This window comes from Furipterus horrens, unplaced genomic scaffold, assembly GCF_987537825.1.
Source record: "Furipterus horrens unplaced genomic scaffold, mFurHor1.1.pri manual_scaffold_3, whole genome shotgun sequence".
NCBI classification, from domain to species: Eukaryota; Metazoa; Chordata; class Mammalia; order Chiroptera; family Furipteridae; genus Furipterus; species Furipterus horrens.
The window spans coordinates 136,440,592-136,509,274 of record NW_028327173.1 but is presented as its reverse complement, the minus strand read 5'-3'; the positions used below and the strand labels follow the sequence as shown (position 1 = coordinate 136,509,274).

General features: G+C 50.0%; 4 protein-coding genes across 5 annotated transcripts in view; 1 reads left to right on the top strand and 3 right to left on the bottom strand.

The window, feature by feature from the left end:
• ZFHX2 (zinc finger homeobox 2) overlaps window positions 1–6,506 on the bottom strand; it is a 13,552-nt gene extending 7,046 nt beyond the window's left edge. Inside the window, exons 1-5 of the mRNA XM_090270249.1 lie at window positions 4,469–6,506; window positions 3,770–4,287; window positions 2,972–3,212; window positions 1,626–1,700; window positions 1,154–1,212 (exon numbers count right to left, since the gene is read on the bottom strand). Coding sequence (XP_090126375.1) covers window positions 1,154–1,212; window positions 1,626–1,700; window positions 2,972–3,212; window positions 3,770–4,287; window positions 4,469–6,506 — 2,931 coding nt within the window. The remainder of the gene's footprint in view (window positions 1–1,153; window positions 1,213–1,625; window positions 1,701–2,971; window positions 3,213–3,769; window positions 4,288–4,468) is intronic.
• A 16,613-nt stretch (window positions 6,507–23,119) lies between these two features.
• THTPA (thiamine triphosphatase) lies at window positions 23,120–26,688 on the top strand. Its single transcript, XM_090270248.1, is given in 4 exon segments — window positions 23,120–23,735; window positions 23,849–24,400; window positions 25,657–25,753; window positions 25,755–26,688. Coding segments are annotated over 3 exon segments (690 nt in total). The 5' UTR covers window positions 23,120–23,735; window positions 23,849–23,853; the 3' UTR covers window positions 25,801–26,688.
• A 44-nt stretch (window positions 26,689–26,732) lies between these two features.
• On the bottom strand, window positions 26,733–36,285 carry AP1G2 (adaptor related protein complex 1 subunit gamma 2). The gene is made up of 22 exons (XM_090270245.1): window positions 36,196–36,285; window positions 35,561–35,765; window positions 35,019–35,143; window positions 34,736–34,877; window positions 34,530–34,626; window positions 34,288–34,364; window positions 34,074–34,169; window positions 33,600–33,680; window positions 33,346–33,444; window positions 33,152–33,207; window positions 32,873–32,986; window positions 32,603–32,743; window positions 32,464–32,518; window positions 32,259–32,381; window positions 29,483–29,572; window positions 29,258–29,385; window positions 28,902–29,006; window positions 28,483–28,588; window positions 28,267–28,402; window positions 27,423–27,586; window positions 27,117–27,215; window positions 26,733–27,029 (listed from the first exon to the last, which is right to left on the bottom strand). Exons 2-22 carry the CDS (start codon window positions 35,762–35,764, stop codon window positions 26,928–26,930), a joined length of 2,340 nt encoding a protein of 779 aa, XP_090126371.1. The 5' UTR covers window position 35,765; window positions 36,196–36,285; the 3' UTR covers window positions 26,733–26,927.
• A 1,424-nt stretch (window positions 36,286–37,709) lies between these two features.
• JPH4 (junctophilin 4) lies at window positions 37,710–46,538 on the bottom strand. Of its 2 annotated transcripts, none has more exons than XM_090270246.1 (6): window positions 45,934–46,538; window positions 44,845–45,394; window positions 43,363–44,134; window positions 40,272–40,390; window positions 39,426–39,973; window positions 37,710–38,477 (listed from the first exon to the last, which is right to left on the bottom strand). In XM_090270246.1, exons 2-6 carry the CDS (start codon window positions 45,221–45,223, stop codon window positions 38,394–38,396), a joined length of 1,902 nt encoding a protein of 633 aa, XP_090126372.1. In that variant the 5' UTR covers window positions 45,224–45,394; window positions 45,934–46,538; the 3' UTR covers window positions 37,710–38,393. The 2 variants fall into 2 exon arrangements, with proteins under 2 accessions (XP_090126372.1, XP_090126373.1); XM_090270247.1 differs by having other exon boundaries at window positions 39,426–39,958.
• Between the last annotated feature and the right edge of the window lie 22,145 nt (window positions 46,539–68,683).

Here is a 68,683-nt window from a genome sequence, read left to right as displayed (position 1 = left end):
GCTCATTCTCTCTCAGAGGCTCAGCAGTTCCCACATTCTTTTCCTTCCTTCTTTTATTTCTCTTCCCTTCTTACTGTAAACAAACGCCATAGCTCCCCCAGTGGCTCAGGAAATTCTGGCCTGGCTCTGTTAGTTCATTCATTCCCTTCCACACCTCTGGAGGGTGGGACTGGGGAGCCTGGGGGGGCGGGCCTCGGAGGCCCCGCTGTTTCCGCTGTAGTCTCCCGACTGCCTGACCTGCAGCCTGCTTTGTCTCGGCTCATTTCCTCTCCTGCCCTGGGCCACCAGTCCCCAGCCTGCCTACCAGGAAGGGGATGCTCCTGTCAATGCACTAGGCTCAGCTGCAGACAGCTGGAGTGGGTCTGTGGAGGGATTTGGAGTTAGGAAGAGGGAGGCTGAGGAGACAAGCCATTACTGCAGCGGTTTGCAGGAAGGCAGTCATAATAAGCACTGCACACTGCAGTCCAGTTTGGAGAACTGTGAGGCGCAGGATGGCATCTCAAAACCCAAGTCTGAGAGTCCCCTCAAAATCAGCACTTTCAGGCCTGAGTTAAACTCCTGGGGCCTGCCTAGGTCAGGCAGAGGCCTGGGTCCTGGAGACTCAGATTTGCAGAGGTTGCTGTCTGGGTGAATCATCTGGGTTGGTTGCCCCTACCATCAGGGAGGAGGTGCCAGGATGCTTCCACCCAGGCTCAGGGCTTTATGGAGGAAAGGAATATCCATGAGCTCATAACAGACATAAAGAGCTGGGCGGTAGCTAGTTTTTTGTTTTTGCCCTTCTCTCTTCATTTCTTCAGTTCTTTCCTCCCCTCCTCCCTCCACTTACCTCCAATCTCTCCTGCCTTCAATACAGTTTCTCTCTTCACCTTTCCTTCCACGTCTCTTCCTGTCATCTCCCTCTGTGCTCCACCCCTGGGGGCCAGCTCTGCCCCCTGTGGGTGCTGAACATCCATAACTGGGCCTAGGTGGAATTTCTTAAATGTCGTATTCTGAGTGAAATAAGTCACAAGCGTGACAAAATTAGGTCTATCTCTGGTCTGAAATCTCTGTAAAGCTCTGCTGATTAGAATTTCAGCCTTTAGAACATGAGCAGATCTCAGTAAAACTAGATACCACCCCGCCCTTAGCTCTTCCCAGTTACCCCAGTTCTGACCGTGGTCTGGTTGGCACTGTCTCCAGGAGGCCCAGCCTTGTTCTCTGCCTCTTCAGAAGCTGAGGATGAAAGGAGAAGTTAAGAGACTCTACAGACCTCCCTCTTCCTTTCACAGACCTCCAGCTCTTAAAGTGACCTGATTTGTAGCACAGATATCCAGGGTAGGGGGTTGGGCTCTGGGGAAAGGGAGAAAGGGCAGGAAAGTACAGAGCTACACTGAGTACAGCGAGGGGAGGCTGGCTCAGCAGGGCTGTTCCAAGTTAGGGGGATGGCCAGGTTAGGGTGCTCAAGGAGAATGGAAGCACCGGCTTCTGTGGCTCTCCCTTCCCTCTAATGTCACGCTGGCTCCTTTATCACAGGCCTTGCTGGGTGTCTGGATTACTGCAAGGTCCCATGAGCATCTCAGAATGTATTAGGACTGGGGATGGGGAGGGCAAGGGATGGAGGGAAATGAAGCAGATAAGCAACTCACCCAATTGTTCTGTCTTGTTCTGGGCATCTTTCTCAGGGGTGGGTGGTTCAGCCGAGGGGGTAACAGGAGCCTTCCCTGTGTAGAATGAGGGGAGAGTCAGCTTACAAGGATGAGGCATCAGGAAAGGGAGGAGACAGGGCAGAGGAAGCAGGACAAGCAGCCAGGCAACGAGGAAGAAAATGAACAGCTGAATCAACAGGCGGGGGGGGGGGGGGGGGCGGGCAAAAAGAAATACACGGAACAGGGGGAAATCAGTGTTAGAACTGGTAGGGCCTAAGAAATCATCTCTGGGAGTCTAGCCCCTGTCACTTAAAGACCAGCAGCAGGTGAGAGAACCAGGGCCAGGCTCGGCTCCTTGTCTTGACTGATGCTGGAGGCCAGGAACCCAGAAATGGAGAGTGAGAGGCGCTGAGGAAGGAAGGTGAGGTTGAATGAAAATAGCTGCGCTGAGCAGCAGGCGGCAGGTCTAACTGGGAGAGGAGATTACCACTCAAGTAAGAATTGACAGATGTGTAGGAATTTATTTTCAGTGGCGGCCTAATTAAAGTGTTAAAGTTCCTTAACTCCATTCAGCCTTGCGCCAGGATCGTTAGCTATTGATCTGGGCCCCTCCGGCACTTAACTCCAGCCAGCATATTGGCAATTCAATTAGCACCAGTCAATGCTTTCTGTTCCTGGTTCCTGCCGCCTGTGCCCTCTCCCTCACCCACCACTGGCCTCTAGGAAGCCCAGACGCCTGTGCCCCCCTCTGACAGCCCCTTCCAGGCCCTTCTAGACCCTCTGGATCAATGGCACCTCATGGGCCCTTCCCACTTTCTGCAGGTACAACCTGAGCTGCTAAGGGAGACCCTCAGCCCAGATTTCAGGCTAAAGACCTCCTAGGAGACAGGAAATGCTGGGGGGCTTGTCAAGGGCTTTCCCCCTATGCTGCCTGCAGGCCAGGCCCACAGCTCCCATCAGTTTCCCATACGTCCCTGATGATTCTTCTCTTTCTGCCTCTTTGTCAACCAGCTCCTGCCCACCATCCACACCCAGCATTGCTAGGACACTGGTCACTACTTGGAATCACTGGGTGACTCCTCCTCATCTTTCTGTTCTCTTTTCTCCACCCAGCAAAGTTCCTGCCCTTCTCTGCCTCCTCCCTCCAACAACCTCTTGTTACCCCTTTCACTTCGGCTCCCCCACTCTTTCTGAAATCCTTTTGTCACCCCTTCACAGCTCCTTTCCGCTTGCTACTAAGTGTCCACAGGCTGGTGTCTCCTTCCTTGTATCACTTTCTCACCAGCCCCTTGGCTCCCGTGCCAGCTGCTCTCCCTGCTCAGCCCTTCCCCTGGTCTCGTTCTCACCTGGAGTCCGGAGCTGCCCATGACTGAAGCTCAGGATGCTCTGAAGAGCTGAGAGCCCTTCCTCGGCTGCCGGGCCACTCTGCAGCAGCTGCAGGCGCCGCTGGGCTTGGGCGTCGCGGTGGGCCGGGGCGCGCAGGTGCTGCAGCACGGCCAGGCGGGAGGGCGTCTCCCAGGCGCAGAGCAGGCAGCGAAACAGCCCCAGCTCTGCCCCTGCCCCTGTCCCCTCCATCTCCAGTAGAAACTGGAAAAATGGAAAGAGGCTGCTCAAGTCCAGCAGGAACAGATGCCTCCCGATGTTGGTGGACTCCTTTGCCCTCCTCAAGGGAATCTGACCAGCAGCAGCCCCTCCCCATCCAGCCATTCCACCGTCTTGAGCCCCTCTGTTCTTTCCTAAGTCCATCTGAGTATTACTGCTTTCCCTGCCCAATCGCCTTCTCTTCCTCCTACCCATCCTGGACTCTCCTAGTTGTGAATGGAATCTGGTCTGTTCTCAATCTTCTGGTGAGAAGATGGACCGAGCCGAGGTAGATTCCTCCCTCTATCCCCCAAACCAGAAAAGCTGAACAAAATATTGGATTCACTTTGTCTGAGGCCATCATCCTCGGTCTTTTTCCCTGCATCTCTTTTCTAAACAGTGTTATTACCTTGGTGCACACGTGCCTTTTTCTCCAATTCTGCTACCCTGGGCTTTTCCATCACTTTCCCATTCTGCCTTTTCATCGCCATCTCCTTTCCCCTCCTCTCCCCAGCGGCTGTCTGCTTTGCCCTTCAAACCCCAGGCCCTCCTGTCCTTCTCACCTTATAGACCTGGCCATTTTCTTCATGGGCTGCACCCCGGACATGCAGCTGCATCTTCTCCTTACTGTTGGACTCAAAGTCACAGATGTTGCAGCGCAGGTGCAGGGGGGGCACGGATCCATAAGGAGTCCCATCACCCAGGGGTATGGGGCAGGAGGTGCCCATGGCCCCACCCCCTTCCCTCAGGTGGGCTGCCAGCTGGTACTTCTGAGCATGTTTGTCGGTCTTGAGGTGGAGCTGGAAGTTGGCCTTGAGCTGGGTGCTATAGCAGCAGAGCTTGCAGCGGTGGGTGTCACTGGCCACCTCCTTCCATTCAGCCTCTGGCAGATTGCGGCCCATGCTGCAGTGGTAGAGTAGCAGCTCCAGGCTGTCCGTGCTGAAGGCCTGGCACACAAGGCAGCGGAACACCTTCACAGATGGGCTGTCATCTTGGGGTGGCGAGGTGGGCAGGCCATCGGACAAGGAGCCCAGGAGCTGACTTTGAGGCAGGTGGGTGTCCGGGGAAAGGCTGCCAGGTGCTAGGGGACAGAGAGAGGTTAGTGGCCCAAGGAAGGAGAGGAGCAGCATCCATCTGGTCTGTGGGAATGTGGGTGGTGGGTAAATGAGAACAGTGCTGAGGGCACTGCAGTTACCTAAGTAGGAGGCTGGCCCTTGGCAGGGGGAGGGAAGGGTGAGAGGAGCAGAACCCAGGAAGCTTACCAGGTGTGGGGAACTTGCGGGCAGGCGCTCCAAGGTGGTGGAAGCCATTGAGAAGCAGCTGGGCTTCCAGGGGCTTGTCTGGTCTCAGCCCGGGGCCAGGTAAGGGAGCTTGAGGCTGCCCTAGGGCCTGTGGCCCAAAGTACTGGAAGAGTTCAGGGGGAGTGGCAGGGGCAGCCCCTGCAGGGGGTGGAGGGCCTGGCCCCACCAGCCCGGGTGGCAGGCCCAGAGGCAGCCCCTGGTGGAGCATGAGGACATTCTGCATGTGCTTCTCAGAGGTCATGTGGATGCGCAAGTTTCGAGAGATGTTGGTTTCGTAGCTGCACACCTTGCACTGCCAAGATGATTTGGTCTTGGGCTCCTTGTCCCCGGCAGAGGGCAGGAGTGATGCCTCTGGGGGGCTTCCCTGCCCACCAGGCCCTGCCTGGAAGCCCTGCAGGTTGGCCAGGTGCTTGTCAGACTGCATGTGGATGCTGAGATTGCCTTTGGTGGTGGTGGAATAGTTGCAGATGTCACAGCGGTAGGGCTTGTAGCCACAGTTGTAGCTCTCTCCGCGTGCGAGGCGGGGGTGGGCCCCCCCAGCGCTGCAGTAGCTGCAGTGACTGTTGCTCTCCGGGTGTTTCTCCCTCATGTGCACGTCCAGGGTCTGCTGGTACTTGTAGTGCCAGTTGCACTTGGGACACTTGAGCGTCTTGCAGGAGTTGCGCGAGTGTAGCAGAGACATGTGGCTGGACAGGCTGAGGCCCTGGAAGGCTGCAGGGGCTGGGGTGTAGTCGTCGGCTAGGCGGTAGGGCTGGGGTGGGTCACTGGGATCTTCAGGAGAGCCCACTGGGGCGGGGAGAGTGCCCCCCTCCTTGGAGGTGGGTGAGCTTTGGTTGAGCGGGGGGCAGAGTCCTCCATCCTCTTCTTGCCCCTCGGGGAACCAATGTGGCCCTGCCTCGCCTGCTGCTGTTGGCAATTCTTTGGCTTGGGTTGGGCTGTGGTCCCAGGTGGCTGGGGTTGTAGATGGGGAGGGTGGACCGAGGGCCATGACCTCTTCTATGGGCAGAACAAGGGCCTGGTTTTCCGCATCAGGGGGGCCATCCTCTGTCGGGCCTACATTCGCCTCCAGGTTCACTGTGCTGCTGTTGTCAAGGGGTATTTCTGAAGGGGGGCAAGCAGGTGGTTTTGGTTCCAGAAAGCTTAGGAGGGCCACGCAGCCCTCATCCCCTTCCTGTAGCACAGCTGGGTTGCCTGGCAGACCTTGGTGTTGAGCAGCGGTTAGCTTCACCCCATGAGACCGTGTGTGACCCATAAAGGCCTGATGCCGGCTGAACCCCAGGCGGCACAAGAGGCAGAGCCAGAACAGTGCCTTGTGGTCTACTCCCCTGCTCCCAGTGGGGCCATCTTTGGGATCTCCAGGTGGGCTTGGAGCCAGCTGGTAGCTCCAGAAGGCTCCATCCCTTCCCTCACAGGCGGCCAGAGATGGCGCTGAGGTATCATGGGACAGAATTTGGTCAGAAGAGCTAAAGCCTTGGATTGGGTCAAAGCCATGTTGGATGTGAAGGGCAGTGAGATGTGCGGGGGGCAGGTGGGGTAGGCTGGGCTCTTCCTTGATGCCTGCCTCGCCCCAGGGGAAGCCCTTTGGTAACAGCAGTTCACTGCCACCTGGCAGGGACAGCTTGGCCACTAGGCAGGCCTCACCACCAGCTGTGAAGAATAAATGGTTGCTTAGGTCCACAGGAGGGAGCCCTCCTCCTCCCTCCTCCTGCTCCTTGTCCTCTTCCACCCCCAGGTCCTTTGGTGGGAAGCCATCATAGCCAGGCTCTTCTTGGGACTCCCCAATCTCCTTTGGTGGGATGAGGCCACAGCCCGACTCCAGGGGCTGTCCCCCTGGCTCTGAGGGCCTCATGCTCTCAGAGGTGGAGGGGGCAGCAGGGGGATCTTTGGTGACAGGACTAAGGGGGGTGCCAGGGGAGGAGGTGTCTGGAGGTGGAGACGGGGCATTGTGCCCAGGGGGTGGGGTGGTACCAGCAGCAGAGGAAGAGCTAAGGGTGGCCATGGCAGATGGAGAAGTGCTGGGGGTTCATTTCAGCGTGACAGCCAGTACCCTGTAGGGGAAACACACAGGGCAGTGCTGTCAGGTGGCAGGGCAGACAGGCAGGCAGTCGACTCTCCTGCTACTCCAGCCCCACTCTCTTCTCTGAGCACTAGAGTCAGGTATTCATTTGCCAACTTGACGCTTCACTTAGTGTCTTAACAGCCTTCCAACTAACTTAATGTGTCTAAAATCAGAACTCTTTATTTCTCCCCTGAATTTATTCTTCCCCATCCTTCCTGTATCAGAATTTGTTACCACCATTTATCTGGTTGCTTAGGCTAAAACCCTAAGAGTCTTCTCTTGCCCCACCATATGCAATTTGACAGCAACCTCTTAAACACGTATCACACACCCCTATTTACCTCTGTCTACACCAGCCCCATCCTGGCACCAGCAATTCTCATTTCTCTCCTGAACTCATGCAGTGGGTTCCACCTTGGCCTCCACTTCTACCACTGCCCCACCAATCCAGTTTCCTCCTCCCACCCAGCAACCACAATGAGCTTTCATTCAATTCTCAATTATGAAAAATGTCAAACATATATAAAAGTAAACCAAATAATATAAGGAACACCTTTGTATTCATCACCCAGCCTCAACAGTTACCAACTCATGGCCAATCTTGTATATATCCTCACTCACTCTCCCCTTTTCTGGAATGGTTTTAAAACAAATTTCAGGCATCTTAAAGAATGGCGTTTTAAAACTTAAATCATACTATATTCTGCTTAAAACCTATCAATGATTTCTCACTGCCCTGTGAGTAAAATCCAGACTCCTTTCCCTGATTTGCAAAAGGACCTATCTGATCTGATGTCTCCTTCCCTATCCTCCACACCGCTGTTTGGCCAGCCAGCTCTAGCCCACTGGCCTTCTTGTTGCTCAACCATACCAATTTCGTGTCCACCTTAGAGCCTTGCCCAGGCTGTTTTCTCTGCCTGGAATGCTCTTCCCCAGACCTCTGCCCGGTGGCTCCTTGTCATTCAAGTCTCTGCTTAAACACAGCCTCTTCCAACAGGCCTTTCCTCTCTACAGAAGCTAAACAACCCCAGGAGGTTACTTTCTTAGGGATTTAATACCACCTCATATTTCCCGCTTTACTGACTTTTTCCCTCCTGGAAGGGAAGTTTCATGAGAGCAGGAACAACTGTCTGCTCTATTTATTGCCTAATCACTAGCACTGAGAAAGATGCCTGCCTCATAGTCAGTACATAGCTACTGAATAAATGAGCTCTGGAAAAGACCCTCAGATTTTCTAAGCCCTGAAGAGGTAATTTCCCTCAGTCAAGGTCCTCTTTCCAGAGAGGATATAGTAAAATTTCCATTGGCCTGTAGGAACCATGCTGCTCCCAGACACCTACCATACCTATCTCTGGTCACAAGTGTGTGGAGTTGGTGGGAGCTTCCCTGACCGGTGGAAAGAGAACTTTTATGTGACTAGCCTCCTCCTCTCCAAAGATATAAAAGATAATAATAGTAAAAATATTAATAACAGCTATTAAGGTTTGTCCTGGCACCGTGCTAAATACTTTACATCATCTCATTTAAACTCACAACAACCTTATTTTACAGATGAGGCAGCCAAGAAACGGGTTCATTGAGCTGCCGATGGCCACGCAGCTGCAGGATGGTGAAACTAGAAAAGGACTGGTGGGGCAGAGCTCTATCCCAGAGCTGTGGCCTGGGCTCCTCCAGGCAGTCAGACTGTCCCCCAGACACAGAACAGGCAAAATAGGCCTCCAAAAGTCCAGAAATTAGGGTTCCTGGGCTCCCTCCAGCTGACTGACTAGAAAGAAGTACCAAGCCTCAGCATGCTGCTGCCAGCCTTTTTACCGACACCCACCCCTTCAACTTCACCATCCCAAGCCTCCCCACCCTACACTTCTACTGTCCCAACGGGCCTAACAACCTCTCCAGTTTTTCATATCGGCAGATTTCTAATGACCTAACCTTTAGCACTCAGGCCAGAGTGCTTCAGGGGAGGGAGGAGGTGTATGGCGTCTCCTTCCCTGGGGCCTGGGCCACCTCTAACCCTCATCTCCAGATCCTTGGATTTGGCATGGATCTTGGTCTGGCCCCACCCAAACTGTAGGCCCTATTCCCAATTCTCTCCCACTCCTGAGGGGGCTAGCCAGGCATGAAGTTGAAGCCATTTAGGAGCTCCGAGTGGGGCTAGATCAACATGCTAATGAAAATGCATATCAGCACCTGGGCAAAGGGGTAGATGAAATGGGTTGGGGGTGGAGAACTAAAAAGAATGAAGGAATGAGGTGGGGAAGAGTCTATCCTAAATGACCAGAAAGAAGCCCCGAAGTTGTGGGAGATATTTCTCCTACGGAATTCAGCAGGGGAGGGGTGCGGGGGGTGCGGGGGGGATGATAAATGTGTGTGGATCTACCATTCCACTGTCCTCCACCCTTGAAGCAAGGCCCAGTACCCAATCACTGCCCCACCTGATGGGAAGAATTGAGGCCGGGCAAGAAGGGCCTCTCCTGGGCCCCATTGCTGAGGACTGAGCTGGGTAGGTGCTGTCTTCCCCTGGCACCCAACTCAACTGTAGATCAAACTTCAGAGGAGGGCTAGGAAGACCTAAGCCCTCTCTCCAAAGCTGCAATTTCCCAGGATTGAGGGGGAAAAATACAGCAGATTCCTAGCTAGAAACCAAAGGAATTTAGCTTTAGGCTAGCCTGTGTGGGAGACCCAGATCGCAGAGGGTAGGTCGGAAGCTGTTTAAACTTGCAAATCTCTTCCCCACCTCCCAACCTGCCCCTCCTCCTCTTCAGGAAATAATTTCAATTGCAAATTTATCTCTGCCATGGTACACCCCCAACTCCCCCTCCCCCTTCCTTCTCTGTGCTTCTCTCATCACCCACTATTTATTACAAACCTTTAACTGCAGCAATTATTTTTTTCACTTTTTTCCTCCTTCCATTTCCCTCCTCCTCAATCTTTTCTTCCTTTCCTCTCTGAATCTCCTGGTCCCTTTCTTTGCCCTTTCTATCTCAAACTCAGTTTATATCTCTTTCTAGAGATTATGCAGAACCAGATGACAAGCCTAAAAGTCACCCCCCACCTACAGTCCTGTTCTCCCTCAGACCAGTGCCATTCCTCTTTGAGTTCTGGGCTTTCCTCTTTTAAGAGCCTCTCTTCTCCCTTGGAGCACATCTTGGCAGGGGAAAGGGAGAAGGCAGCCCCTCAAAGGCCCTGGCATTTCAGCCTCTGGAGGGAAGGAGGAAGAGGGTGGATCAGGTATAGGGTGGAGGTTGGGGGGCAGTCAAAAGGAAAGCCGGGTAGAGGCAAGGATGGGGGGCCCACGAGGAGAGGGTGAGGGGAGACAGAGCAGGCAGTGGCGGCGGCGTGATTAGAACGGAGATTGATGTGAAGGGGCGCCACAGACGGCAGAGAGAGTCAATAAAACGAGAGGATCACATTAGAGGCGACAGAGAGAGCTTTAAATTACAAGGCTGCTGCCACCAGGGGGGATGGGAGGAGGCAGGCCTGGAGCCAAGGGAGAGTGGCGAGTTCTGAGGGTACAGTCATCCCCCAAGATGAATCTTCCAGCTCCTAACCCTAAAAGGCCTCATCTCCAGAGTGCCCATGCTGTCCCTTCATCCTATCTCCCTCCCTCATGCTTCCTACCCTCACAGGGTGAGGAGAAGGCTATGGAGAAACAAAAGAGTTTTTGTTTTGTTTTTGGTATTGCCCTCTTCCACCTTCCAGATGGAAGAGGCTACTTTCAAAGCTCAGCTAGGGAATTGTTGCCTAATCACTGAACTGCAACTATTCTTTGGGATGTGGAAAGACCCCTGTAAATTAGGTGGTTAAGAACTCCTACTTCGTGATTTGTACTCCCTGTTCAGAGGATAGATACAGTACTTAGAACAGGAAAGAAACCAGGGAGCCAGGAGGCTCCAGAATGCACAGTAGGGACCCAAAAAGCTACTGAGATGCAGATGTTATGAGATGGACAGAAAGGCTCCATGTGAACCTGCAGACAACTGAAAAGGCAGGCTCTGAGACCACGCAAGCCAGGGAGATTACACGGAGGCTTCAGAACCAGGGAATTACAGAAGCCCAAGGGGCGAGGGCAAAGGAACCACCAGAAACATGAGATCTGAGGAAGGAGAGATCCGAGGAGGGGGCCAGGGAATGGGTTCAGGTTAACAGGAGGGAAAGAGAGGGAGGAGCCAGTCCTCTGGAGCCCCAAGACCAGGACTCCCCTTGGGTAGCGCCCCCTCCCACCTCTGAGAGAGAACACTACTGCTCCCTAGTGGTTGCAAAGGGAACACCACTCAGGAGAGGACAGACCTGGAGGGGACAGATTGGCTGGCTTTCTCCTCTGGGCTCCCCTTCTTAAAACAAAAACCCCAAACCCTCCTCCCTCCATTTTTCCAAACCCAACAAGGCAAAGGCTTTCCCAGCAAAGTCTACCAGTGGGCACCAACACATTAGCTTAAAATTTGCATACAATGATTTCCACATCAGAGCCCTCCAAACATTTTTGTCTTTCACTTTTCCTGTTGTTCAGTCTACCCTCCTTTTGCTAACTCAGAGCCAATTTTTAGGACCGTTTCTCTTCCCTCTCTGAAATTATTGCTTAAGGCACTGCTTTCTCCCACATTCACTTTGCCCTTGGCTCTCTCTCCTTTCTCACTCAACCTGTTGCTTTAAACAGGAGGCAGTCATGGAGAGGAAGGGAAGAGAAACTGGAAAGGTGGAGTTTATGCACCCTGCATAGGGGGAAGGGTTGCGTATAAACAGCAAACAAATTTGAACTAGATGAGCTATATATTTTAAGGCAGCAGAAGACCCTGGGCTTTGGATTCATGCTGACCCACAGTCAGTCCTGACTCCCCCACTCACCAGCTGTGCAACCTCAGTAAGCTACTTACTGAGAATCTTATTTCCTTATGTGGGAAAATGGGAATAATGACACCTTCGTTACCGGCTGTGGTGAAGACTAGACTAAGTAACCTGTGAAAGTGCACATGCTGGGTGTTCAATCGGGTTAGTACTTTACCTTCTCTCTTGCCTATCTCCTCCCACAGAGTGGAGCAAAGTGTTTGCAGGCTGACAGCTTTCCTTCTGTCTTGCCCCTTCCTGACCAGGATTCATTCTCTAATCTCTGCCCTTATCAATTGAGGACAGATTCTTAGGTGGGCAGGATGCTTTTTTTAAGATTTTATTTTTATTTATTTTTAGAGAGAAGGGAGGGAGAAAAAGAAGGAAACATCCCTGTGCAAGAGATATATCAATCAGTTGCCTCTCGCACACCCCCAACTGGGGACCTGGCCTGCAACCCAGGCATGTGCCTATCCTGGGATTGAACCAGCAACCTTTTGGTTTGCACGCCAGTGCTCAATCCACTGAGCCACACCACCCAGGGCAGGTGGTCAGGATTTAAGTCTAGTCTGCCCAGCAGCACAGTTCATTTCCCATTTGGCCCTCCTGACTGCTAGGCCTAGTCACTTCATTTTCCCGGGGCAGATTGAAAGCTTTTCCCAGGCTCACACTTTGCCTGGGTGCAGGAGCAGCTAATACTTGGATCAAAACTAGTAATGACTTCTCCCTGCTTTTATTTTATTTTTATAGATTTTATTTATTTATTTTTAGAGAGAGGGGCAGGGAGAGAGAGAGGGAGAGAACCATCAATGTGTGGTTGCCTCCCACATGCCCCCAACTGAGGACCTGGCCTTGTGACCCAGGCATGTGCCCTGACTGGGAATCGAACCCATGACCTTTGGGTTTGGCAGGCTGGTGCTCAATCCACTGAGCCACACCAGCCAGGGCTTCCCCCTGCATTTAAAATTATAACTTTCTCTGTCTCTAAATCTTACCTTCTATATTTAAAAAAAAGAAGGTACTCCTATCCCTCCATTTTAATTCTACCTATCTCTCCTAGACCTCTCCCTAAAAATTTGGGGAGTATTTATATTGTGTAAGGTAAATTTTGTCTACGAGAGAGAAAATGAGAATGGCAGGAAAAGGAGTGTCACAGAGGGTAAAGAGAGACCTAAGGCAGAGCAGAGGGAGGAAGAAAGGAGGGAGAGGTAGGGAAGTTGGGGGTTGGGGTGCTGGATCCTGATCTGCATATGTAAGTATTGAATCTCACTGAAGCCTCCCTGCTTTGGCATCAGATTGGACAAACAGTTTGTCCTGGTGAGAGGAATGGAGCAAGGAGGCTGTATCTTACACCTTGCAAGATGCTTAAGTTAGGCACGAGGGAATACGGTGAGGTGTGAGGCCTGTATTGAGCCCTCTGCAAGCATCACACAGCTTAATCCTCCACTACAGTCTAATAACATAGATATAGCTATTCATTCCCATTTTACAAACATGGATGCAGATGTTTAAGGTCTCACACTTGGAAAGTAGAGTTCGACTGAGGTAGCCTGACCCCTGCGCTCTGTTCTTGGGTTAATTTGTAAGCTTCTAAACTCTGGCTGGCATACATTTTCAATAAAAACTTTGAGTTTTTTACTCTGCCATATGCATATGTATACTGTTCATGCTACTCTTTGAGCCGGAAAGTGACAGCTGTCTCCCTGTTTCTTAGTATAAGATGGGCCCAAACAGGCCGACTGCTTTGTACAACTCCCATGGGCACCATCCACATTATAGTCTATGCAGGGGCCATGGCCATTGCATGCATGTGTGTTCTGAGTTTGGGGTTAGGGTGAGTTAGACAGATTATCAAAGGTTGAATTATTTGACTGATGATGATGTGTGTATTCATCTGTGATGCCTCTTAAAGCTGAAAGTCTACACATGTGTATCCATAACAGAATATGAATGTCATCAAACAAGTGGTATGGTATTAAAAATATAGCCTTTAGGGAGAGACAGACCTGGAATCATATTTAGTTCTATTACTTATAATGACCTTGGGTGGGTTGCGTAAAGCCCACTTCTTCATATATAGAATGGGGAATAGTTCCTCATGGAGCTGTGTCCACTGAGATCATTATTGGGATTGGCACTTTGTATGCGATTAACAAATAAAAACAATTATTCAGCCACACGCCTTATTTCCTGAGTCGGGGTGTGCGTGTGTTTATTGCTTTTTGATTGTGCTGAGGGCCTGGGGGTAGCCTGTCCCAGTACCTCTTCCAGGTTAGGAAGGTGCTGGGTCTCAGGCCTCAGGTACGGATCCTGGTCAGTGGCGAGGTGTCTTGGGGTGTCCAGTGTGGGTGTGCTGCCGTGTGCCTGTTTGTGCTCAAAGGCCCGGCTGGCACAGGCATGTTTGGGGTGGTGGTAATTACTGGGATTGCCCAGACCTAATGAGTGTGATCTTGTTACACTCTCACCACCTCTAATGGAGCTAACCTCATTTTACAGCCATTAGAGATGGAGATGAGGCCCCGCCAGCTGCAGCTCTTTCAGCCCTGGCCATGTTCTGTCCCTCTGGCTGGCAATTTCCTCAGTCCACTTCTTCCCCCTCTTCTTCTGCTCCTCCTCCTAAGCCTCCTTCTCCTGCTCCCCATTGTTCTTTTCCCTTCCCTCTGCTTTCTGCATCTCCCTTGTCACTCCTCTCCTCCATCCATAGTCCCTCTTCCTTCTGCAGGTCTGTCTGTCCTCCCCATCTCCTTCTCTGTGCCCCTCCCCCACTTTTCTGCAGCTGTCCTTCCCCTCCCCCAAGTTGCCCCGTCTGGCCAAAGGACAAATCTCAAGAGGGAAACCAGGAAAGACAAACAAGGAGCAGTGACTTCATTATTGTCATTAATTTGCCACTTCAATTCCTCCCACAAAGTTCAAAGCCAGCACAGCTTGAACTCAGGACTGACAAGGAGGCTGAGACAGCTGCTTGCCTTAGCTGCGTTAGGCCTCTCCCACAAACTCGTCCTATTCCTCCTCCTCCTCCTCCTGGCCTTCATTTCCCCGCAGGAGCTTAGCCTCCTGGTTCCTCTCTTCCAGTTTGTTCGAAGTCCTCACAGCCTACCGCCCTCCTCCTTTTTCATTTAAATTGTGGCCTTCTCTCTGGCTCTCTCCCAGCTGGAAGTCACATGGTTTTTACTTCAGACTCCCTCTCATCGTCATCCTCTGCTTGTCTGGCTTCTCCCACTCCTCTCTGCCCCATCCATCCTGAACCTCTTTCTTTGCCTTCCCTTTCTTTCCTCTTCCCAACCTCAGATACACTCCTTTCCCTCAAGCACCAGGATTTAACTCTGGGTTTCAGAAACCACACAGCCTGAAAAAGCTGGAGATGGGAGGAAGAAGGTATTTATGACCAAAGTAGGCCAGTGACACAGAACACGGAAGGGGCTGGGTAGGAAGGAAGACAACTGCAATGGCAAGGGAAGCAGCAGAACCCAGACTCGGACATCCGAGACCCAAGACACACTGGGCTCCAGAGAAAGAGCTTCCCAAGACTGAGGTGGGGATGGGGGATGGGGGTGGTCACCAACAAAACAAGGAATGAAAAATCTGAAGCTGGAAATGGCATTTACACCATCGTTTCCTCAGGGAAACACTCTAACAGTCCTTTCCCACCCTCTGCCCTCCTTCACTGAGAAGCCAAATGGCTGGCAATTGACTCTTGACCTTCGGCCCACTCCCAGCCCCAAAGGGAGAAGCTGAGGGTAGTTGGCCGTGACTGTAGGCACTAGGGAAATGCCCACACATGAAGTAAAAATCTCTGACCCACGCCCACCCTGCCCCACCGACTGCATGTCAATACGCTAACACAGGACCAGATGCTGCATCCCTACACCCTATTCTCTCCAAAGAGAGCTCTTGCTACTTGTCCTGCTAATGAGCACTATATCAGTGCGTGGCCCTGCTGTGATTTCAAGGCCAGAACTGTAGCTTTAATGTAATCCCATATTCCTGCCCAAATACAGAGGTGAGCTCTTGTTCTCTCATTTGACTGGAAGAAAAAAAAATTTTGAGGGTTGCTGAGCTGTCTCAGAAGGAATTAGAAAAAGATGTCTTCCTCCAGGTGTATGCAGTTAACATGCCAGTGGTACAGCTTGGTGACAGGAAAGCAGGTGAACCTCTGCCCTGTCATCCTTTAACTAGGCACCCTAAACAACTATACACAGAGTTCCTGGACTAGTTCCTACGTGAGGGGGACACTAAGAACCAATGGGATTATCTCAGAGTGCTGGAAGGCACTTCTAAATCTTTTACCCCTGTCTCACCAGCCTGGGGTGGGGGGGCAGTGGGCAGGTGTCCCCTGGGACTTTCCCCAGAGAGGCAAGAGACTCCGGGAAAACCAGTGGTGGGATGACTGAGGAGCCAGAGAAGAAAGATGGAAAAATCAATGAAATGAGTTTCTAACGGTGAGGTAAAGGACCGCCGTGTCGACAGCCTGTCGCCTGCTGCAAAATATGAGTTGCCCGGCCGCTGACAGTGCTTCCAGCTGCACTGCCCACCAGCCCCTTCCCCTGCTGCCCTGGCCTTTCTTACTATAGCCCTAGGGCTCCCAGCTCACTCTCTTCCTGCTCTTCTTAGAGTTCTCCACCCATTCAGAGTCTTTCTCACTGGTCACCGGAGGGAAAGGACAGATTATAATCCCTGACTGGGTACATCTCTCTTCTCTTTGGCTTCTGTGTCTTTAGACTCTCCCTCTGTCTGCAGATTTCACTCGAGTTGTGGTGTGCTCTGCATTTCTTGCCTCTCCCTCTTCTCCTAGATACCTCTGAACTCGTTCAACAGCAGGCAGTCAGTGTCAAAGCCATCCCTCACAGGGTTCCTTACATCAGGACTGTGCTTCTTTCTGCCTTTTGGCCCAGTTGGCCAACACTGATTCCTTGTAATTGCCTGAATTAGGATAGGATGTTTAGGATGGGCCTGGTATTGACTTATAAACTCTTTATTTGTGACCAAGGTATAAACATGAGCATGACCAATTCAATTGTGGTTTCATGATTGGGGATGGGGTGGAGCGGGGATGCTACTCCGGATTCAAATCTGCTGACTCTATCTTTGGAAATAACTCTCAACCTTTTCTGGAAACCACCTTCTTGCTCTGCCCTCTTCCACATCTTCCTCTTGGGCTCCTAAGACTGTTCTTTCATGTTTTCCTCCCATTATCTCAATATTGACTCCCCAGATCAGCCCCTAGAGTCCACCCTGGCTGCCTCCAAGTGTGCCCCTAATCCAGTCTGCCTCTCAGATCTCACTGTTGCTCAGCTAACTCTCTTCCAGCCCCTTTCTCCAGTTTCTGATTTCTCAACTTACCCATTACACACACACAGGCCTGAAGGGAGGGGTGAGAGGAAAGCAAGCAACTCTTTCCCTTAGCCTCTTCCTATTAATTCAACATTTGATCAACAGACACCATCCTAGGTGCTGGAAAACAGACACTAGACAGATGCAGCCCCTGCTCGTAGCCATCAGGACTAACCTGGGGTCTCTCACTGGATAGCTTTGTCTATATGACTCAGAGACCCATTCTTTTTCCTCTTCCTCTACAGTCAAATTCCACCATGCCCCCTGGCAATTCAGAACCATCCCCTTTTCTCTATTCCTGTACCAATTGACACTCTCACACAGCTCTGATCCTTGCTCTTCTGTATATCCAGCTTCAGTCTCCATTCCTAAACCCAAAGAGGTGCATTTTACATTTTTGATAAGTCTCCTCCCTTCTCACAAAGCCTTTCTTTCCCATTCTGTAACTGCCATTTTCAGTTCTTCTTTGCCTGCCTTTCAGTCCTACCATCCCATTCTCCACGTCCCCATCTCCCCAGGTTCCTTCCCCTTGCTCCTGCAGGCCCTAGCAAACCTCAGGCACTCACACATAGGACCTCATTCTGAGCTCAGAACAGCTCCAGGAAGGCAAGGTCAAGCTACCAGACCCAGAAATCCTACAGATTTGACTCAGGCCCCAGTCCACATAAGTGTACAGCTCCCCAGCAAAGCAGCAAGTTGTTTCTCTATGGGTTTCAAGGTAATACCAGCTGCTCTGACATCACGGAGGGAGTAACCCTGTCAGGTTGCCAAGGCAACACCAGCAATTTATGACATCAGAGACTTGAGGTCTTTGGTTCTCAAGGGGCTAGAAATATTCAAGTTCCTGTCGGCTAAAGTAAATAGAAATTCTACTTTTTCATCTCTTTTCTTGTGCTCCCCTGGCTTGGGAATGAAATGAAAGGCCTTTGGTGGGGCAGTGATTTGGCAGAAGGAATGAATGCTTGTGAGGCTCTTCTCTCCCTTTCTCATCACCAGATAGCTCTGCATGCGCTCTCCCTCTCTGGCATCTCTCTTTTGGGGCTTCGCCCAGTGGTATTTCTGCTCTACCTTCTTTCCAAATCACCCCTCCTGTAGTGCTCTCTTGCTCTCTTTGCATTTGTTGCGCTGTGTCCTTCTCACACCAGAGGCAGTTGTTTCCTTTGATACCTCACCCTCTCCTCTTTCCCCTACCAAGCTCTGTAGAGCTCTGATCTGCTTCAGCACTCCTCATTTGCCTTCCATTTACCTTCTTTGTACCACACTCATCTTGTTCTCCAATTCCTCCCTTCCCCCACTTTACCATTGTATTCATTTCATATTGCTTTTTCTGTTGACCTCCTCTTTAGGAATAGTCTATCGTTTCTCTCCCTCTTTCCTTCTGTATCATATTAAATCATTTTTTATTTCATTCTCCTAGTTTTTCATTAATCACCCCTTGGTTCCTCCCCTGCCTCCCATTCCACATGGATTTTCTTCCTTTCCTTTGCACAGTCCTCATGGCATGCATTTCTCTACCCCACGCATTTATTGTATCCAGCCTCTCCTTCCTTTCTGTAGTTCTATTCATCTCTGAAATCGTCCATCTTCTGTCCATATCTACCTTCTCCTTTTACCCTTTCAAGCTCCTGATATCTGGAAAAACAATGATGGGCTTAAAACAAGGTGAACTTTACAGACTCTTTATCCACCTTTCCCGTTCTTTAGGCTGAATGAATCTGGCCTCCTGCATAAGATAGCTTCTGTCACGCTAATGAAAACTGACTCCAAAAGAAATCACGCTGAATCCAAATATGATAATAGCAGGGCTGCAGGATGAAGAACTGGAAAGTGAAGAAGCCACTAGAATAAACTGAAGGATAAGGGGCAACCAAGCAGGGTGGAACTCAGAGTTCTAGAGAATGTCCCCTTCCAAAGTCATACTTGACAGTTAACAGACATAATGGTCCTGACAGATGAAGGGGTTATATGCCCCTGGAAACCCATTAAGTTGATTTCTTGGCCTGTTTATGTGCCTTCAGAAACCGTACTCCCAACCTCTCCCAGACCCTCGCTCTCTGGTACTTTCTGCAGCTGGAATTAAAATGATGGGTGAGAGGATAAAAGGAACTTAGGGTAACCAAGGAGAAAAGGCAGAAAGACCACAGATTATGGGAACAAAGGTGGAGAATAGGCAAGTGAGATCATGAGAGCCAGGGATGGAAAAAAAGGAGTGAAACAAAATGGGGAAAAGAAAAAATATACAATGATAAAGTGAGGGTAGGGAGGAAAATCAAGTCAGCAAGAGGTTTGTGATGGGGAGCTCTGGGAGAAGCAGATGACAGGAGACCAGAGGTGAGATCCTGATGGGGGAGAGAAGCACATGGCAAAGGGAACACTCAACAATGCTAGCAAGTTCCAAAGCTTCCCGGTTAAGGTGGAAGTGGAGGCTGTCCTGGCTGTGCTGAAAAGGAAAGGACACTGGAGTCCTTGGTGGGGGGACCTTTCTGCTCCATCCCTGGACTCTTCCAGGCCCCTGACCAGAGACCACCACAATCATGATTGATAAGCAAACTCCAAAGTAGCCTGAAAAGGCCAGAGAAATCCATAGAGACCCTGAAGGAGAGGGCATGGAGTCCTAGACGGGAAGAACAGTCAGGCAGCCAAGGCATGACACATAGTGACAGGGACACACAGGGAGAGGATCACTTGGGTGGGAAAATCACATGCAGAGACAGTGACATACAAACCCAGAGAGAGACGGGTTGGAAGAATGAATGAGGTGAAGAATGGCAAAATCAAGAGGCAGGAACACATGGGCAGAGATCAGCTGGGCTACAGGCTACAGGCACAGCAAGACGACGCGTGGTCAAGTGCTCAAAAATGATAGGGCTACTCAAGGAGAGGGGAATGAAGACTTAAGGGGTCAGGAGAGACACACTTCACCTTGAATGGAGCAGTGGCCTCCCCTCACCTCGCACCTTTCCAGAAACAAAAAGCAAAACACGAAGATCGAAGATTAAGAGTATCCACATCCCGTCCTACCCACCCCCACCCACAGCGCGCTAGCCCATCCATCAGCCCGCCTGCCTGCCAGGGTTTCTCCCCCATCCCGTTGCCGGTGTGGGGCCGCCGAGACTCAAGCCCCTCCAGGTTGACAGCTCCCAGCCTTTGCACTCACCCGGCCTCCCCTTCCCTCCGGGATCCCTGCTGCCCGCACAGTTCGGCGCAGTCCGTCTAGGCTCTCGTTACCCTCCGTCTGTCCCGCTGGCTCCCTGTCCAGCCTCGATGCCTTTCCTTTCCCCGTCTCTTTTCCACCCCTGCACCTCTCTCTTCCCCCATCCCCGTTCGCAAGCCCTTTCCCTCCCCCACCCCGCCCCTCCTTCTCCTCAAGATCCAGGTCTGTCGGTCCGTCCGTCCGTGTCCCCTCCCCCAGCCCTTTCCAGTCCCTCGGCGTGCCCTCCAGCGGCAGTCTCCGCGCGCCTCCTCTCCTCTCCGTCTCAAGCTTCCAAAGAGCAAGGAAGGGAAGAAGAGAGGGAGAAGAGAAGAAAAAAAAAAAAAAAAAACACCCAGCAGCATCGGAAATCGATGCACTTACACCTCAGCTGGAAGCAGGGACGGGAGTCGAACCGCGGCCGCCGAGCAGCGCGAGGCGGGGAGGGGAGGGGGCAGCTCTTGGAAGGGACTTCTCCGATGTGTTGATTCCTTTTTTTCCCCCTCCTCCTCCCTCCCTCCAGCGCTCACTCCGGGGCGTCGGGGACGGAGGTGGAAAAAATAAATAAATAAATTCACGGTGGTGAGGGAAGTGAAGGAAAATAATCAATGCTATTTGGCTGCGGCTGAAGTGTTTTCCCGGCTTCGTGAGGGGCTTTCCATTGATTCACCCAGGGCACTCGCTCGCTCCCTGCCTCCTCCTTCTCCTTCTCCTCCTCGCCCACCTCCTCCTCCTTCTCCTCCTCCTCCTCCTGGCCCTTACTCCTCCGCCTCTTTCACTGGCTGGAGCCTAGGCGTCCCACACAATGGAATAATCAATACCCAGGCGCCCGGGGCGGCCCCACTGAGCAGGTGCAGCGGCCCGCCCGCCGCGGTGAATGCCGGGAGTTGTAGTCCGTTCGCCACCGCCCGCCCGTCAGCCAGCCAGCCAGCCAGCCAGCCAGCGAGCCCGCCCACCAGCTCCGGCCGAATCCTACAGGCTCGCTGAATCGTGGTCTGGACTCCAGGCCCCACGACAAGGCCTGCCCACCGCTGGCCACCTGCTAGACTCTGGTGCCAGGTCCCAGCCGGTGCCTGCAAAGAGGACAGGCTTCTCCACTTCTGCCTACAGAAACCATACGTGTGTTTTGATTTAAGTCATCTCTAGAGCAAGCTCTGGCTTCTACCACCTTTTCAGAGCCGCCTGAGGCCTCTGGTTTTCCACTCCCTTCTTCCTGTCTTATTAGTACCCCTTCCTTCCAACTGGGTACTAGAACCTTCTCTTTCACAGCAGTTAATCGGAAGTTTCTGAGCACTCCTCCAAGCGGTCACACACAGAACCCCTCGAGTTGGGGGAAGGGGAGATTCTGGCTTCTTGGGCTCATCTTCACTTTAACAACTCATAAGCTCTCCTATATTATAATAATAATTGCTAAGATGTATGCAGTGCACAGGGACAGTTCCAAGCTCTTTTATGTAGTCCCCATCTCACGTTGAAATCATGGCACAAACAAGTTAATTAACTGGCCCAAGGTCATAAGGTGGGTCAATAAGTGACAGAAACAGTATTCAAACCTCAATTGTCTGGCTTCAGAGCCCACATTTGCTGCTATAACCTACTTCTCTTAGAAAAGAAAAAAGGAAAGACCCTGGAGTTCATAGGAAAAAACAAAGAGAAACTAACATTTGGAATCTCTACTATGTGACAATTTGTCATTGAATCCTCACACAAAACTGTGAGGCAGTCCACATTTTGCCAATGAGAAAACAGAGGTTTAGGAAGGTGCAGTAGCTTGCCCAAAGCCAAATACCAAAAAGTGAAGATGGAAGTTAACCCAGGTCTGTCTGGCTCCGAAGTCTGGTCTTTTCATTAAACTGCTGCCTCTGCCCACTGGGACTGGATTTTATAATTCAGGGAAGAGATTAGGTCTTCTTCCCCTGGGCAACAAAACTGAAAATCAAAAAGCAAATGAAAAACAGGCCAGGGAGGGGAGTTAGGGTGTGGGGTCCCTCCCCTGGCTGCCATTGGTGCTTGTCATTGCATGGGGGTGGGAGGGATGCATCCAAGACATTCCAAGTTTAAAATACCATGTCTGTAAACCAGTGTCCCCAGAATACTTACCACGGGTCATGTGTTTTCACAAACATCTTGGGGAGGGAACAGGTGTTGAGAACCTGGCACTTCTCACCAGTCATTTAGAAGGAAGTCCAGGAGTTGATAAGAGCCACAGCTCCTCAGCAAGCTACCACATCCAGAGGGTCAGACATACAGTTGCCTCCTCCAGCTATAAGGAGGGTTCCCAATTTTGTCTCCCAAAGCAGTCAAGGGACCACCTGCATGTCTTCCTGTATTTTATTTTTTAAAAAGATTTTACTTATATTTTTAGAGAGAGGGGAAGGGAAGGAGAAAAAGAGGGAGAGAAACACCAATATGTGATTGCCTCCCACACGCCCCCAACTGGGGACCTGGCCTACAACTCAGGCATGTCTCCTGACAGGGAATTGAATGGTTGGTTACTCTTTGTTTTGAAGGCTGGTGCTCAATCCACTGAGTCACACCAGCCAGGGCTTTTCCCGTATTTTAAATGACCATGAGTATTTCTCCTACTGCTGACAAAGCCTGCTCAGGGACCATTGGAAATTCAGTGATAAACTCCTCAGCCTAGCACCGAAGCCCTTTTCCAACTGTATTTCTAGCTTCATCGCCTTCCAAACTGCACAGGTGCTCTCCATCTTTTGGGTCTTTGCTCAGGCTGTTCCTGTCTCCATTGGAGTCTCCAGTTGTTGAAATTCCATCATGTCTTTACTTCTTATCCAAAAATATCACTTCTTCCGCGGAGTTTCCCATCCACCCTTACCCTCAACATTCATGCTAGGATGTATTAAACCCCCTCTAAAACTCCAGAATAACTAAATTGATCTTAGTTACATTTTTGGTTTTTCTTTTTCCCCAGCCCATTGCCAGTGGCCTGATTTAGTGGGTCGCCCTAATAGTCAATAAAATATATGCTGGACAGTGTCTAAATGAGTGGTTTGTATTCTGGGGTCCATTTGCTAATGGGGCTTCAGCTCCTCCCACCCTACTCTCCTCACAGCCCCAGTTCAACTTCAGGTAAGTCTCCTTGGCACTAATCGCAGCTTTCCTGTCACCATAGCGACGGCAGGGCACGCGGTAGGGGAGGGGGGCAAGGCCTCCTTTTGGAACTACATCTCCCATCATGCGCCCAGGCCCCAGGGTGTCAGGTTCAGCCTGGAGCCCGAGACCAGGGCCGACCCACAGGAGCCGAGATAGGTCGTGATTGAGGAGGAGAGCTCAGAGGGACGGCCTTGCTCCAATCCCAACACAGAGGTCCTGGCCTCTTAAAACCTAGCAGGACTCTGGGGACGGCCTGCCCGTGGCACCATTACATTGGGCCTAACATGGCCGCTCGCGCTGGGACTGGTCGGGTGCGCAGAGCCGGGCCAAGGTTCCGGACCAGGGACTCTTCCCGGCATTCCTCGCGGGAGTGTCGTAGACTCTCGTCCCCAATCTCCAGGTCCCGCGAGAGGGAGACTCTCGGGCTTTGAGGTGAGACCCGAGGCTCCGCTGGACAACCCTGTAGCTGGGAAGGGCTGGGTTGAGCAGGGTCATCCCCGGCAGTGAGCCACCAGCCAGCCTCCCAGAGTAACAAGGTGTAGAGAGGAGTGTGGAAAGGACACCAGCCACGCGGCCTGCTTTCATCAGTGGTGCAAGGGATCTTACTGGAGACCTGTCTCTGCTGCAGTCTTAAAACATCAGCCGGGGGCCTTCCATCACAGAGGCAGAGAGAAAGAAAAGTCTGCAGCACCAACATAGAGCTGTGTGACAGTGTGTGTGCCTCAGGTTTTTCTAAGGGTCAGGGTGGGGGGTTCTTTGCTGAGTTGTCACCCTGCAAGGCTGAGCACCCTTGGGAGCTCAGCAAATGTTTGTTGATTGATTGCAGGCAGTATGGCCCAGGGCTTGATTGAGGTGGAGCGAAAGTTTGTTCCTTGGCCAGAAACAGAAAAGCGGCTGCAGGAGTTGGGGGGCACCCTGGAGCACCGGGTCACCTTCCGAGACAGCTACTATGACACCCCTGAGCTGAGCCTCATGCGGGCCGACCACTGGCTGCGACAGCGAGAAAATAGTGGATGGGAGCTCAAATGTCCTGGAACAGCAGGTGTCTCAGGACCCCACACTGAATACAGGGAACTGACAGCTGAGCCTGCAATCGTGGCGCAGCTCTATGAGTTGCTGGGGGTTGAGGTCCTGGGAGCTGAGGGTGTGGCTGCTGTGCTGGGCCCACTGAGGCTGCAGGAAGTAGCTAGTTTTGTGACTAATCGTAGTGCCTGGAAACTGGTGCTATCCAGTGCAGATAAAGAAGAGCCTCCGCTCAGGGTGGACCTGGATACAGCTGACTTCGGCTACGCTGTGGGTGAAATAGAGGCTCTGGTACATGAGAAGGCTGAAGTCCCAGCTGCCCTAGAGAAGATCAACAAGCTCAGCAGCATGCTTGGTGAGGGAGACAGGCCCTTCTGTGCTTTCCCTGGTCCTCTTCTGGATGTACCCACCAGGCCAGTTGGTGGGAAGGGTCTTGGGGTTGTTTCTCTAATGGGAATTATAGCAATTTCTCAAAAGACCCAGTTTGCTTAGGGCTCTATCAAATCCTGTTTCCTCTTTTGCAGTAGCAGTGTAATTTGGATCTAATTTTTCCAACAGTCTAATCTATCCTAGTCATTTTATCTCGTAGTTCTCCTACCTCTAGCCATTCCAGGTGTCCTTCAGTTCCATTTGTCAGTTCTCTGTTTCAGTCCTTCAGTCCATCCTTCTTTCCCCCAACTCCTATCCCTCCATGTTTACAACTACCTAGATCTTCATTTAATTTGTCCTACCAGGGTTGAGTAAAAGGCAGTAATGTTGTATTTGTGGGACACTGGGGCAAGCATTGGCAATTTTTTTTTCCTTTTCCCAAGCTTAGTGCCCTTGTAGATGGTTCATCCACACAAGTACAGGGTTGTGCATTCCATGGGGCCTTACAGCTGTTTTCACCGCCTCAGCAAACACACCGAGTTCCCTGTTATGTGCCCAGCATGCTGTCAGGTACTCCCAATAAGACACTGGCTTATCATTGCTTCAACACAGAGAGATTAGAATGCTCTGTGAATCCCACACCATGGCTATAGCTGCTTCTCTCCTTTTATTCCTGCATCCCCCAGTTTCTCTTTTCTTTCTGCACCCCTAGGTTTCTCTGTGAGCATCTCTGCATGCGCTTCATTAACATGCTAATGAGCTTTGGCCCACCTAGGTGGACTTTAATCTTCATTGGGGGACAGGAGCAATAACTGAAATGAGATGAGCCCTGGCCGGGTAGCTCAGTTGATTAGAGCATTGTTCTGATATGCCGAAGTTGTGGGCTCAATCCCCAGTCAGGAAACACAAAATGAATACATAAATAAGTGGAACAACTAAAATCAAGGCTTCTCTTTCTCAAATCAATCAATAAAAAAAATTTTAAGTTAAAAAAAAGAAATGAGTTGATATTCAGGCACCCTGTCTTCATGGCCTCTTCACACTTTTTCTTGCTGGAGGAGGAGTTCTCATGCTAGGCTTCCCAGCCCCATTCCTGCCTGAAGTGGTGGATTACACAAGCTGGTTGGATGGCATTCAGTATCCCAGTGTTGCCTTGGAAACAACTTTGGGGTCTGGCTGCGTGGGTAGGGAGTAGACTGAAAGCATTTGCAGCTGTCTGGTTCTCTCCTTATTCTCCTATAGGTGTGCTGGCACAGGAGAGGGTGCCTGCCAAGCTGATCATGTACCTACAGCGCTTCCGGCCTCAGGACTATCAGCGCCTGCTAGAAGTACACAGCTCCAGAGAAGCCACAGGGGACTAAAGATGCTGACAGTAGCCTGGGCTAGGGTGTCACTTCTTCAACAGGGAAGAGAACTCAGCCCTTTGCTCACTGTGCCTGTTCCCTGCTTCCCTTTCTATAGTGACTCCTCTCACCAGGTCTGTGTTCCTTCACCCTACCCTCAGCTATCCCTCGTGGAGCCCTCCCAGGCTGCATCCTCTCCTTCATCCGTCAGATGCAATCTGTGGGCCGCCCCTCTCCCCTGGCCGCTAAGCAGCCTCCATTGATTTCCGCTCGTGTTTATAGGATTTCCACTTAGCTGTGATCAGTAGTTAAGCACAGGAAAATCCCTTGCCATCCCCCTCCCTTGGTCGATGCCATTGATTCTGCCAGTGGCTCCTAAACCACCTTACAGCTGAGTTAGAGACAAGGGGAGGCAGCAGGGATTTCCTGCCTTGGGGTGTGGGGAATAGCCGCAGGTTGAGAAATGGATGGGATTCCCTGCTGGAAACCTAGAAAATCCGGTTTAATCTGCCACTGTGCCCTGCTCTGGCCCCGGCCCCAATGGTAGAGTGCCTCTTGTGGGGTCAAATTTGTTCCACAGGGTGGAGAGGGGTAGAAAGAAAACTCTCCTTTGTTGAAACAGGTTCCTAAGGCCAAGGGAAGATACATACTTCATGTTGACTTTTCCCTTGATGTTATTCATGTATGTTTTCTACCTCAAATATACACAAATATGCCCTGGCTGGTGTAGCTCAGTGGACTGAGTGCTGGCCTGTGAACCAAAGGGTTGCTGGTTCGATTCCCAGTCAGGGCACATGCCTGGGTTGTGGGCCAGGTCCCCAGTTACGGGCATGTGAGAGGCAATCACACATTGATGTTTCTCTCCCTCTCTTTCTCCCTCCCTTACCCCTCTCTGGAAATAAATAAAATCTCTCTCTTCTTTTTAAGTAAATGGCTGTACATAAAAAATCACATAAAAATATATATACACAAATATGACTTTCCCCCCTTAGGTTTTATTGGGCTTTCATTATTTGTGGGAGAAGGGGGCAGCCCTCCCACCCCCTAGTTTTCACAGTGGCAAGCACAGGACCAGAGTGCCATCTGCTGGTAGTTCTTAGACGTAGGGTCCAAGTAGCTGGGAACCGAGGGGTTTGGGACATGAGAATTTCAAGCTGAGTGGAGGCTGAGTTACTGCCATGTCTCCACAGGCAAGTTGTTCACCGCAAAAATCTCCTGCACTGACTGGCCAAAGTGGTTGTAGGTGAGGCGCAGCTTTAACCGCAGGGGCACCTAGGAATAGGAGGGTGGGGACCAGGGTCAGCACCAACGACTTCCCCCTTCCCTGAGTCTTGTCCCCAGGGGGCTCCTGGAGCTCACCTTATTAGGATTGAGGATTCGCAGGAGCTGGGTCACTGGAAGGCCGCCCTGAGCTGGAACAGTGTCCCCACTGGGGGCCTGTAGCTGCAGCTGGAAACTCTGAACATAGGAGGTTGGGCAGAGCTAGCTGGGCTCAAGCAAGCCTGCACACCCAAGATTTTCAAACCCTCTTCCCATAACTCCCCTAGTGTTTGTCTCTGCATGTCACTCCCTTCTCTTCTCATTCTCTCCCACCCACATCCTCTACTTAGTGGCTTTTTCTCCTGGAGTGCCTAGGCCAGCTCTGAATCCTGGTCTTCTACAAACCTTGGGCACAGCAGCCTGGCAAACGAAGTGGGTGACATCACCCTCTGAGGCGTTGGTAGCGGTCACAGTGATTAAGAGCAAAGCAGGGGTCTCAGGGGCTCTAATAAAAGACAGATTCAGCTGTAGTCCTTCACGCTCGAACACTCTGAGATTTGGGATGGGCACTAGAGTAAGGAGAAAGAAGCAGCTCACTGTATGGGCCAAAGATGAGTTCATTCATTTATTCAACAAAAATTAAGTGAGCACCCATTGAGTTCAGGGCACTACTTGACATGTTAGTGATAAAGCAGACAAGTTAGAGCTGACAGTCTAATTGGGGGAGAGAATAAGCAAGAAAGCAAGATAATCACAAATTGTAACTGGTGCTAGAAGGAAATAAACTAGGCCAGAATAACTGGGAGGAACTAACTAAAATAGGAGTGGTAGGGGAAGCATCTGACATTTTAGCTGAGGCTTGAAGAGCAAGAATAAGCCAGTCATTTGATGTGCTGGGGGAAGAATGTTCCATGTAAAAAGAACACGAATTGCCAAGGGCTTGAGGTGAGAGGGTCTGAGGAACTAGGGGTGGTGCCAGTGGAGTGAGTAGTAGGAAAGAATGTGAAATGGGCTGGGGAGGAAGCAGGGCCCACAGGCCAGGGTAAAACATCTGGAACAAAGTGAAGACAGTGGAGGGTGTCCAGGAAGGGACAACATGATCTTATGAACCCTTTCACCTACTAAGATGGGGATGTGATGGGGGGCACACAGCAGAGAAGAGGGTACCTGAACCTCAGTCCTTGGCTAAGGAGGAACACATTTCTAAGCTGCCTCCCCCACAAGGCATCTCTGTTTTACTGAGGCTTACCTGGGGCAGTGGGAGCACAAGGAAGGTCCAGCAGGTGTATTAAAGTGCCTTGTGGGGAGGGATCCAGAGGGGGAGGCTGCTGGGCATTCTCAGAAGTGCCATCCAGGAGATCTAACAGATCCAAGAGCTTTGAGGCCTGGGGGGAAGGGCAGAAGAACCCGTGCTAGGTACAGAAGCCCAACCAAGTCCTCTTCCCCCAGGGGCTTCTGGTCTTACACGGGGATCTGTGGGGACAGGAGCCACTTCTTTGCTTTCCTTTGCTTCCTCATCAACCTGAAGGCCGCCTCGTTCCACAAGAGGCATCTTCTCAAGGATGGCAGCCCTGAGAGGGTGAAATGTATGTGTGTTACAAGAGGCATGTGGGAGGCGGGGTAGGAGCACGGGGATCCCTGGGCACAAGGTGGGTTGGAAGTGCCCCTCCGATTGCTAAGATGGCACACTTGATGGTTTTCAGATGAGCAAGGTCTGGAAACCAGCTTAGTTTCAATGAATTGCGGGTGACAGGCTCTGACTGTGGATAAGGAGGGCATAAGTGAGGCTGAGGCCCTTGGACCCAGAAAGGGACTTTGGAAAGAGGACATTTGGAGAGAGGGCAGGAGTTTGGGTCCTGCGCTGTGGCAGAGTGCCAGTCGCACCTCATGTGGTCGTACTTCTGGAAGAGTGTGTTGTACTCCACAGCCCGCTGCTGCAGCTCCACATCGAGGCAGCTTCCGTAGATGGACACCACCTGGCGGATGCGGCTGGGCCACAGGATAGCGTGTGAGTAGAAATGGCTGTTGGCCTTGCCCTTCAACTCCATTATGTGGCAGAGAAGGGAGAGGCCCCCCAGAGCAGAGAGATACCCATGATACTTGGTTCAAAAGGAAGAACCTAAGGACTGGGAGTGTGTGCTTGGAGAGAAACTCAGAAACTGGAGGGCACAGTGAAGGGATATCTCTCACTTAAGGCACCAAGAAGAGGGTCTCTGGGAGGGGCTTGGACCCCTTCTTACTTGTTGTCCCCACGAAGCCGGGTGCTAAGCTTCATGAGAGCTGTGAGGGCGTATCCTCGGGTGGCTGGCAGGGACATATGGGACTGCAGCACCTTTTCCAGTAGTGCCAATACCTCTTCTTCCTCCACCTTGCGGGGGGGTGGGGGGGCACGGGCAGTGACCCTAGGGCCAGCTCTGCCTCCCCTGACAAGCCCCTCCTCAGTTTACCCTCAATTCAGGCCTCACCTGAAGTGGCTCAGTTTCCTCACAGCTCCCCTCCAGCAGAAGGTCTCCGTATTCCCCAATGCACCAGGCTGCCACTTGCACCAGTGGTTGCTGTGTGGGATAGGAAACATGCTGGGCCAGTGTCTCAGTCCCCTCCTCACTTCCAGACTCTGTGACATCCCTTTAGGCAGTGCAGAGGTGGGGAAAGGAACTGGCCTTGGCACAAGGAGCAGTTATAATTTGTTCCCCCACTGTCCTGGCTCCTGGGCTTCCTCTGCCCTCTGGTGGTCAAGCATTAGAACTACATGGCCTAACCACAATGGGTGCAGGGAGGATGAAATGAGGGTCCCTTTCTTTGAGAAGGGGTGGATGATTTCTGCCCATCCTACTTAAGTAATATGGAAAGAGGGCTATAGATACTGGCTGGCATGTGTTAATTCACTCCACATTTAGGGAATACTAAAACCTAACACATGCAGAAATAGCTTTTATTGATCTCATTTGATCTGCAAAACAGCTCCGGAGAGTGGGCAGGATACAAAGCTAAGTGTGCTGAGCATGAAGTTAAATTACTGACTTCCAGCCAAGATGGAGGCATAGAAAGACATACTTTACCACCCTCCACAACAATAAGAAGAAATACAACTACCTCAAAACTAAAAACAACCAGAACTACCAGAAAATTGAACTGCATGGAAGTCCAACGAAGTTATAAAGAAGCAATACTCATCCAGACAGGTGGGAGGGGCAGAGAAGGGGTGGAAAGGATGCAGTATGGCGGCGGTGGCAGCCGCAGCAGCAAGGCAGTGGCTGTGGCCAGCCAGCAGAAGGCACAGTCACACACTATAAAAATTGGGAGGGACACCTGGGGAGCAATCCCAGCACCAGACCAGACTGTACAGCTCACGGCTCCAGCGCTGGGGACAATAAAGCCTCATTGCTTCTGACTGTGAAAACCAGTGGGGCTGGGGCGGAGGAAGAAATTGCTAGTTTCTCAGCAGGGTCCATTTGTTTACAGGGCCCCCATGGTCCTAGAATGTCCACAGACCGAACCACTCTGGGACCCATGGCCAGGACAACAGCTAGAGGGGCACCAGTCCCATAAGGGAAGTGGGAGAAGTGCCTAGAAAAGGGGCGAGTGCCAAGAAAGTGGTAATGTTACCTCTCAGACCCCTCCTCCACATACAGCACCACAATGTGGTGAAACGGGTCACCCTGTACTAATGAATACCTATGTCTCCACCCCTTACAATATAACATGTGTGACAATTCTGCCTAAGACACAGAGGCAAACACAGGAGCCTGTCAAGTTGAGGAGACAGAGAAGTACGGCCCAAAAGAGGGAGCAGATCAAGGTTCCAGTGGGAGAAGTAAGAAACGAGGAGAAAGCCAACCTAGCAGACACAGAGTTCAAAACACTGATAAGAAAGATGCTCACAGACTTGACAGACATGCTTGAGTATAGCAAATGCATAAGGGAAGAAATGAAGGCTAAGCTAAGTGAAACAAAAGAAAATCCACACAAAACCACTGGTAAAGGGAAGGAAACCAGAGTTCAACTCAACGATCTGGAACATAAGGAAGAAACAAACAGTGAACCAGTACAGAATGAAGAAACAAGAATTGAAAAAAAAAGATGAGGAGAGGCTTAGGAACCTCTGAGATAACTTTTAAAGTGCCAACATCCAAATCATAGGGGTGCCAGAAGGAGAAGAGGAAGAGCAAGAAATTGAAAAGTTATGTGAAAAAATAATGAAGGAAAACTTTCCTAATTTGGCAAAGGAAAGAGACAGATGTTCAAGTCCAGGAAGCACAGAGGGTCCCAAGCAAGCTAGACCCAAAGAGGACCATACCAAGATCCATCATAATTAAAATGCCAAAGGTTCAAGATAAAGAGAGAATCTTAAAAGCAGTAAGAGAAAAGCAGAGAGTTACCTACAAAGGGGTTCCTATAAGACTATAAGCTGATTACTCAAAAGAAACTTTGCAGGCAAGAAGGGACTAGCAAGAAGTATTCAAAGTGATGAAAAGCAAGGACCTACAACCAAGATTACTCTATCCAGCAAAGCTATCACTTAGAATGGAAGGCCAGATAAAGTGCTTCCCAGGCAAGGTAAAGCTAAAGGAGTTCATCACCACTAAGCCATTGTTATATGAAATGTTAAAGGGACTTATTTAAGAAAAAGAAGATCAAAACTATGAACATTAAAATGTCAAGAAACACATAACTATCAACAACAGAATCTAAAAATAAAAACAAAAACAAACTAAGCAAACAACCAGAATAGGAAGAGAATCATAGGTATGGGGATCATTTGGAGGGTTATCAGCTGGGAGGGGGGAGGGGGAGAAAGGGGTAAATGGTGCAGGGATTAAGATGCATAATTGGTAGGTACAAAATAGTCAGGGGGAAGTTAAGAATAATATAGGAAAGGGAGAAGCCAAAGAACATATAGGCAGGACCCATAGACATGAACTAAGGGGGGTGGGATTGCTGGAGGGAAGTGAGGTACTGGGTGGAGGGGAAAAACTGGGACAACTGTAACAGCATAAGCAATAAAATATAATTTTAAAAATAGTTAAATTAGTCATCTGGTTACACAGCCAGTAGGTACCAAAATCAGGACAGAAGTCTGAGTTCTCACTAAAAACAGGGCTCTGTCCTTGAGTGTCTCCTCCACTAAGTAAATAGTTGTGACTTTGAGGGAAAAACCATTGAGAACCAGATGTAAGGAGTAGCTGGCCCAAGAAGGGCTGGGAGGTCCACAACTCTGAGCCTGGGTGGTGGGAACATTACCTGGGAGATGTCCTGTGCCAGGGCACTGTAGAGGCGGTGCACAGAGTAGGCATGTAGCTCCTGGGCCCCACCAATCAGCTGGGTCAGGTTGGCCACTGCATCATCTCGAACATGGGCACCTGCCTGGAGCAGTGAACATGCCCAAGTCAGTGTGGTGAGCCCAGCCCACTCCCACTGAACTCTCTCAGACCAGCCCCCGCCTCACCGTTGTCAGCACTCGCAGGATGGTGTCTATATGCCATCGCTTGGTTGGGGCAAACCTAGGGGACATATGGCATTTCAGCCCCAGCACTGACCCTCACCAGATTCCACCTTCTCTGCCTCTGGGGCACCTGTCACCTCACCTCTCTGCTGCCAGCAGGATGCCTGATGCACAGTCTGCCCGTAGATCAAAGGAGCAGGACTCCAGAAAGCCTTGAAGCTCTTGTATCATGCCTCGCACGTTGGAGCTGTTCACCAGAGCCAGGCTCAGTTCCAGGGCCCGCCTGGTAGAAGAAAGATGTGTATGTCTCTATGAGGCAGCCTAGGCCCTCCCCTTCTCCAGACACCTGTCTCCTAGTCCCCTAACTCCATCTGCTCTGGCCACCAGGTGCAGGGCCCTCTGTCCTGCTCACCGGCTGAGGGTGGCGTCAGTTTCCCGAAGACATTCCACCACAGTGGGCCGATGTCGCTGGACAGCACTGTGATCAGACTGCACCAGTCGTAGCAATGACGTCAGGGCTACATACCTGGATAGAATGGGAGAGGCCCTATCATGCCATGGCCAGCAAAACCCCTCCCCGCACCATTCTGCCCTGGGTACAGGGACAGGAATGAATTGGGAGACCCTGGAAGGAGGGCAGAGGGCCAGGGACTCAGTGGCACAGCCCAGACAGACACCTGGAATATAATACCTAATATTCTTGTCACTGTTGAGCAGGAAGCGGCCAAGAATGTTGACAGCTAGGACCTATGGGAGGCAGAGGTCGGGGACAGTTAGGGCAGGAGCAATCTGCTCATTAGGAGTGGGGACAGCCAGGCACAGACCTGTCTCCCTGACTGGGGTGGGTAGGTGGGGCCACAGTGGGAGAGACATATGAAATGATACCCGCAGGCCAGCTGCACAGCGGATGTCCATGATGGTGAGCACGGTCTCAAATAGGACCGCACTGCCCGCATTTCGGCTAGTATCTGTGTTAGTGGCCACCTGAATAGAAGAGAGAGAGGATGCATGTAAGAGGGGCTCTGGAGGGAAACGTGATTATATGGCCACCTCATGATGAGTTGTCATGTTAGGGGTGCCCAGGGCTGGTGGGATCACAGAGCAGCACACTTAACCAGCGCCCCTCCTCAGTCCCCCACCTGGGCCAGCAAGTCATTCATGCTCTCACTGCTCTCCTCGTGGTTCCGGCCCAGAATCCGAAGCAGACGAAGTATCTGGACCTGAGGTTGGGGTAAACGTTGAGGGGGGAGGTGTTCTTAGGGTAAGGAGTCATGTGGATGAAGAGAAAAATCTGACATTGAGGAGAACACCAGGAAGGGTCTGGCTGCCCTTCTGCCTCCCCTCAGCAGGTCCCTTGGGCCCTGGAAGGGGATCAGAGGTATTTGAGATTAGGGGACTTGGGGTCAGACTGTTTTTTATTGTTACTCCACTGGATTTTTCTGACCTTCAGGCATACCTTTCCTGCACTGATCCTGGGATGATCTGGGCAGTCCTGTGTCTGCCACCTTGCCCAAGACACTAACTGAGTCAAAGCCTTCTCTGGGAGGTGGCCACTGTCCATGGGCTTACAGCCAAGCTCTTTGTTCCAGGCATACAGCAGAGGACCAACCTACCTGTAGGAAGGGGTCACTGACTCCACATACGCTGTGTTCTGTGGTGTGTCCTGTTGTCACCAGGGTCCGGAAGATCTGTACAAGCTGGGGCACCACCTGGAGGGAGGCCACAACCTTATTGGGGCATTCTTCCTAATCTTCTCAACCTTCAGCCCCATTCCAACCCCACTGCCCCTCTTTTCCTGGCCCAGGGTCTGTCCCTTCACCAGCCCACCTTTCGAAAGTGCTTGAGGGCTGCAGGGCTTCGTTCGCAGAGCTCTGTGATCAGCGTGATGGTGCCCAGCAGGACGCCTGGTGTCAGGGCAGGGGAAGTGAATGGTGGGCCAGGGGCACAGGAGAGTCTACTGTGTGTGTGCACATACTACCCTTCTCCAGTGAGCTAAGGTTCCAGTCGCATTTTCCATCTTTGGCTATAGCCAGAGGTGAGGCAGGGAATGGGGAGCCCTGTGGCCTTACCATGGTGGCGTTCATGAAGCAGTTTCGCACAAACTGGGAGGAAGATGTCAGAGAGCTCAGGGACCTTTCGGATCATGTGCACTGCAGTCAGAACAGCCTGTAGAGATCAGGGGGCTCAGGATGGATTCCCCCCCTCCCAACCCTCTGCCACATGGCAAAAGGGACAGTTTCTGGAGGGGCAAGTGCCTAGAGACCCACCATCTCACCTTCTTGCGCACGTAAGGGCTGGGCTCTAGTAACAGTTTCTCCACCTCGGTGGCGAGGTCCCGGCACATCTCAGCAGAGCCCATGGTGCTCAGAGTACACAGGGCCAGGCCTTGTATTGCCTGAATACCCTGGCTCAGGTCACTGCAGAATTTTGGGAGGACAGTCTGTCAAGCCTCTGAGAAATTTGATCCTTTCAGTACCTACAGCAGGCAGCCCCGAGATTTCCCAGTTCCCCCACTCTCCCATCTCCCCAATTCCAAGTGCTTCCCAGAACCCTCTTACTTCTTGATGCTGTTGGTAATGAGCAGGTGGGCATCCTGTCTCTCATCCAGTAGAAGCATGGCACCTAGGTAGCCCACCCTTTTGTCTATGAACCTGGGGGAGGCAATCAGTTTCAGGCACTCCATCTATAGGGGAAGGGGCAGACCAGGACGGGAGAGCGTGAAACCAGATACTAACATCGCTTTTCTTCTATCTTCCTCCTTCGCACCAGGTTAACTTGTGGGGGCACCATATCCCATCACCCTCCCTACAACAACAGGAGAGGCTTAGGAGATTCAGAGTTAGTGGGTAGTTTCAAGGAAATAGGAGTTGAGAATGGAAGAGAAGGAGTTGCCTCGCATGGGGCTGGCCAGAGAATGAAACGTTCAGTACAGCTGACGACCAATGGAGGCTGTAATGGGGAAGGAGGTCTGCAGTGCATGCCATGAGGGCTCAGAACATTGCAGTATTGAAAAACAGGAGCACAAATAGTTGCGCAAGTCCAAGATTCTGCCCCACTAGCTTCCCTCATAACTCAGAAGAGAGGCATCCCTGACCAGTACCTGTCCAAAGTGGGCAGGATAGCCCAACATGTGGACATAGAGCAGTTTGGCCAGCTGGCGGTGCCTCTGCAGAGGTTCGCCGTCGCGGAAGGAGGCCCGGATGTGGGCACACTCCCTCTGGATCACTTCCCGCTCCTGGGCCTGGGTCTTGGCCCCACGAATCTCCTCAATCAGATCTTGAAGCTTCAGCGAAGGCATCACCATCCTGGGCAGGGTGGAGCAGGGGTTGGGGAGGTAGACAGAGCCCAGGAAAGGAGAGGGCTTTAACCCTCTCTGGCCAGGAGTGTCTGGCCTTTCTGCACAGGCTTGCCCTGTACCAAGATCCTGAAAGCTAGGGTCTCACCGCTCCCCTAAAACTGAGCCCACTTGCACCTTTCCTCACGTGTCTCTAAACTCCGCCCCCTCCTCCCCGCCGGAGAACCCCACTACGCATGCGTCTCCGCCCAACCCTTCACCCTTTCCTACTGAGCCTGCGCCAGGACCCCGCCTATTTGCCCCCTCCGCCCCACCTGGTTCCCCATCTCTAGCTCAGTCATTCCTTTCCTTCCGGGGCCCTGCGCTATTTCTTCCGCGGGATTCCTCCCCAGGTTCCCATTTTAGGCAACCCCAGCTTCCCCACAAGACGCAAGCCTCACCTGGCTTCTGGCTCAACTCCCTTCCTCTCCCCCCGACGTTTCCTGGTACAGGGCCGGGCAGGGGTTGGTGTTGGTCTGGTCCGTCCCTCTCCCCGCCCCCACCGCGGGGCCCCGCCCCTCTTGGGCCGCCCTGCTGAGCCGTCTTAAGTCTGAGCTCAGGCCTCGGGCTTTGGACTTCAGGAGGACTCTTAACTACACAGGGACCTTGAGACTGCGTAACAGGCCCGGCGGTTCCCCAAGAGGGCTTCTCGTACATTCTCACTACCCTAGCATCCTCACAGAGCTTGGGTTCGAAGCCATCGCACCCCACAGGAGATGACAATCCCCCCCTTTTTATAACTTTTTTATTAATATATTTTTTTTGTTAAATTTCTTTGTATTTTTTTCCTGCAAGACTTGATGTTGGCGGCACTGTTGTAGTTTAACTTCAATCCCAAATTCCATGAAATAGAAATCAGAAGTAAAGGTTGAGAGGGGAGGAAGGAGGGAGGCAGTCCAAGGATTAAACAGACTTTGACTAGAAAAAAGAAGAGGGTGTGTGTGGTGGGCATTCCCAGGCCATTCCTTGAGGGAGGGGTTTGGCAGGCAGCTTGCCTCTGCCTCATGCAGGGGGAGGGAGGGAAGATCCCCTGGGGACCTTAACAGTCCCCTCTTCCTAGGGCTTCCTGCCCCCCAGGGGAAAACTTAGTACCAGGGATCAGCCACAGCCTCAAACAGGGCTCTTCTCTCCACCCACCTCACATCCCAGTTTGACTTCCACGCCTGCCCTGCCTGGAAAGTGTATGATAGATCGGCTTCCTGTGATCCCCTCCTTCTGTTTACCCATTTCACAATATTCTTATATGATGTGGGAAGAGATATAACCCTCTTATTAGAGTTTAAGCTCGTCACAACTTTTGCTGCCCTGTGAGCTCCTGTTAACTGGTCTGGTTCCATTCCCCAAAACTGCCTCCCCCTACACAACTGCCAGCGTTGGGGAGTGGGGTCCTTGCTCAAGTGCCTCTAACCCTATGCAGTAGTAATGTCTTCTTCAGGCCCCTTAGAATTTAATCAAAGGCCACAAGTGAGTCGAGACCAACCAAATAAACTTTTAGGGGAGAGAGAAGGGTGGCAGAAGTCAGTGGGTGGACTTGGCTCACTGGGCTCTCTTTCTCCTTTACACTTCGCTCTTGACATGGCAGGCCACCCTCAGAGGTTGGATGAGAGGGAAAAAAGTGGGAGGTGCTTAGGGAGTCATCCTGTTTTTCATTTCCCTTCATATCTCTTTCAGGGAAGGATGGAATTAGGCAAGAACCTATCTCAGTGCTTGGAGGGCAGATAAGATCCTCTAAAGCAGTGGTTCGCAACCTTCCTAATGCTGCGACCCTTTAATACAGTTCCTCATGTTGTGGTGACCCCCAACCATAAAATTATTTTTGCTGCTACTTCATAACTGTAATTTTGCTACTGTTATGAATTGTAATGTAAATATCTGATATGCAGGATGTATTTTCATTGTTACAAATTGAACATAATTAAAGCATAGTGATTAATCACAAAAACAATATGTAATTATATATGTGTTTTCCAATGGTCTTAGGCAACCCCTGTGAAAGGGTCGTTTGACCCCCAAAGGGGTCGCGACCCACAGGTTGAGAACCGCTGCTCTAAAGTCTGAGATGGTTGGTGGCTGTACCTCCGCCAGCTTTTTTACTAGGCCTCAGAGGGACACCAGGACCCTGGGTTAGGGAGCCAGAGCAGCTCGACCAGTGCCTTGCCTAGTATGGCCACTCCTCCCTTTTCTTCCTCCTTTCCATGCAGCTTCCAGAAGACTCCTCAGGGTACCAAACCCCCACCCTTATCCAAGTTCAGGTCTAAAGAAAAGGTGGGGAGGGTGTGGGGCAATGGTCTGACTTAGATTTGTATGTCTCAGAGAAGAGAGCAACTCTGAGCAAGAAAAGCCCTTCATATGTAAACAATCTAGAGAAAGGAAGGATGGGGATGGGGAATGGAGTGAGGAAGACAGAGACAGATCCAGAATAAATGAGAGAATCTGAAAAGAGGGCAGGAAAGAAAAAGCAAGAGACAAAAACAAAGGGAGAAAGGAAAGGGAGAAGAGAAAGAGAGAAGAAACAAGCAGAAGGAGGAAAAGAGAAAAAAGGCAGGTCAAAGGAGTGAAGAGGAAGCAACTGAAGCCAGAATTAGGCCAGGCAGGAGCCTTAGGTGAGGAGCTGGGAGAACAGGAACGCCAGACTGAGGTCCAGGAGGGCCACGGCTCCCACCACCAAGGGGTTGGCAGCTCCCTAGAGAGACAGGAAAAATACAGTCTCAGTCCCTGAGCACCAGTCCAGTGACAGGTCCCACCTCCCTGCCCTGGCCAAAGTGGCAAAGCTGGAGGGTCCCAGGCACCTCTCCTCAGAGGCCAGAGCAGGGGGATCACCAACCTTTTTTTCTGATTGCAAAACACCCCTCTTCTCCCAGCCAGAGCCTCACATTCCCTCTGGCTCCCTCAAGTCAGAAACAGTCCTTCCTCCCTCCACTCCGCTCCACTCCCACCAGCATATCACGTGGCCCAGGCAGAAGGTGCCTGGCCTTAGTAGCATACATTGATTGGCAGCAGCAGCCAGTACTGCAGCAAAGCAGAAAGGGATGAAGGGATGAGGATGTGGTTGCTAGGGAACAGAGGCCTGGAGTCCAATCAGAGTAGAGGGTTCTGGGGAAACTCCACCCCTCCTGGTTTTCTGACTTTTTTTTCCCTATTTCTCTTCTTCCCAGGAGAGGGAGGGAGAGTCAGAGTAGGGAGGGAACAAGCTTTTCCTTTTTTATTTCTGGGCACCAAAGAGAGAAACTGTGGAGGTGGGGGTGGGGGTGGAGTAGGAAACTGGGAGCTAGAAATGATATGGAAGGAGAACAGGGAAAGCATGTTCTGGCTCTGTTGTTCATTATTAGTCTGTAACCTTGGGCAAGTTACTTTAAGTGCTCTGGGCCTCAGTTTCTCTTTCTTTCAAAAGAGGGAGTTGGACATGAAGATCTTTAAGGTTTTTTCCAGCTCTCAAATTTAAAAAATATTTTGAGGTAGGATATGGTTTAAGACTGGGCAGTCAGAGAGAAAGCTGAGTCCAAATCAAAGTCCCTCAGGGGATCAGAGAGAGGTCTGGAAAGGATGAGAGGCAAGCCTTTGAGGAGAAGAGGGGCCACAAAGGAGCTGAGACTCAGAGGGCACAAACCAGGATGGAAGGTGTCTGTCTCACCGGCTGGGCGGGCCTCTCGGTTGCAGCTGGCTCCTCAAGCTCTTCCCTCAGGCACCCAGCTTCAGAACCCTTTGAGGACGGTCCCCTCAGGACTGGTGTGGCCATGGGCTCAGGTGCCAAAGCCCCTGGGGTCCTCATGGGGGGCAAGGGCTCTTCATCTTCCCCTTCCTCCTCTCGAAGACTTCCGGAACTATCGCTGCAGCCTCCAAGGAGTGGGGAACCATCTCTGGGTCCTGGGCCTTGGATCCCAGCCTCATCCCCGGCCTCATAGCCAGCTAGTTCCTCTGCCTGCTCACCTGGGCACCCCCACTCCTCAGGCCAAGCTTTGGGGCTGGAGAAGGGACCTCGGTCCCCTCCGGGAGGCAGTGGGTTCCGGCAGGCAGGGTGTTGCCAGGGTTGGCGGGAGGAGACAGAACTTCTGGGCAGTTCAGGAGAGCCCTCTGAGGGGGTAAGTCCATTCTCATACACCCCAGGGCTGTCTTCATCCAAGGGCTCTGTGTCGGAACCTTCTGAGTCCTGCCTGGGTCTGCGGCCTGGGGCAGGGATAGCTGAGAATCAGAGGGGTCTAACTGGCTTTGGACTGCAAAAGCTCCAGCTTTATCCCCCTGACTGGACACCTCCCAGGACTTGGGTATTCCCAGGCTTACAGCCTCTGAGTGCAAGACCCCAACGCCTTGTCCTTGTTACCCTATTATCAATTTCCGGTTCTACTCCCTGCCACCCTCTGGCCCCTCAGACCCTCATACCTTGGCTTTCCCATCCCCAGCCTCCTGTGGAGATTCCCTTCCCCTTTCCCCTCCACCTCCCCAGGGGGCCCACCCCGCACCCAGGCTGCCCATGCCTCACCTGGGGCCTCTAACATGGGTTGCAGGTCCTGGGCTATCAGTTTGGCCATTCGAGCAGCCTCCACAGCCTTCTCAGCAACGCTGCTGGCTGCTACTGCCTTTAGAAGGGCGTCTGCTGCCCTGTCAGGTTCCAGGGACAGGGACTTAGCAGACCTGCGCAGATGCTCCAGCCCCCTGGCCCATGTCCCCACCACAGCGCATTCCCAGCCCAGCAGGGCAGCTGGCCTCTGGTTTCCCCTCCTCGACCTGTGCCTGCTGTCATCACACGCTCCTGGTCCTCTCACACCCTCCTACCATTACACCCTGCAGTAACACCTCCCTTCGTTAAGCTACAGGTCCAGACCCTCCCCAACAGCCCTCAACTCTGTTATTCCATTCCTTTCCCGACATTTGAGCCCTCACTATCTTAGCACATCCCTCTGCAGACACACCTGCTTGGTGCTTATAAGATATGCCTGCCCGCTCCCTTTGCTGTCGGTACCTCCTGTTGTTAACAACTCCTCTCATACTCCCTGGGGCCGCACAGCTCTCTGTGGGGTCCTGGGTGTTTTCCTGTACCTCAGTCTTGCCCTTGAAACAGTTTCATCTCCTGCCCTTGCTCTGAGCCACTCTCTCCCCACGTTAGCGGCCTTTGCCTCCCTTTCCCTCATCACTGTTACCCCTTATTGAATCCTGTCTCTCCTTGCAGATTTCCTGACATGAGAATCTCACATGTTGCTTTTCCTCAGCCTCTTCTGTTATCACACCATTCTACCCACTTCCTCAGTGGAACTGGAGTAAGGGTGGGTCCCCCCTTTCTGCTATTATCTATTTCCTCTCCCTGCCAACATGCATGCTTTCTCACCACTGTGGTACGGTCTGGGTAAGCTCCTAGTCTCCCTTCTACAGCCCCCATCCTACCCTACCCTGCTCCTTGGGTACAGGTTACCTTGAAGCATTATCAATCTTTTCCTTACTGTTGTTTCCAAGTTCTCCCTCTGATGTCAGACACTTTCTCAATTTTCCTTTCTCTTTCACCTTCTGCTGTTAATGGTAGCTGCCTTGTAATCATTAAATTAGTTCTGTAATCCTGATTGATATACTTGCCATGGGATTGAATGGATCAAGATCCATGACTTCCTCTGGCCCCAGGCCTGTTTAATCCGGTTTAGGGAGGCAGTCTAGGTATGGGGGTATGGAAGTGGGTGGTGGTGTCCACTACAGACTTAGGTCCACCTGCTCTGTATGTACCTCGGAAGATATGGTCAGCCTGCTCCCATCAAACCTGGTGGGTCAAGGACCTCTAGAGCTTACTTGGAGGAACCCTCAGATAATGCTATTCTCCCATCTTAGGGCTTTCAGACTATATGAATATGACTACCCCTGTCCTGAAACGGAGCTGGTCTCAGGATTTAGGGCAGGGGATGAAGATCACAGTCTCATATTACATTGAGTTCTGTTGGCGGTAAAAAAAACTGCAGCACTGACAAGGGCCTGTGTTTTTGAGTTGGGAGGGTATGGATGATCTAGTCCTAGGCAGTAGATCCAGTCTGCACTTAGGCATTAGGCCAAGCTCAGGCTACCTGGCAGAAGCACCTGCTGCTGAGGCTCTGCTGTTTCCATGGCAGCTCACAGCCAATCAGGTTTGCCAGGCCTGTTGCTGGGGAGACCAAACAGACTCCTCCTACTGCCTGATCCTCTAGCTACTGAAATCAGTTTTTCCTGCACATGCCCATTTTCCATCTAGCCTAAAGTGCTCCCTGGTGCTCTGCCTTCCCCCTTCCCTGGGTTAAGGCCTCGGACTCTAACTGTCCAGACACAGGTATGAGTACAGACAGACATTCTCTGGCTCAGGCATCTACTCTGGATGTGACATGTACACACACACATACATCTTGTCACCCATTATATAAACCTACTGAAGCATATTTAGACATATCTTGAACCTTATCCTTTGAAACAGTCTGAAAATTAAAATCTTTGAACTGTGCCCTCCCCTTTAAATAAAATCTAATACATAAAATTTCATACGTGTGAATTGCACAAATCGGGGACCTGTGAATCCATTGCAAATGGATTTTTGGCTTTCTTTAGAGCTGAGCTATCTACGCCAGTAGTCACAAGCCATCTGTAGCTATTAAGCACTTAAAACGTGGCTAGCCTGAACTGAAATGATATACTGTAAGTATAAAGTACATACTAGATTTCAAAGGCAGTAAAAAAAGAGGGGAGGGGATATAAAACATCTCATTTATAATTTTATATTGATTATAGATTGAAATGGTAATATTTTGGATATATTGGTCTAAATAAAAATATATTATTTAAATTCATTTCATCTATTCCTTTTTATCTTTTCTTATGGTTACTAGAAGATTTAAAATTATGTACTTAGATTACATTATTGTCCTACTGGACAGCACTGCTTTAAATAACAAGGTTTCTGATGCATGGAAATGTAATGTGACTTATAGGAAAAAAAATTTTTTTCCCTTTACTGTCAAGCCTCCTCCCCTCAAATCTTTATCATTGGGTAAAGAACGGGAGGCAGAGGAGGCAAAGCTAAGAGGGGACTCTCTTTTTAGGTGGATAGGTCAGCTGTACAAACTAGACCTAGCCAATATCCCAGGCTTTACTGACTGACATCTGACTGTGGGCAGGCTGGGCTGCGGTTAGGAATACAGTCTCCGTATCCCTGCCCAGGGCTGCTGCTCTCTGCCTGAGGCCTGAAGGCTGGATCAGCTGCAAAAAGAGTCAGACTAGGGACATGTCTGAGTTCTAAGAGGTTTCTGGGCCTGCAAAAGGCAGTGCTCATTGCTAATTCCACATACAACGACACACGTCCCCATAAAAGACACTGAGACACACTTAAAATCTAACATGTCCTCCCTCAAATATCCAGCCACCCACAGTTACACCTACATCCACCTGTAGCCTCAGATATATAAACACTCCAAACACTCAGGGCCACAACCACCTGGCCTTAGGCCTGCTCTTCCCCACTAGGCCTTAGGCCATGTGTCCTGGTCCTCTTTTTGGCACCAACCTCCTTCCCTGTCCCCAGGGTACTTTCTCCCCTTAGCCCGACTTTGGCTTCTGCACCTGACGCCCACCTGGCAGCGGCGATCTCCTGGCGCTGGCGCGCAGCGCTCACTGCTCGACGGGCACCCTCGACAGCCCTGTCGACCTTCTCCTTCACTTTGCCCCGCCGAAGGGCCAGCGGCAGGAGGCTGCGCACACGTCCCCCGTGCACCAGCCTGTTGCGCTTGTACTTGCCCTCTTCACGGGAGCCGTCGGGGCGGGTGGTGCGCCCGTAGCCGTGCCGCCGGTTGCCCAGCCACTCGCCCTCGTAGCGAAGCCCGTTGGAGCGCTGGCTCACGCCGTAGCCGCTGCGCCGGTCGGCGCGCCATTCGCCCGCATACACCTCAGTGGCTGAGCCCTCGATGAGGGCTGGCGGCGCTGGAAGCGGGGGCCCACTGGCCTCGGAGCCCGGGGGTCCTGTACTGCCCACCTCGCTGCTCACCTCACTACGCAGGGAGCCCCGCTTGCTGCCCAAGGAGCTGCGGCGCCCGCCCGCGCGGAGCCCGCTAAGCAGCAGCGAGCGGCGGAAGAAGCCGCCGGCCGCGGGGGTGCGCTTGCGGGAGGACGCGCGGTCAGCGTCTCCAGGCCCGGCCAGCACGAAGCCGCCCCGGGAGCCAGAGGCCGGGCTGCCCCCCTCGTCGCCTGGCAGGGGCAGGGGCGGGGGCGGCGTTGGGGGGTCGCTGTGGCCGGAGTCCAGAGAGGTGCGGCGGGGCGATCTGAGCAGCGCCGCCTGATGGTAGGGTACGCTCTGGCGCACCCCGTAGCCGTGGCGCTTCCCGGCCTGCCACTGGCCCTGGTAGGTGCCTGCGGGCGGGGTAGGAGAGGGAGAAAGTGTCAGGACCTGCTGCTCCTTGCACCCCAGGCTCCAAGCACCCCTGGAAACCTTAGCGTGGAGGTCGGGGAAGGGCACTAGGGCTGGGGACAGGCCAGGATGGGTCGGAAGGTGTGGAAAAGCGGAGTGAACAAAAAGACAAGTCGGAGATCTGCGGATTCTGGCAGTGCGGGTAGACAAGAGAAAGGGGAGGGGCAGGCAGGCTGGGACAGACGGTGTGTGGAGGACAGACAGTCCAGAAGGTGTGGGACAGGCTGACGGGGTGTATAAGAGAGCCATGTGACAAACAAGCAGGGCTAGGACGGGGCAAGCCGACTGAGGAAGTGTGAGGGGACAGGCAGAGCAGAGGTGTGAGGGACGGGTGGGGCAGGTATGTGGGACGGCAGAGAAGAGGGATGTGAGGCTCGGGTAGACTGGGGGGGGGTGCGGCGGTGAGGGACAGGTAGATTGGGGAGAGGGAAAAACAGGCAGGGGGCAGACAAATGAGTGAGGAGTATGCGATGGTGGGAGGAGAGGGCAGAAAGGCGGGCGCAGGGGTGCATGTCAATGGGGATGGCGTAAGGGAAGAGAGCGCGGCATTGGGGTGAGGGAGAGCTATGGCGGGGAGAGGCAGACGCGGGCCAGACCGACTGGGAGGCGTACGCGGACGGGCAGACAGACAGTAGTGGGCCGGGCCCCGCACCTCCGTCGGAGTAGGTCTCGGTGCCGTAGCCGTCCTGGAAGCCGTCCTTCCAGAGCCCGGCGTAGCGCAGGCCGGACACGCTCTCCCACACGCCGCTGCGCCCCTTCAGCCCGCCCAGCCACTCGCCGCGGTACGTCCAGCGGCTCTTGCGCTCCACGCCCAGCCCTTCACGCTTGCCCTGCTGCCAGTGGCCCTGGTAGCTGTGTCCGCCGGGCCCCGTGAAGACGCCCAGTGACTCGAAGCCGTGTGCCCAGCAGCCGCTGTACTCGCCCTGGGCGCCGGGCCCCGTGCACACGCCGTAGCCATGTGCCCGCCCCGCCTCCCAGCCCCCCACGTAGCAGCCCCCGTCGTCAAAGTCGAACTTGCCCCCGGGGGACATGCATGTAGTTGGCGCGGCCTCAGCCCCCCGGCGGCTCAGCGCATCCTGGGGCTGGAGAGCCGGCTGGGGGCCTGGGAGCCGGGCGAGGCCTGGGGGCGGGGGCAGTTAGACCGGGGCCGGGCGGGGGGGCCCCAGCGCGGGCTGGCAGGGCCGGACCCTCATCCTGAGTGGCTGCGGAGAAAGAGGGGGGAAGTGGTGAGCGAGGCCCCTCCTCTTGGCCCGCGGCTCCTTGGCCCGGTGGCTCCGGGGCATCAGCACCGCCCCCAACCCCCCACCTCCGGCAGCATCTTACAGCAGCAGCTCCTAAGCTTTGGAGGCACGGGGGCTCCTTCACGCCTCCATTCTTGTTGAGAGCCCCTCCCATGACTTGAGGTTCCCAACCCCAAGCGGGAATCCCACTTCTCCGATCTAGAACCCCAAAGTGTCGAGTGTCGATGGCAGTTTTGGGGAGCAGAGCCCTGAGAGGGGGCTGGGCAGAGGCTTAGGCCATTTCGGCTTGCTTGGCTACTGTCAGGACCCTTCTGTCCCGATTTTTTTGGCTTCCCAGGCAAAGGGAGGGAGGCGGGGTTGAAAATGTAGCGGGGAGATCTAAGCAAGGTGGGCAGAGGGTTTGGTGGGGAGAAGGATGGGGATGGGGGGGGGGGCTCTGCCGGGCAAACGCGAGGGTAGGGATGGGCAGATTGGCAGGAGGGAGTGGGTAGGTTACTCACCATGTGGGCTGGGGCTCAGGCTGCCTCCCAGGCACGGCGTCCATGGCAGGATACCTCCACTCCCACCTCGCCCCGACAAGCCAAGCCCCCTCCCCTTCCGGAGAGACTGCTCCAACCCAGAGAGCGAAGATGGGGGAGCCGCAGGAGAGAGTCCCCCCTCTCCCCAGCTGGAGGACCAGGTGGTGTGTGTGTGGGGGGGGGCGAGGTAGTGGCAGGGGTGGAGGAAGATGAGAAAAGTGTAGGGAAAAAATTCTGCCTTGGATAGAAATAGGGAAGAGGAGTGGGGAGCTGGGTGGGAAGGGAGAAGGGACTACCAAGAGGAGGTGTTTTTATTATATTTTTTCTTATGGTTGGAAGAGAAAAAAATATCAAAATTCCGATTCCATCCCAGCACAAATCAATGTTTGCTCCATCCCAGCATCACAGGGGAGGCTGGGCCAGGCAGATTTAAAGGGGCAGAGAGAAGAGAGGAGAGGAGAGGGTGGGGAGAAGAGACAGAAGACGAGACAGTGGCGTTGATAGCGGTGGTGGGGGGATTGTCCAGGCAGAAAAGGATGGACGCCTGATAAACCTGCCGTGAGGGAGGAGGCAGGTAGATGGGAGAATGAGAGGCACCCCCTCGGTGGGGGAAAAAAAAACAAAACCTGGGATTTTGGCAGGGAGTGGGGTGAGGCCGAGAGGAGGGGAGAAGAGTAAGGGGGAGGAGACTGAGCTGAAGATGGGGAGGCTGGGGGTGGCCAAAGCCAGGCGGAGGAGGAAAGATGCTGGTGAGGCCGGGAGATGGCGAGAGGAATAGAAAGAAAGAGGTGCAGGGGTGAGAGCTGAGGAGGCAGATACTGGCGGACAGGGAGGAAGGGAGGGACTGCTGAAGGATGGCAAGGAGGAGAGAAGCAGGGGAGGAGGAGAAGGAGGGAGAAAAAAACATACATATATATAAATATACACATATGGTGACTGAGAGTGAAATAAGGTTTGTGGAGGGAGAAAGAAAGCTCTACACGGGTAAGGGCATAGAAATCCAGGCAGGAAGAGCCCAAACAGAGGCTAAAGGGCTGGGAGTGATGTTTGTGGGACTTTGGGGAAAAGGATGAACCGGCCAGCTGCTTGGACTGAAGGCAGGAAACCTTTAATACCAGTGTCCACCAAGTCCACCATTCTCCTAAGAAGCCACTGAAGGGGGACCAAGAGGCTCTCCCACCTGCACTTTACGAGGAAGCTTGAAATGGGGCCCTGCCAGGAAGCCTGGCACCAACAGTGCTTTTCCAGGCGTCGCCATCCTCCACCCAACACTATTTCTCCCTGGGTAGTTCCCCTGAAGAGGGTGGGCGGCCGGGCGGGGAGGGGCTGGTATAAGGGCATATTGTTTTGGGATGGGAAGCAGGGGATCATGCTTGGGGGCGCCTTGAAGGTCCTGGGGCTTCAGAGTCTTCTCTTTTACAAACCTAGAGGCAAACACACACACACACACACACACACACACACACACATATATATATATAGGCATGGGGGGGGTCCCTTATTGAGGCAAGGTTCCCTGCAGCCTACCACCCCTCGCTGACTACTTATCAGAAAGGTGGCACATTCTGGGCCTTACTATTTACAGCTGGAAATAGGCACATCTGGTCTTCTCTGTCCCCTCAGCTGACTTAGATGCTGCAGCTAGGCTGCCCCTAAGCATTTAGCAAGAGGACACTGTCCAATTACACCCAATGGCATAGTCAGATGCACTCAATTTCTTTTATTTTCATACAAGGTTTGGTTCACGCCATCATTTTTACAGAGGCCCAGAGGAGGAAGTCGCTCACTGGAGGTCACACAGCAGAGGTGGCAGAGCTAGGATTAGAACACTAGACTCCAGACTTTTTGAGCCCTGTAATTCCTCCCAGGATCCCATGTACTTGAGAACCTCCCTTAGGTTCAGTAGCTCCATTTTGAATACTTTGGTAAAATAAAGAGCATGAGGTTTGGAATCAGGAGGACTTTCCCTTGCACTCTTTGTTTTCCTAAAGGAGGATACGAGGTTGGAGGAACATTTTAAGCCTCTAGGTCAGGGACCACATCTTAGTGCTTGGTATGGAACAGGGCAGCTATGGGTCCATTTGGGACAAGATTGGTGGTGAAGGGGTTCTACCTTTCCTTCCTTCCTTCCTTCCTTCCTTCCTTCCTTCCTTCCTTCCTTCCTTCCTTCCTTCCTTCCTCCATTCATTAAACGTTTATATAGTTTACTGTGTACCAGGCACATTGCCAGGGGCTAGAGATATAGTGGTGAACACTGTGGTGCCTGCTCTCATGGAGCTTACTATCTAGCAGAGAAGACGGACAACTAACAAGCAATTCTAGTGCAGTTAGTGCTATGATAGGTTCAAGGAGTGGAAATAGGGAATAGGGATGGAACATAACTTAGGCTGGCCCTCAGGGACAAGAAGCATTGCCGATGATTCCGGAAGAGCATTCTGGGGGCAGGCCCAGCCACATCACACAGCTCACCCCTAGATATTTAAGCCTTCCTTTTCCACACAGCGCCTTGTCCTGCTCAGCCCTAAATAGTCTCCTTTTCTCCAAGAAAAGGGTAAACAAGAAAAGAAAACAAAAAACAAAAAATCAACAACAGTCTATGGGCCTGGTGAGCTCTGTGCCCTGTTCTTTAGGGAGGAAGGAGGGCAGGGTAAGTGGAAGGTGAGAGTGATGCCTGCTGGTAGAGTGACTCTATATGGAATTCTTAGCGGCAGATCAAGGTGTGTGGGGTCTGATGAAGCCCGGAAGTCACTGACAGAACTATGTTAGAACATGGGGGCGTACATCCCAGCCCCTCCATTTCTCCCTGAGTGAGCAGTCTTTCAGCTCTTATCTGGTCTGTTCCTACAGGTCCTATATAATCTTTTCTTTGGGGGCAGAATCCCCCTTTTTTTCTCCCTGAGGGTATACAGGTTTGTTTTTCCATAATTTACCGATGTCCGGGGGTCATAGAAAAGGGAGGCAACATTAAATGGAGCAGCTCTGTGCTAGGAGCCAGGCACTGTGTGTGGCATGCCACCTGCATTCCTTCATTCAGTCCTTGCCACAAAACTAACTGTGAGCAGCCCGGGCTGGAGCCCCAAAAGCTGGGCTTTCAACGATGGACAGACCTATGTCTGAACCCTGACTGTACCGCTGACTAGCCAGGGAAGCCTGAGCGCATTACCTAACTTTTCTGAGTTGCAGTTTGTGTATTTTTAAGATGGGCATATCAGAACCTACTCCAGAGGTTATTGTGAGGATTGACATAATAGTGCATGAGTAGTACGTGTGGTAATATGTGTAGGGGGGACATTAGTATAGTGCCTGCCTAGTGCATAGTTAGTGTCAAGTAAATGGTGGCTTGCAAAATATGGTGGTGTTATGCCAATTTTGTAATTGAGGAATCTGAGACCAAGAAGTTAATTAATTTGCTCAATGTTGCACAGCTAATATATGGCAGCTTTGGTTTTGAATATATATCAGACTCACATGTTAGTATCATTTTAACAAATGCAACTTATTGGGTCTACTTATAAAAATAAAATGCTCATTGTAGAATGGGGAAAATAAAGCACAATATCAATAATAAAAATCACCTAAAGCCTCACTGTGTAACAAACACTTTAGTGTGTTTTCATATAGTCTTCCCTTTTATGTAGCTTTAATTTAACATAATTAGTTAAATGTTACATATACAATTTGGTATCCTATTTGTTCATGTTGCATTACACTGTAAGCATTTTTCTATATGATTAAAACACATTTAATTTTCAATCATTTCATAATATTCCACTGTTTGGATGCAGCATAATTTGTTAACCATTCTAGCATAGCACTTTTATGCCATTTGCACCACTTTTGCTATTAAAAATTTATATCTTTTATGCAAATCCTTGCATCTTGGATGCTTTTCTTTAGAAATGTTTTGTCATGGAAATTTCAAACATATACCAAAGTAGACAAAAAAGAAAAAAAAAAAACAAAAGAAAAAACAGAACTCCTATGTAGCCATGCAATGATCACTTTTAGCTAATCTTGTTTTCTCTTCTGCTATTTATCAGGAATTCTGCCAAATTCCAGGTATCATGTTCTTGCAGTCTATTGATTTCTTGAAGTTGGATTCTTAACAGAAGAATTACTGGGTCAGAGGATAGAAACACTTTGTAAGATTTTGGATCTACTTTGCTAGAATCACTTCCAGCATGGGTGTACGAATTTATATCCTCACCGATGTGCACGAGAGTGCTGGTCTTACTGTGCTCTGAACTGTCTTCTTAATTTTTATTTAAAAATTAAAAAAATTTACAGTTGACATACAATATTAGTTTCAGGTGTACAGCATAATGGTTAGATATTTATATAATTTATGAAGTGATATCCCCGTAAGTCTAGCATCCATCTGAAACCACACATGGTTATTGCAATGTTACTTACTATATTCCCTGTGCTATACTTTACATCCCCGTGACTTTTTATCACCCTGACCTGCATTGATCTTTAGTTGTAAAACACACATACACACACCTTTTGCCAACTTGACAGGTAAAAAAATAATGCTTTATTCACGTTCCTATGTTTGATTGATCGCTGTGCTTATATCGAAAAGGCATCTGGTGACTGTAGTGGAGTGAACCGTCCTGATGGACCCCTAGGAAACATGCTGGTTCTTCCAGGGGACCCCAGCTGGGGCCCGTGAGGTTGGGAATTCATCTTCCTGTAGTGCTGGGATTAGCTCAATACCTTCTTCTTGCCCCCAGGGCAGGGAGGAGCTTGGGAAGATCCCAGGCAGCCATTAGGGGTCATGATGGGGCCAGAGATCCAGATGGTGGGAGACAGTGTAAAAATGGCTAGCAGCCAGACACCGCATTTCCTCTGTCTGGCCACTGCTGACTGGACACACGGCTCCCCTTCCTCTGTTCATCAGATCATGATTCTACAATGTTCTGGATGGCTGTCCTCCCCTGCCTGACAATCCCTGCCCTTCTCTGCAGGGACCCAAAAATGGGCCTTAGGGACTGTGAATCTTCTGAAAATGGAGCATGGATATCCATTTTTGCCCCTGGGGAAAGGACAATAGCTTTTGTGAGATTCTGAAAAGGGTATCCATGACCCTCAAAATCCAACATTTTCTTTTTTATCCCCCCAGCATCTTCTGATACCCCTCCTTCCTCCTAAGCCCATTTGCTTCCTATGGTGGCTGTAAAGAGAGCAGCTTGGTGATCAAAACAGGGGTGGTCTTGGGGATTAAACTAAGGGGCTGGGCCTTCTGCATCATCCAGTGGATCTTCGAGAAAGAGCCTGGATGTTCCCTGGGGTGGGGTGAGGAGAGAAAGTACTCTAATCACCTGGGCAGTCTTGGGACTGTACTAGATGTGGGGATGCATGGAGGTACCCTGCCCCACACTGAGTGAACATGTCAGGCACAGGGAGCAGAAGATCAAGGGATCAGGTGAAGAGAGGCTGTTTCCAGGCCAGTGGTCTAGGAGCCTGTAACTCTGAGCCATGGGGGATGGCAGAGATACGATGCCCAAGAAGTAAAGAACCCCGTCAGGTTACTTTCAACTAGAGCACTGCTCTAAGTCTATATCACAACTTGCTCTACCTCATAGCCCCTGTGCACATGTGGGTGGGAGGTGAGGTTAGGGCCCTGAGATTCTCTCAGCAGTGCAGGCTGGCCCTACAGCAGAAATGGAACTGGGGCTTGGAGAGGCTGAGAGTCAAGGCTGGAGTCCTCCAAAGCATCAGATATAAAGAAACAAACCTGATCACTTCTAAATGCCACACTAGTACTCTGTTTTATCCCATAATAATAGTTTATATTTGTAAAAATGATACTCTGAGGATACAGCGAGTTGTGATCATTACTCACATCCCTGTTTGGATGCTGCATGAAGAGAAGGAGGCAGCTGGCTGAGACCTAGTAGATAAGCTACAATTATTAGATGTATGTGAATACAGGACATTTGGCTTTAAGCTTCTTCATTTTTGATGTTTGCTCTGGACGTACTAGGTCACCCACCTTATTTTCCAGGGAGGAATTTCACCTCTTGCAGCTGCAATTGCTAATTATCACAGAACTTCCTTATTAAAGGGGAAATTAGCATGTGTTAAAGACAGATTAACAAGTTGACTCTGATGAAAATAGAGAAAATGAAAAAAAAATGTTTTAAACGTGATGTCTTTGAAAAAAACGGGAATGACTGTTCAAAATTCTGTGTGCCGAGAATAAAGAGGTAAAGAGGCTTTTCCATCTGCCCCAGGGAGCCAGCAGATGCTCCACCCTCTCTTCCCTTGCTCTTATGCTCTGTCTCCTTCCAGACATGGCAACCACAGACACTGCTGTTTACACTCAGCTTCTCCTGGGCAAGGCTGCTCATGGTAACCGTAGAGACCAGAATGTGTCCCTGCATAATGTTAGGTGGAGGAAGATGGGCGTTCAGACCATGAAGTTAGCCTCTCATGGGCTCTGTGGCTGCACAAGTCTCTGTCTGCACAAGCACACTTACCTGTCCAATCTGTTATTTGATTCACAGCTTTCCAAACACTGTAGAATAGGTAGTCGTGGTGAGACACAAAGAATTTGAGGTCCATTTCCTCTTTCAGTGAAGACCGAGCATTCAGCATGTCTCTGTTTGTGGCGTGGGAGATGCAAAGGTAAGCTTCATAACCAATACCTTCACACAGCTTACAGTTCCCAACTGGGGCCTCAACCAGCTCCTGGCACCTTTCCCTCCCCAGCTATACAGTGAACACCCACTGCTGCTCGCGGGGAGGTATACCTGGTATCTCCCTGTCAGCACTGGGGCACTTCACAAATGACACTGACTAGGTGGCCCAGGAAGAGGGCAACATTAGGCCCTGGATTCTTTTTGTCTTACAGATTAGGTGGGAGATAATACTAATAATAACTGACATTCACTGAAGGCTTACCATGTACCAAGCCCTGTGCTAAGTTCTAAATTTGCAGTGTCTCTTTTAATTCTCACAATGACTCTATGAGGTAGGCACTGTTATCTGCATTTATAGATGGGAACACTGTGCACTGGAATGGTTGGTAACTATGTCCTAAATTAGTGGTTCGCACACATTAGCATGCTGCAGAATTACCTGGAGAGCTTGATCCAACACAGTGTATAGGACCTCACCTCCAGAGTACAATTTAGAAATCTGGGTGGGGGCCCAAGAAGTTGCATTTCTGTCGTTCCCAGGAAAGGCTGGTGCTGCTGGACCAAGGACCACACTTTAGAACCACTGCTCGAGGCCATACAGCTACTAAGTGTAGAATTATGTCTGTAGAGTAATTCCTTTGGTTTCTAAAGCCTGTATTTTCCCTTTTTCTTTTTAATTATATTTTATTGATTATGCTATTACAGTTGTGCTCATTTTTCTCCCTTTGCCCCCTCCACTCAGCACCCCAAACTCCCTCAGGCAATGCCCACCCCAACCCCCCCCCCCCCCCCGCCATTGTTCATGTCCATGGGTCATGAATTTAAGTTCTTTGGCTACTTACTCCATTTCCTATACTGTACTTTACATCCCCATGGCTATTCTCTAACTATTTGTACTTCGTAATCCCCTCACCTCTTCACTCACCCCCCCCACACCCCCATTTGGTAACCATCAAAATCCATGATTCTGTCTCTGTTCCTGCTTGCTTAGTTTGTTTTTTAGATTCAATTGTTGATAGATACATATTTTTTGCCATTTTATTATTGATAGTTTTGATATTCTTCTTTTTCTTAAATAAGTCCCTTTAACATTTCATATAATAATGATTTGGTGATGATGAAAACTAATTTTTTCTTATTTGGGAACCTCTTTATCTGCCGTTCTGTACTAAATGATATCTTTGCTGGGTAGAGCAATCGTGGCTGTAGGTCTCTGCTTTTCATGACTTTGAATATTTCTTGCCAATCTCTTCTAGCTTGCAAAATTTCTTTTGAGAAATCAGCTGACAGTCTTACGGGAACTCCCCTGTAGGTAACTAACTGCTCTTCTCTTACTGCTCTTAAAGTTCTCTCTGTATCTTTAACCTTTGGCATTTTAATTATGATGTGTCTTGCAGTGGGCCTCTTTGCATCCATGTTGTTTGGAACTCTCTGTGCTTCCTGGACTTGCATGTCTAGTTCCTTGACCAAATTAAGGAAGTTTTCTTTTATTATTTTTTCAAATAGACTTCCAATTTTTTCCTCTTTCTCTTCTCCTTCTTGCACCCATATGATGTGAATGTTGGGCCTCTTGAAGTTGTCCCACAGGTTGCTTATACCACCCTCATTTTTTTTTGGATTGTTTTTTTCTTCTAGTTGTCTGATTGGTTGTTTTTTGCTTCCTGATGTTCCAGATCATTGATTTGATTCTCAGCTTTACCCACTCTCCTGTTGTTTTCCTGTAAATTGTTCTTTATTTCAATTAGTGTATACTTTGTTTCTGACTGGATCTTTTTTTATGCTGTTGAGGTCCTCACTAAGTTTCTTGAGCATCCTTATAGCCAGTGATTTGAACTCTGCATCTGATAGATTGCTTATTTCCATTTCATTTAGCTCTTCTTCTGGAGTTTTGATCTGTTCTTTCATTTGGGCCATGTTTCTTTGTCTCCTCATTTTGGCAGCCTCCCTATTTTTGTTTCTATGTATTAGGTAGAGCTGCCATGACTGCCTGTCTTGGTAGTGTGGCCTAATGTAGTAAGTGTCCTGTAGGGTCCAGTGGCACAGCCTCCCCTATCACCCAAGCTGGGTAGTCGAGGTGCACCCTTTGTGTGGGCTGAGTAACCCTCCTCTTGTATTTGAGCCTTGGTTGCTGTTGGAAGATCAATGGGAGGGATTTACCCAGGCCAGTCATATGCAAGGACTGGCTATGATCACTTACAACCAACCTTCCCCACTCCATGGGAGATCAGCTATGCAGGGGCAGGGTGGTGGTGCTCCAACATGGTCTGTAGCTTTTCACTGGGTGCATTGGCCCTGGGGTTTCCCAGGTGGTGCAGGCCGAGATCAGCCCCCATCTGGGTTTTGCCCAGAGCTACCCAGACTGAGCTATAAAGCAATATGAGATGGCTGCTGTTAGGTTTCAGGGGGTCGGCAGAGATAGAAGGCCAGCAGCCTGCTGAACAGGATGGTTTATTGAGTAAGTGAAACAGTGGGCTGGGATTGGGGCAGACACCAGCTGCTAGGATTGGCACCGAGTGAGTTTTTAAGCCGTCCTGAGACTTGGAATATGTAAGCGGTACAGCATAGGCTAAGTTACCCCCTTGTACAGTCAGCAGGTTGGCAGTTGGACAGTTGCCATCTCCTGATAGTTGCCTGAGTCTAGGGCAGCTAGGGGCGGGGCGAGTTGAAGGGACTTTCTGCAGATGGCTCAGGTGCGGGAGTGGGAGTTGATTCTGAGAACAGAGAAGTTGCTAAATTCCAGTCTGCAGATGAGGATACCTTTGAAGGACACAGGCAGTCACTGGTACCAGGGGCAGCAGATTTATTGGAAGTTAGGCAGTCCCCGACATCAGCAGCTACAGCAGTTTAGTAGGCTTGCTAAAACCAGGCCTGGATTCCCAGAACCCAGGTCTTATGCCTAAGATTCCAGCCTTTGTTTTATTGATTCTGGGAAGTAGGGCCAAAGGTAAATTCTGGAACTGCTTCAAAGCTGAAATTTAGGACGTAGAGCTGTCCCTAGTTCTTGATATATTGGTTGATATGGAAGGGTGCGGAGTAGGGGTATGTCACCAACAGCTTGATTTGTGGCAGCCTGCACTGTCCTGCAGACAAAATTTATTATAAGGCATAGGAGACAAGGACCTACTAAGAGAAAAAAAGCAGATGATTATTATTGGGGTTATTAAGGGTATTAGCATGGCTCGGAGGGGAGAGGAGAACAGGAGAAGAAGGCCTCGAACCATGAGAGGTTGCTGGCAGCATGTACTTCTGCACATTTTATGATGTCAGTGTTTTCTTTTAAAACTTTTAAATATTCTATAACCTGCCCACTAGTATTGAAATAAAAACAGCACATCTCATTTAACAGAGTGCATGTTCTACCTGCCTCAGCAGCTAAGGAGCAGAGGCAAGGCTATCTGTAAAAAATACCAGTTGGGGGAGGTGGGCTTGGCAGTAGGCTGTCCTGCCCTAGAATGCGCTCCCCTCTTGCCCTGCTCTCTCAGGGCAGGGGCTAGAGAGAAACAACTGAGATTACAGGCTCAAGCCCTAGGCAGCAGCTGAAAAACAGCCTCAGTTTAAAATGTCACTTTTTTTTCCTCTCCAGGTTGGAGAGGCAGGCAACCCTGCTGTTTTCTGCATGAGTCTGAGTAGCACATTAATTGCCCTATTGTTCCCAGGATCTAGTAGCTGCTACTTATGCTGGGCTTGGAGACTCCCAGGCAAAGCCAAACTGTGAATCTAGGCTGGCTGCTGCTAGTGCCAGGTCTGGGGCTCAATGAGGCCGGCTGTTGCTTGTCTGATAGGATTTAGGAAGTTGTGAAGCATCAGCCAAGACCAGCCATTTATACAGAAAGCAGCTTGGGTGGGCCTGTAAGTTGGGTGGGGCAGTGTCTCTGGGGACCTCCAGGGTGGGTCAAACAGTGTTAGCCAGGTTGATGGAATCTCAGATATGGGACCAGCTTGCTGCTCTGTGTGGGGAGGGTTTAGAAAAGGGACAATGGCCTCTGCTTGCCTTGATGCCAGACACTTCAGTTTCTCCCTGTGTGCCACTGGTGCCTTTCAGCTGGTACCCTGGTGCTGGAGCTCAGAGGGAGTGATTCTGAGTAGGTGAGTCCATGTGTGAGTTCTTTAAGAAGAGTTTCTTGGGACTTCTGAAGTTTCTTCCACTGATTCAATCCCCACTGGTTTTTGTAGCCAGAAGTTGTGGGACTTATCTTCCTGGCACAGGAACCCTGGGCTAGGGGGCCTGGTGTGGGGCTGGGACTGCTCACTTCCAAGATATTCCTCTCAAATTTTTATCCACAACAGGTGGGTGAGTGACCAGCCCGTTCTATGTCTGCACCTCTCCTACCAGTCTGGATGGATGTGGTTTCTTTAATTCCATAGTTGTCAGACTTCCATTCAACTTGATTTCTGACAGTTCTGAGTGATGGTTGTTCTAAATTTTAGTTGTAATTTTGCTGTGGTTGTTGCAAAGAGGAGAGCCATGTTTACCTATGCTGCCATCTTTAAAGCCTGTATTTTTTAAGCACTCCACCTATTGCCTCAATACAGACTTTTCCTTGGGGATGCCCTGAACCCTGCCCTTGGAGAGGATTGACTGGGTGAGGTGGGCAGCCAGGTCTCTCTGTGTACCCTGATCACACCCAAAGCTTTCTCCCCACCTGGAAAGATTTGTCCCAGCCTCCCAGCTCTTTTTCTTTATGATTCTGTCACCCTGTCCAGAATATCTGCCTAAGAGCACCATACCACCTTCCCCTTTGCCCTCAATTCTGGAGCTGTCCTGGTCCTACCTAGCAGGTGGGGCTGGGGGGCAATGTCTGTCATTTCCTTGCTTGACTTCAAGGCAACATGGCTGCTGGCCTTGCTGTGATCCTTTTGCTGGGGGTAGGGGAATGGAGAGGTTCCTTCACACTTCCAGATCCTTCCTTGGCTTCATGCTCCAGACCAAATAGTGATTGAGGATCCTGCCCGGAGATCCCTATGAAGAGAACGCTCTTATGTTGATCCCCTGATCACTGGAATCCTGGTGGAATCCCTCTGCCTGCTTGGGGAAGCATCTTGTTATGCTAAGGCAAGAATTGCCCTGGATATGTTCAGAACAACCGACATTCATCTCCTAGGTTATATGTCTAAGGTCAGAATCCCATCCTTGAAGATGGGCTTCCCTTCACCTCAGTCACCACTGAGTCCCTGAGCTGATAAGCTATAGAAAAAAGGGAAAAGGTTGACTTGTACTGCACAAATATTTAGTGGTTATCCCAGAACCTCCTCCCCACCAGAGCAAAGTCATGGGGTGGAATTGGGGGATAGTGTGATCCTATTGTATAGCAGAAAGCACTGTGTAGGGACAACATAAATGTATTGTCCCCCAAGTGTCACCAAAAGGACTACTGTTTTATTTGTAATAAATCAAGCATTAGATGAAGCACATTAGAAGGCCAAGTGACTCATTGCTTTTTAAAAAATTTAATCTTTATTGTATTTTTTTCCATTAGCATCTAGTCTCTTATACCTTCCCTCCCCCCAGCAATCACCACATTGTTGTTCATGTTCCATGAGTCCTGTTTCCTTTTTGCTCAATCCCGCCCCCCCCCACCCCCAACCCCCAATAGCTGTCATTCTCTGGCCGGCTTATTTCACTTAGCATAAGGTTCTCCAGGTCCATCCATTCTGTCACAAAGGGTAAAATTTTCTTCGTTTTTATGGCCAAGTAGTATTCCATTGTGTAAATGTCCCATAGTATTTTATCCACTCATCTACTGATGGACATCAGGGCTGCTTTCATGTCTTGACGATTGTAAATAATGCTGCAATGAACATAGGTGTGCTTATGTTCTTTCTAATAAGCATTTCAAGTTCCTTTAGATGTAATTCCAGAAGTGGGATCACTGGGTCAAAAGGCAGATCCATTTTCAATTTTTTGAAGTATCTCAATACTGCTTTCCACAGTGGCTGCACCAATCTGCATTCCCACCAGGAATACAAAAGTTCCCCTTTCTCCACACCCTCACCAGAGATTGTTGTTTATTGATTTATTGATCATGGCCATTCTGACAGGTGTGAGATGATATCTCATTATGGTTTTAATTTGCCTTTCTCTGATGATTAGTGATATTGAACATCTTTTCATATGTCTATCGTCCACCTATATATGTCCTTCTTGGAGAAATGTCTATTCAAGTCCTTTGCCCATTTTTTTAATTGGGTGGTTTGTTTGTTTTTTTGGTGTTGAGTTTTGTAAGTTCTTTATAAATTTTGGATATTAACCCCCTATCAGATATATTGGCAAATATGTTTTCCCATTCTGTGGGTTGTCTTTTTATTTTGTCGATGACTTCTTTTGCTGTGCAAAAGCTTTTTAGTTTGATGTAGTCCCATTTGTTTATTTTTTTCTTTTGTTTCCCTTGCCTGAGGAGAAATATTTGATAAAATATAGCTACAAGCAATGTCTGAAATTTTTCTGCCTATGTTTTCTTCTATGATTTTTATGGTTTTGGGTCAAACATTTAAGTCTTTGACCCATTTTGAATTTATTCTTGTGTGTGGTGTAAGAAGGTGGTCTAGTTTCATTTTTCTGCATGTATCTGTCCAATTTTCCCAACACCAATTATCGAATAAACTATCTTTAACCCATTATATGTGCTTGCTTTCTCTGTCAAATATTCAAGTGACTCACTTCTCTTTCTGATCTTCAGATACCAGTGACAGTGGTGACCTCATGCTGTTGACAGGAAGGGTTGTTTTAAGGGTTGGTGGCCATGGGATGGGCCTCTATTAAGGAGACCCCTGAAAAACTTTGGAATAGCTGACAGTTTTGCCTTGACTGATGTCACACCAAGCCCTCTGGTCCTTGCCCTCAGTTCAGATTTGACTTCTGGGCTCTTGTCTTCAGCACATGGACTCAGGGCCTAGGGCAGCTCTGGCACAGCCTGACCAGGGGCAATAGGAAGGTGAAGGCTGCCACATGACCCTGGAGGGTGCTAGCCCCTTTCCAGACCCACCCTGGACAACCAGAGCCCTGGTTTTCTGCATTTTTTTCTGAAATTCAAATCTTAAGCTACTCCAGCCCAACCTTGACCCTGGAGAGGAGGAGGCAGGCAGGGAGAAGGGAGGTGGGGGGCGGAGGTGCTGCAGAACTGTGGTGGGAGCTGAGGACTGCTCCTTATGCCAGGCTCCAGAGGTGCGGGAAGAGGAGGAAATGTGGGAGGAGGACAAAGATGTTCGAAGCCCTAGAGGCTGGGACAAGCCTCCAGCAGTTGTGGGAAAGAGGCCTCTGGTAGCCTCAGCTGGTTCGAGCCTACTCCCCCTTTGGACTAAATTCATGATAATCAGATGGCTTTGGTATCTGACAGGTCTTAGGGTGGGAAGGGCAGAAGGCCTGGGGCCCCTGAAGAAGGTGGGGGGAAGTCACCTGACATTCAGCTCTCCAATAACTACCTTCTCCTCACCATAGATGCGACTTGGGACTGAGTTAGTCCACAGGTGCCACACAAGTGGCTGGGGCCCAGACAAGGCTGCAGAGGGTCCTTTCTCTGATAGCATAGGGGTCTGAGCAGGCTGGAATCTACAGTTTGTGCATCTTTGGGAAAGTCGCATAACCTCTTTGAGACTCAGTTTTCTTATCTGTTGAATCAGGTGTACTCATGCCTCACACGTTGTTAAGATAATTAAATTGCACAATGGGAAAGAACCTGGCAGAGTGTGTGCCACCAGGATTGGCCCAGTAGTTCTTGAGGCTGGCCTCCTTCTCCTCTCCTTTCTCTAGTTCCAGGTATTTAGAGGTCAGGGAACTACACGGGGCTCTCTGCCACAGTTTCTGCGCCAAGAGACTCGGTTCTGGCCACTGTAGCCTCTCTGAGCCTTTGGCTGGTGGTGTCCAGTCCCCAGATCTTCTCCTGGGGCTCTGGAGCAGGAAGCTGGACACTGAGCCATAGCCCCTTGGGAATGGCCAAGGTTGGCATCTCCCAACTTGAAAAGACGGAGAAGGGACCTGCTTCTGCCTCTCTGCAGGGTAGGAACTGGCTCAGGATTCTGTCCTGACTCAGCTACCCAGTGTCTCCTGATTCAAGGTTACATTCTTTCTAGACCCAAGGCCATACATGGAAGGGCACAAGGATTGGCTGTGGGGCCCTGAGGCTTTGGCCTGGCTCTGACCAGGTAGGGCCTGAGCTTGTCAGCAAAAAAGGGCTTGTTTTGGAGGTGATGGGGGAGGAGTTAAAGAAGACCCCGTGACTCCCTGCACAATTCTGCTCAACTCTAGCCCTGGTTGTCAGTGTTCCAGTCTTTGTGTGTCAGATGTCTATCCACATGTCCCAGGATTGTCTGGTTCTTGGGTTTGTCCCATGACATTGCACTATTAATTTATGTTTAGCATGTGGCCAACTCTGACCTGCAGCTTTTCTTCTTTAATTCTTATACCCGGACAGTTGACTAACAGCCTGTATTTGTTCTAAGAATGCAGGGATCACCTTGGCCCCTCTACAGTTTCTTTCCTGCACAGGAGTCACAATAAACCTTTTATAGTGAAAATCAGATGTGTCAGTTTTCTGCTCAAACCTCAGAGCAACAGCTCAGTCCTCATCATGGTCTGGAAGCCTGACCCTCTCTCACTCAGTTCCTATCTTTCGCTTCAGTCTGTCCACTCTAGCTACATTGGCCTCCTTGCTGTTTCCTGAGCTACACTAAACAGCCTCCTACCTTACTTCTTCCCGCCTCCTTGAACATTCTTCATTCCCTCACTGTCTTCAGGCCTCTGCCTTTCTAACCTGGCCCTTATGAAACAAGTTCCCCATTGCACACTTCCTGGCCCTTTCACCTTGCTGTATTTTTCTTCAGAGCACCTGTCAGCACCTGCCCTTTTATGTGTCCTTATTGATCACCTGTCTCCCCCACAGCAATGTAAGCTCTTTGAAGGCACAGACTTTTTTTACACACTGCTGTATCTCTAACACCTAGAGCAGTGCCTGGCACATAAGAAGTGCTGAATAAACGTTTGTTGAATTAAAAGTCATGAAGGCTTTAGAAACACCTACAGCCCTCCACACCTGCAATGACAGCTCTTGCAGGGGTGTCCCTGGCTGTTGTGTTCTAGTCAGCCCTCTATAGGGCTTGAGGAGGTGGCTGGTGGCAATCCACTCATGCTTGCCTACCTGTGAGGGCCGAGTCCAACTTGAGGCTATCTGCAGGAGCAGGGACCCTCAGCCAGATGCCCAGGTGTGTTCTGTCATCAGAGGCAGGGCTGCAATGGTGTAGTATGGGTTGGGTTATTGGAAGAGAGAAGGTGACTGTTCCGTGCATTTGCCAGAGGAGAAGTGACCAACAATCCTGAATGGGCACCACTGTGGTAAGAGGCCCAGGCTCCACCTCACACCCTGCCCTTGAGGAGCCCTTTACATGCTCACAGGAGGAGGCTACATCCAGCTCCAGCCTGCTCCTAGCCCTGCCATCCCTAAAGGCTGCCTCTGGAAGGTCACAGGGTTCTTCCTGGTCCTCTAACTCTTGCCTTCTCCTCAGGCTGCTTCCTATCTCAGCAGTGACTGCTGTTCACCACATGCTCCTTCATGAACCTCCTTCCCTTCAGTTTCAAGACACTCCTGCTTTGCCTCCCACCTCTCTGACTCCTTTTCGGCTTCGTTTTTCTCTTCTCACCCTTAAAATGGAAGGATTTCCCTGTCAGTCTGGGTCCAGTCAGGAGAAGGAGTCAATGCAAAGCATTCCAAACACAGTGAGGGTGGGCAGGAAATGTGGTATCAGATACGGTAACAACAGGAAACACTGCTATCTCAGGGCTGGAGGAACAGAGAGGACAGTGTCACAGGAACCTCTGAGCTCAGAGGATCAACCTCCCACGGCTCTGGCTAAGACCTCTGAGTGGGGATGACTTGGTGTCAGGGCCTCCGGGGTGGGCAGCCTAAAGAATCAGGAGGCCAGAGTGAGGCCAACTACAGCCTGTAGGCCAAGTCCAGCTGCCACTTGTTTCTGTATAGACCATGAGCTAACAATGTTATTTTTACATTTTTAAATGGTTAATAAAATTTTTATGAAACATAAAAATTATTTGTAAAAATCCAGACTTCAGTGTTTATAAATAAAGCTCTATTGGAACACAGGTCATGCTTGTTCACTGTGTATTGTTTGTGGCTGCTTTCACACTACAATGGCAGACCTGAGTAGTTTTAACGGAGACCATATAGATGCACCCTAAACTATGTAATATCTGGCCCTTTACAGAAACACTTTGCTGACCCCTGGGCTACAGCCACCCTGGAGGGACATTGACAGGAGCCAGAAATAGGAAGGCAGTTTCTTCTTTCACCAGACTTCCTTCCAATCACATTAGTGCCTTTCACTAGTAGAATTTAATAGGAAGCCAGCTGGCAAGAGTCTGGGAAAGTTGCTTACAGACTTTCAACCCCAACATCACAAAACTCAGTGGCCATGGTCCTAAGATAAGAGACAACAGGTAAATAACAGCATGATTTCCAAGCATCTTCCTTTGGCCTTCTCTTCTGTCTGTGTACCCCCTCCCTTAGCAATGCTATCTACATCTGTGACTTCAATAATCACATCTCTGTGGACGTGGACAACACCCAAATCCCCCATGTGGGACTTCTCCTCAATCATGCATTTCTAGCTGCCTGCTGGCAAGTCCAATTAGAAGCCTTCCTTCCCTTCATCTCAAAACCACTATATCCAATAGATGGAATTCATATTTGCTCTCAAACTCCTTCCTTTTCCTCTGTTCTCCATTTTTGTTGCTGACACCAACATTCTCCCACAGAATGAGCTAGTACCCAGCTTGACTTCATGGATCCCTCTCTGTTTCTGGCCTCCCACATCAAAATAATTAGAAAGACTGAATCTTGCTTTGCAAGATTTTGCAACCATTCCCTCCTTTCCCTTCCCAGAACCACTCCCTGAGGTTGGGCCATCATTACCTCTTGCCTACACATAGTATTTACCTCAAATGGTTGCACAGGAATAAAAGAATTAATATTTACAGGGTGTTTAGAGTAGTTTCTGGCACACAGTAAAAGCAATTACTAGTATTATAGAAATATAAAAACAAATAAGGAAGCCCTGGCTAGGTAGCTCAGTTGGTTAGAGCATCATCCCAATATGCCAAAGTTGTGGGTTCAGTCCCTGGTCAGGGCACATACAAGAAGCAACCAATGAATGGATAAATAAGTGGAACAACAAATTTCTCTCTCCCCTCTCCCTTCCTCTCTCTCTAAACTCAATTTTTTATTTAAAAAAAAAATGGGGCAAAATTGAACCTTATATTAGAGATAAGTGGCTCACCTCCCCAAGATAATCATTAACCATTGTGAAAGAAAAGGAAGGAAGGAAGGAAGGAAGGAAGGAAGGAAAAGGGAAAGAAAGGAACAGGAAAGGAAAGGAAAGGAAAGAAGGAAAGAAAGGAAGAAAGAAAGAAAGAAGGAAAGAAAGGAAGAAAGAAGAAAGAAAGAAAGAAAGAAAGAAAGAAAGAAAGAAAGAAAGAAAGAAAGAAAGAAAGAGAAAGAAAGAAAGAAAGAAAGAAAGAAAGAAAGAAAGAAAGAAAGAAAGAAAGAAAGAAAGAAAGAAAGAAAGGAAGGAAGGAAGGAAGGAAGAGAGAAAGAAAGCCAAGACCTGTCCCTTCTGGAGTGTACTGGATAGATTTGACCAATTCTACATAATCTCTTTTTAAAAAAAGGAAAAGGAGGAAAATTTTCTAATTTATTTTATGAAGCTAATATTACCTTGATGGTAAAACCACAAAAAGAACACACACACACACAAAAAGAAAGAAAAAAGAAAACCACACAGCCCAATATACCTCATGAATATAGGCACAAAAAGCCTTAACAAAGTATTAGCAAATATGAGGGGCAACCCGAAAAACCCTGAAATTTATTTATTAAAAATTGTGTATTTATTCTTACATGTTTAAACTTCAGTCACTTTTAAAGTACTCTCCATTTGGTGCAATACACCTAATCAAGACTTTTTTTCCACTGCTCAAAACAGTTTTTTAATTCATCGATTTTGATGCCTTTTTGTGCTTCTCTTGTCTTTTTATTTCATTTCTTCCACACTGGCAAAACGTTTCTCTCTGAGAACTTCCTTCATCCAGGGAAACAAAAAAAAAAAAGGTCACTAGGGGTGAGGTCAGGTGAATCGGGAGGGTAGGGCATGGGGGTCATGCTGTTTTTGGTCAAAAATTGCTGAGCATTCAGCACAGGGTGGGCAGGTGTGCTTGTAAATCATGAAATACGGTGCCCTTCAAAAAAAAATCAACTGAAGCCAAACGCAGCTTCTCAGAACAATGCCAGCTGGTACACTAATACATCATCAGGTTGGGAAGGCCTGTATTACAAGGGGCCCACCTTCCAGAAGATAATTCCGGTTTTTTGGATCCCCTCCTAGAATTCAGCAATATATAAAAATCATTGTCATCATCAACCAAGCATTCAAGGCTCATTCAATATTTAAAACTTAATCCATGTAATTTACCATATTAATAGAGTAAGGAAAATTCTTCAATGTTCTCTTCTAAAAGTTTTATAATTTTATGTTTTACCTTTAGATCTGTGCTCCATTTTGAGTTAATTTTTGTGTATGTGTGAAGTTCAGGGGCAGGCTAACTTAATTTTGCACCTAGACGGAAACTCAGGAAGAAGCAGCAGGTAGTGAGAGGGAGGGAGGGAGAGAGAGAACATAAGAGGGTGAGGAGAGACCTGGGAATGCCTGTATATTATATGGTAAAATGAACACCTTTCTGGTTTTTAGTAAAACAATTTATGACTCAGCAACAGTTTGTTGAGTCAATATCTAGGATTAACAAAATATATCTTTTTTTTAGTATATTTTATTGATTATGTTGTTACAGTAATCCCAATATTTTTCCCTTTGCTCTCCTCTGCCCAGCACTCCCATCCCCCTTAGTTCATGTCTGTGGGTTGTGCATGTAAGTTCTTTGGCTTCACCCTTTCCTATACTATTCTTTTTTTTTTTTTTTTTTTTTGCGTTTTATTATTTTAATCTTAAAATATTCTTTAAAAGGAAAAAATCCGAAGGCCGTCCCAAAGAGCTGAGTTTTAGACGTTGTGCAGGGAGTGGCCGGCCCATTGTCATCGCCAGGAAGCACTTAGGCCGTTGAGATTGTGGGGATTTCCACGTCTCTTTCTCTGCCCTGGCTTTCACCACGCTTGGAGGAGGCGTTTTATGGGGGGCTCCGGCAGAGAGTTTAGGGACGCAGCCTGGGGAACCCACACTCGAGGGAGCCCTGCCTGACGCCCCCATCCCCCCAGGACTATCTCTTGGGAGTCTGCCCTTGGGACTGGCACCTGGGAGGGGGCCCCCAACGTGCATCATGTGGCTGGCAGAGGAAGACTTCATTCTCCCTCACAGAAGGGAGCAGGGAGTGTGGCCCTCCTGTCTGAGGCATCAAACCAGGTGTCTGTGGCTCAGTATCCTCTACACTTTCCTCCCTGGAGCTGACTGAACACTCACCGTCCAACCAGTCTGTCTGCTTCCCTCGATCCCTGTTAAACTTTTAAATCATTGTCCCTTTCAGCCTTCTGTCTGCAGCCCTCTGGCTTCCCAACCACTGCTCATCCCTTTCTTGATCAGAAGGGGCTCTAGAAGTTTCCTTGCTTCTGAGTCTTCTCTCTCTCCCCGCGTCTCCTTCTTTAGCCTCTGATTTGGGGGGCTCACAGCAGGTTTCCCTGAGGTCCCGTCTTACTTCCGCTCTATGTTTCTACACCCTACCCTAATCAGGACCGCAGTCCCAGCCAGCTCTGCTCTCAGCCAGCTCCCTCTTCCTGGTGAAACTCATCCCTCCTCCTATACTATTCTTAACTTTCCCCTGTCTATTTTGTACCAATCAATTAAGCTTAATCCCTGTACCATTTTCCCATTTCTCCCCCTTCCCCGTCCTAGCTGATAGCCCTCCAAAGGATCCCCTTACCTACAATTCTGTTCCTATTCTGGTTTGTTTGGTTGGATTTTGTTTTTATTTTTTAGATTCAGTTGTTGGTAGTTGTGAGTTTGTTGTCATTTTAATGTTCATAATTTTGATATTCTTTTTCTTAAGTAAGCCCCTTAGACATTTCATATAATAATGACTTGGTGATGATGAGCTTCTTTAACTTTACCTTGTCTGGGAAGCACTCTATCTGCCCTTCCATTCTAAATGATAGCTTTGCTGGATAGAGTAATCTTGGTTGTAGATCCTTGTTTTCCATCACTTTGAATACTTCTCGACAGTCCCTTCTTGCCTGCAAAGTTTCTTTTGAGAAATCAGCTGAGAGTCTTATAGGCACCCCTTTGTAGGTAACTGTCTACTTTTCTCTTGCTGCTTTTAAGATTCTCTCTTTATCTTGAACCTTTGGCATTTTAATTATGATGTATCTTGGTGTGGTCCTCCTTGGGTCTAGCTTGTTTGGGATTCTCTGTGCTTCCTAAACTTGTATGTCTATTTCTTTTGCCAAATTTGGGGAGTTTTCCGTCATTATTTTCTCACATAAGCTTTTAATTTCTTGCTCTTCCTCTTCTCCTTCTGGCACCCCTATGATTCAGATGTTGGTATGTTTAAAGTTGTTCCAGAGGTTCCTAAGCCTCTCCTCATTTTATTCAATTTTCATTTCCTCATTCTGTACTAAGTGACTGTTTTTTTCTTTCTTATGTTACAAATCATTGATTTGAACCCCAGTTTCCTTCCCTTTATCATTGGTTTTGTGTGGATTTTCCTTTGTTTCGTGTAGCATAGCCTTCACATCTTCCCTTATGTATCTGCCATATTTAAGCATATGTGTCAAACCTGTGAGCATCTTTATCACCAGTGTTTTGAACTCTTCATATGTTAGGTAGGCTATCTCCTCATCTGTTAGGTTGGCTATCTCCTCCTCACTTAGATCTCCCACTGGGACCTTGATTTGATCCTTCTTTTGGGCCATATTTTTCTGTCTCCTCATCTTGATAGGCTACTGTGTTTAATAGAATATATCTTAGGAAAGAGGAGGATTGGGGTTAAGGCTCATCAGTATGCAGCTTTGGAGGATATGCCCTCAATCTTTTTATTAACAACTTGTAATTTTCAGGAAGCTGACCTGTACTCAACTTGGGAGGTCTTGGGTGGAGATAGGGATTGCTAGAGGAGAAAATTGGAGCTTTTTCTGGTGGAAATGGCAAGAAGTAGTAGCTGTGTAGGGAGCATGCTCTCTGACTAATTTTCCCTGGGGAAGGAACTGGGTTATGGGACTCTGAGGAGAGCTCTGTCAAGGGGACTGGCTATCTGTCCTGGCTGTTCTTTGGGGCCTTCTCAAGTTTACTGCTTTGACTTGTACGTTGCAGAGTAGGCTTCTCAGATATGAGCGGCTGAGGGCAGTAAGGCAGAGAGGGCATGGCTTTGGGAAGTCTCAGGCAGATACAGGATGGGCTTAAAAATTCAGTGGAAATGAAACCCCTCTCCTCAAAGGACTCCAAATATTTTGGGACAATGGTACCAGATTCGCTTCTTTGACTTTTTGTAGGGCAAGAAACTGCACCTTCCCAGCATTTCCTGTGGCCCAAGGGGTGAGATGGGGACCGCCTCCTCTGTGCTACAGCATGGGGTTTCCAGAAGCACAGGGGCCGGCCATGTAATGAAGGGGAAAACAAAGGGGAAAGGAAGTTACCTTCTGATCCATGGTTGGTGTGCTTCTGGCATGCTTCCTTGTGCTTCCTGGATATTACCTGACTAAACCATTGCAGTAATGCTGGGTGGTATCATCACCTCCTTCTGAAAGAAGAGGAAACTGCTGTGCCGATGAGAGCCTGAATGTTCTCATTCTGTCAACAGTGTTCTGTTCACCTGTGCCAACATCTCCATGTCTGATTCTGCAGGCCTTGCCATAGTGTGTCTGGCATAGCCTTTCAGACCAGGCTTTCTACTGAAAGTGACAAACCCAGGGTCTTCCTAATTTACCTGCATCCAGTGTCAGGTGCTGTTAACCCTGCACTTGTCTCTTATCCGTGAATCAGAGCCACCTATGATAACTACTAACTCTCCCAGATTTAGAATGTTTCCCTTGATTAAAAAGACTTTCTTATATTGTGCACAAAGAAATATGTACAGAGGTGGT

Excerpts from the sequence above, each read along its gene's own strand:
- AP1G2 (XM_090270245.1), bottom strand. The coding sequence starts at position 35,764 with ATGGTGATGCCTTCGCTGAAGCTTCAAGATCTGATTGAGGAGATTCGT. Across the intron at positions 34,627-34,735 it reads GCCCTTACGTGCGCAAGAAG|GCTGTTCTGACTGCAGTGCA; the intron begins GTGAGATGGTGG and ends TGATCTCTACAG. Across the intron at positions 29,386-29,482 it reads AGGAAACTGAGCCACTTCAG|GTGGAGGAAGAAGAGGTATT; the intron begins GTGAGGCCTGAA and ends CCCCCCCGCAAG.
- JPH4 (XM_090270246.1), bottom strand. The coding sequence starts at position 45,223 with ATGTCCCCCGGGGGCAAGTTCGACTTTGACGACGGGGGCTGCTACGTG. Across the intron at positions 39,974-40,271 it reads ACCCATGTTAGAGGCCCCAG|CTATCCCTGCCCCAGGCCGC; the intron begins GTGAGGCATGGG and ends TCTGATTCTCAG. Across the intron at positions 38,478-39,425 it reads CCGAGAGGCCCGCCCAGCCG|GGAGCTGCCAACCCCTTGGT; the intron begins GTGAGACAGACA and ends CTGTCTCTCTAG.